Source organism: Halichoerus grypus, chromosome 1, assembly GCF_964656455.1.
Source record: "Halichoerus grypus chromosome 1, mHalGry1.hap1.1, whole genome shotgun sequence".
Classification (NCBI taxonomy): Eukaryota; Metazoa; Chordata; class Mammalia; order Carnivora; family Phocidae; genus Halichoerus; species Halichoerus grypus.
The window spans coordinates 45769554-45841564 of record NC_135712.1 but is presented as its reverse complement, the minus strand read 5'-3'; the positions used below and the strand labels follow the sequence as shown (position 1 = coordinate 45841564).

Genomic DNA, 72011 nt, shown 5'->3' with positions numbered 1-72011 from the left:
TAATGTTTCTGGATTATTTAATAAATTTCCTGACTCAAACTACCAGAAGCCATTTCTCAAAGGAGGCTTTGTTCCTTTTAGTGGCAAGTGATATTTAGAGACCAAAATGAGGGTTCAAGGGTGATCATTGCTACTTGTTTCCAGGTCTTTTCATTGGACAGCTAGGACTTTTTTAAAAAAAGTAAATACATCATGAGCTCATTCTGATATTCATAATTAAGTATCTATAGGATTTTTACTTAACCTCATCGATCCTACATTTATTTTTCCTTTATTCCATACAGGAAATCCCAGTTCTCAAAAACACCAACATAATTACTTATTTGTTTTACCACATGATAGACACAGACAGCAGTGTCAAGAACAACATCATCAAGGGCACCTGGGTGGCTCAGTCAGTTAAGTGTCCAACTCTTGGTTTCAGCTCAGGTAGTGATCCCAGGGTCCTGGGATTGAGCCCCACATCAGGCTTTACACCCAGGGCAGATCCTGCTTGAGGTTCTCTCTCTCTCTCTCTCTCTCTCTCCCTTTGCCCCTCCTGCCCTGTGCTCTCTCTTTCTCTCTCAAATAAATAAATAAATCTTAAAAAAAAAAAAAAAAAGAGCAACACCATCAGTGACTGTACTACAAGGTCGTTGTTCTAAATTGCAAATCTGATCATTTTACATCTTTGTCTAAACTCCTCATTGCTTCCCCATCCCCTGAATGACAAAACCCAAGCACGTTAACATGCCGTAACGGGCACTTTGTGATCCACCGTATACCATTGGCTTGTCTGGAAACGCTCTGTTCCTCCTTCCCATTCTATTGAACTCTGAGTCCAGATCAGAAGCCATATCTCCTCTTTCCTAGCACAAATGGTTGCTCTTTCTCTGTGTTCTTCTCTGCCTCATACAGGCTTTTATTCATGCCTTTACCCAACTGAATTCTAATTATTTACATTATATGTGTGTTCTCTGCTAGATTGTGCATGTCTCAGTGGCGAGTCCTACTTAATTTTGTATTCCCAGGATCTAAGTTAAGTCCATGATAAATAGAAGATGCTCAATAAATACTTGTTTAATTGATCTGATTTAATATGACCGAAGAGGTACAAAATCTAGCAGTCTTATTTTCTGATATTTAAGAACCTATTCACAGTGTTTTTAAGAAATTTATTTTAAGTAATATCACCTTGCTGGGAATTAAAAAGAAGCACAGGAAAATTGTTTGCAAAGGCATAATTGCTCTTGTATCTTTCAGGCTTAAGGTAAATACAATGATAATAGTAACAGTAGTATCTGCGAGCATCAGTGAACATCCATTCACTGACCCTGTGGTCATATCTCTAACAGGCAGGATACTGGAGGGTCTTCAGTGTCTGTGTTTTGCACTTCTAACAGATTGCATTTGTGATATTTCTCCTAATCAGGCTCAGTTCTGCCCCTACAGAGAACCAAGGCAGAGAGTAAAGTCATTCTCTGATATTCTTTTCTAACAGTTTTAAGCATTAGCTTTTCAGAGTCATCAGGGAAATGCAAGTTAAAACTACAATAGGATGGAGGGGATGGAGAGGTATAAACTTCCAGTTGTGGAATAGATAAGTCACAGAGATGGGGGTACAGCATGGGGAATATAGCCAATAATATTGTGATAATGTTGTATGGTGACAGATGGTAATTACACTTACCATGGTGAACACTGAGTAATGTATAGAATTGTTGAATCAATGTGTCATACACCTGAAACTAATATAACATCATGTGTCAATTATACTTCAATAGTAATAAACTACAATAAGATGGTTGTACTTACCCACTAGAATAGCTAAAATTAAAAGTTTTTTTATTGGTTTTCAACTGTTCCATGCTAAAGTATTCATATGTTAATAAATTATGTTTCATTTCCCCTTCTTTTTTTCTAATAGCATCTAATAGATGCCATGCCAATGCTCTCCCCCACCCTCTTTATTCTTTCATATTTTTCATTATTGTTTGAGCTGGAAATTTCTGGATCATCTATTTTCAAGAGTTTCCTGTAGGTGAGAAGGGGCTAGAATAGCAATCTAGGCTAAGTGATGTTGAATTTTTTCTAATGCACTATCTCTCTTTTCTGTAGTCACAAAATCAACTGCCTTCCTCCAACCTAGGTGGCCTTTGTGATTCCTTATAGAGCCTTGCCTTTTTCCATTTATGTACCTTATAGTTCCAGAAGGGCTTTCGCCAGCCCACTCCTATTCCTGAACCTACTTTAGCAGACAAAGGATATGGCTTTGCACTCAAGAGGTATTGCTCAGTTGAGAAGCAAACATATCAATGTGTGTGTGTGCATTATGATATGTTATGTATCAGTACTGGATTCTCTGTCTCCACCGTCTCCTTTGATGTATCCTGAATGATAACTGGTTTTATCATCTGAAGTCAGCAGGCTTAGTTCAGGAAACCACACAGTGCCATGAGTGTTTCTGAGAACAGGGTGTGCAGAAGAATTCTAGGAGTGCCAGATGTTAGAAACCAACAGTAAATATTCACTCCCCAAAGGATGGGGCTGCTCATTAGTGATGGCTGCTGTGATCAAAGAGGGCAGGTGTGATGGGACAGTTGAAGACAGAAGGTTTAGAACATGTTTGGGTGAGGACTCACACAGAGGTGGCAGATTCTATAAAATAGCACTTCTACAAGAAAGGGGAGTTAGAAAGTGGCAATCAGAAGCAGGATTCTCCAGTGAAGGTGGCTTCTTCACCAGACGTGGTGAAGACACCGTAGAAGCTTGGAGCTGATGATAGGGACCTTTTTGAATCAAGTTAAGATCTCAAATTTAAGTGAGGCTTCGTCCCCAAAGTGGCTTTGATCGTAGTAATAGAGGTGGGAGCCCTTTAACTGAGAAACTGGCTACTCCTTCCTTCACTTCAAAAGATCTTCTAAGTGAGAAAATCCAACTCATCCAAATATGATTAGCAAAGTAATTATGTAACTAGAACTAGATCCAAAGAAAGCTACTCTAGGAAAACAAAAGAGCAAAAAAGAACTGAAAATTATACAAAACTTCCCTGCAGACTACAAATACTCATTAGAAAAATATTGCTCCAAAGCAGAGGAATATTCCAACACAACCTCCCAACATGAATAAAGGTGGATAAATCATAATCCCAGAAAAGAAAACAATAAAAAAACAAATACAAGAACTCAGGGAAGACAGAGCCAACAAAGGGAAGGTTATAGCCAGTCAGTGAAGTATGTGAAATGATTAACTAGCAAAATTTAGGAAAGAAATAGAAGACACAGGGGTGCCTGGGTGGCTCAGTCAGTTGGGCATCTGCCTTCAGCTCAGGTCATGATCCTGGGGTCCTGGGATCAAGCCCCTGGGATCGAGCCCCACTGAGCAGGGAGTCTGTTTCTCCCTCTCCTCCCTGCTCATGTTCTCTCTCACTATCTCTGTCTCTATCTCTCAAATAAATAAATAAAGTCTTTAAAAAAAGAAGAAATAGAAGACACAGACAAACTCATTTTGTAAATAAAGACTAAATTATAAGGAGCATAAGAGGAAATAGATACTCTAGGAAGTGTAACACAAAATAGAAAATATACACACACAGTAAAAGTGAAGAAAGTGAAAGAGAAATAAGCAAAAAGGTTTTTTAAAAGAGAAAGTGAAAGTTACAAAAGATAGGCAAAATTTTTCAAAATAAAATTAATTTGAGTTGTTCCATTGTAGGAGAACCAAAAGAATAGAGTAAAACATACATTATAAAATGTTCTGAAATGACTTGAATTTGTGTACTAAAAGGCACATTCAAGATATGAGAGAACTTTCCCAGAATGACCAACACCAAGACTTCCTACTAACACCAATCATACAAACATTAGACTTACCTTACTAATACTAGTAGCAAACTGGGCATCTGGGCAAAAATATTGTGTCATTTCTAAGTGAAAGAAAGCCAAGTTGGTACAGCTGCAGTCAGTGCTAACAAATGGAACAATACCTATCAGATACTTAAGGAAAGAAAATTTGAGCCAAAACTTTTAAATCCATTCAAGCTGTCTTTCAAGTGTCAAAGCTACAGGCAAAAATTTCTGCAACTTCAAGGACTCAGGGAATACTGTCCACATTAGGTCTTACTGAAGCATCTCCCAAAGAACAAAATTCATTCAACCAAAAGATGATCAGGCAAAACATCAAAAAGACTGGGGGTGAACATTAGAGCTAGGACTAAAACAAGGGTTAACTTAAGGGGTACAAAATAAAATGTACATATGAATATTGTATTTATATACATTTTCAATGTGGAGGCTATTATTTTTAAAATTATAGTTCTAAATATATTTTTATTCTAGTGCCTGCCTTTATAATTAGACTTTTCTTAAAAGACTTATTTCTTTTATTTATTTTAGAGAGAGAGAGAGCACGCACAAGGGGGAGAGGCAGAGAGAGTGCCAAGCAAACTCCATGCTGAGCACAGAGCTGGACACAGGGCCGACCCCACGACCCCGAGACCACGACCTGAGCCAAAATCAAGTCAGGTGCCAACTGACTATGCTATGCAGCGCTCCATTTACAATTAGACTTTTGTATAATACCCTTAGAACCTTCTTTATTCAGACAATATCTACTGATTCCTATTATGAGCATCAAGTGAGTTAGCTTGTAACTTCTTCCTACTCTCTTTTCTCTATAGCTTTCTCTACACAATTTTAGTCAATAATATCATTTGCTATGGGCTAAATTGTGTTCTCCCAAAATTCATGGGGTAGATATATGCTTAGTTTTACAAGAAAATGCCCTACCTTTTCCCAAAGTGGTTACACCACTTTACATTCTCACCAACAGTGTGTGAGACCTTCAGTTGTTTTATCACCTTGCCAGCATATGATATTGGTGGCTATTTTAGTTTTAGCCACTCTGATGAGTATGTAGTGAGTGTATCTCCTTGTGGTCTTGGTTTGTATTTCTCAATGATGTTAAACAAGTTTTATGTATGTTCCCATGTTTCTCCTCATGATGAAGCTTTTTCTTTAGTACTAAATTGTCCAAGCCCTCAAAATCCTGTTGGGATTATGACTCAAATTGGTTTAATCCCTGTACATTGATTTGGGAGGTGTCACAAACTTAGTCTTTCTCTCCTCTTTCCATTATCCAAATTCATTATTTTATCTCTTTCAGGAAGCATTTTTATTTCATATAGTTTTCAAATTGCTTTTGTTAGGATTATGCCTAGATATTTTATGTATTTGTGGATATTACAAATAAGAAATATATTTTTTAATGTTTTCTCTGTTTACTGATTATATATTGGAAAGGTTGTTTTGTAGATATTTATCCTGTATCCAGCAACATTATTAAACTTTCTTATAAGTTATAATACTTTTTCAGTTCTAGTTATAATCATTTGCATTAAGTAAGTCTTTTTAAACAGATATAGTTTCTTTTCCTTTAGTTTTTCTTTTGCGTTGTCTGGAATAGTGGTTCTCAAGTGGAGTGATTTTGCCCCTCAAAAGACATTTGGCCATGTCTGGAAACAGTTTTGATTGTCACAACTATCTGGTAAATAAAGGCCAGGGATGCTGCAAGACATCTCACAATGTATAGGACACCTCCCCACAACAAAGAGTCATTTGGCTCAAAATGTCCATAGTGCTGAGATTGAGAAACCCTGCTTGAGAACATCCAGTAATATATAAAGTAGTGTTGAGGTTAAAGCAATCTTGTCTTATTCCTGATTTTAATGTGAATATCTATTATTAATAGGCATAAAATTTGATATAAGTTAGTAATAATTATAAAAGTAGGAATTTATTCAAGAATGCTTTGTGAACTAGTAATTCTCTAGTAGTGACAAGCTAATCGTGGCAGTGGTTCTCTCTCTCTTTTTTTTAAAGATTTGATTCATTTATTTGACAGAGAGAGACACAGCGAGAGAGGGAACACAGGCAGGGGGAGTGGGAGAGGGAGAAGCAGTCTTCCTGTGGAGCAGGGAGCCCAACATGGGGCTCGATCCCAGGACTCTGGGATCATGACCTTAGCCTAAGGCAGACGCTTAAGGACTGAGCCATCCAGGCACCCCAGTGGTTCTCAAAAAGAGGAAGTTGTAGAAAAGGTGTGAAAAGGTAGGTAAAGAAGCCTATTATGTGGTTGATTATTGCCAGGGGACATGCCCTTCCTCACTGGAATTACTAAAGCATAAAGTACTATGCAAGATTAACTAATATCAGCTAGATTACACTGGACCTGTATCCCTTTCTTTTTTGCCATTAAAACAGTATCACTCACAGTGAAGGGCTTCTTTAGGTTAGAAGCTTCTGTGAACTCAATATTTTTATGTCTGAGTAGGTCCAACTCAGCCTGAATTCTTATTGTCCACATCAGCATTTTGAGGATTTTTTTCAATTTTCTCTTTTCATCTAATATTGATGAGAAAGCTGTTATTAATATGTCAGTTATCATTCTTTGTAAGTGATATCCTTTATGGGGAGCTTTTTTATCCCTGATGCTCTAAAATTTCACTACCATGGATCTTTTTTCCTCAATTTCTCTTTCCTCCTGGAGCTCTAATTAGATCTTTTGTTGAAACTGCATGTCTTAACATCTTAAGTACTATTTCTTTATTCCTTTGGCTGAGAATTTCTTAGCTTACTTTTAAATCACTTGTTTGATTAGCTATGTTTGAATATTCACTCTATTTGTTAACTTGATTTCTTTTTACCCCATGGTATCTAATTGGTTCTTAGGACTACTTTTTCTTGCTTCAAAAAAGATACTCCTTTTTGTCTAAGATTAAATGTTTCAAGATTCTGTCGCAATCTCACTGTTTATTGTAATTGCTTCTATCATGTATTGGCTTTCCTCAAGTTTAAGAATTGGCACTATTTTACAAACTAATGGAATACATAGTAGGTATTTTTCTAGATATTTTACAATTTACTTAATCTTGTCGACTATGAACTAAATACTATTAACCCCACTTCATAGACAACTAAACTGAGTCAATGAGTGAGGTAAAAAATTTATTCAAGGCCATGAAAATAGTAAGTTTTGGAGCAAGTACACAATCCTATAGAGCCACCTTTCTTCCCAGGTCATACTATTGACATGAGGCCCTTGGGTCTGACCCAAGATTGCATGCTCATATTTACTCCTAAACCAGTTACCCTAGTATTTCCTAGTTGGCCTACAGTGGGGTGAGTAAGGGCATCCACCTACTTGTCTTCAGTGTCTTAATTGCCTATGTACCCTCCAATTCCCTAAGTCTACCTCCAGCTATGAAAGGACACTTGGGCTGCAGCTGCCTGTCCACTGTCCATTATCCACTTTTAGGTAGCAGCCACCATTTCTAGACCAAGAGCTCTTGTTTTCAAGTTTAGCTTTGTATTTAATTAGAAAACCCTACTATTTTGTAAACTTAAAATATGTATACAAGCTAAGGGGGAGGGGAGCTTTAATAAGACCTAAGGAAATTACTTAATTTCTACTGTATCCACTCGGACTGGTTGAATTTATCAAATCCTGACTGTGCATCTGGGTGTCTTGGGACAATGAGGGAAGGTTTTTTTGTTGTTTGTTTTCCTTCTTCAAGTCTAATGTGCCCCTCCCCCCCATCCCTGAGAAGCTTTCACCAAACTCTCAGTGATGGAAATAACCCTCTTGTACTCCAATAGCAATCTCTTTAACACAAAACTGTAATGCAAAACCAAATTTATTTCCATGCATAACAGTGAAGATTGGGATACTAGATTAAAAGAAAAGCCATCTTCTGTCAAATAGAGATCAAGATTCTTAAGTAGCTGCCTTTGGGAACTACAACAATGGAGGACTTGCTGTCTTGCCTTCAGATGTTAAGCCTCTGCCTGATGCTTCCGCAGGCTCTTCAGATGTGCCTTCCTCTGCAGTCAGCCTTTCTAATTCCTTCTGATAGCTATGCTGGTATTCCAGATACTTTATGTTCCTCTTCTGTTTAACCAAGAACTTTTTCAGGAATTCTAAGAGCTACAATACAATACAAAAAAAAGACAGGGAAGGACTCAGTAAAGACCTTGTCTGCAATGGGATATGACCTTAGATCTTGCTACCAACTTCTAGTGAGTGCATGGACCAGCAGCCCTGGGAGCTTGTCAAAAATGCAGAATCTCAAGTCTCACCCAGACCTAAGAAATCAGATTTTAAGACAGCACTAGGCTATTCATATGCATATTGAAATTCAAAGAGCACTGATCTAAGACATTCAGGACCTCCAGGTGAATACAAATATCCACTTTTAATGACTATGAGTGTTGGGGCATCTCATCAAAAGTACAGATTAAGTAATGAGCTCCTAGTGCAATGGTTTTTCACCCTGTTTATTTGAATCACGTGGAGGTTTTGAGTAGGCACCCAGATCCCATTTTAGATTTAAGTGGTCTGGTGTAAGACTTAGTCACATGTAGCTCTTCAGAACTCCTCAGTGAGTCCAAGGGTTGATAACTTTTATTAGGACATTTTTTTTTCCACTGACTCAGAGAAGGCAGGGGATTGGTAAGAAAGTTACCACTATAAGGTAGAGTGTTCATCATTAACCAAGAAGACTTCAGAAAAGTTTATAGGATAAGAAGTCACCATTAATATTCAGTTTTGCAAGGGCACTCAAGGATAGTGGTTCTCAAAATGTGGCCCCTGGCCAGTAGCATCATCACCTGGGAACTTGTTAGAAATGCACATTTTTGGATACCACATAAAACCAATTGAATTAGGAACTCTGGGGATAGGGCCCAGCAGTTTGTTTCAGTAAGTCCTCCAGGTGATTCTGTTATCCATTAAAATTTAGGCACTTTTGGTCTAGGAGATTTATAAGCCAGCAACAGAAGTTATTTTGTTTAATTATCCAGAGTGCATTATTCCTGGAAAGTCTTCTCCATCTTGTGTTGAGTTGCATTCCTCCAACACACCTACTCTTCCCACATCAACCAACTCCCAGAAATAAGTTCATATACTTCCTTGGGGAGAAACAAGCACAGATTGGGTGATCCACTGTTTTGGACCCGTGTCTTAGACGTAGGTCATAATTAGAAGTGAAAGATAACCCTGCTTTCAGAACCAATTAACTACTTACATTAGTTTCACTATTCTTAGAAGCCAAGCTCTTCAGCTCTTGCAGGTGCTTGTGTAACTCTTTTTCCATCTCCAGAGCAATCACTATAGCTTGCAGGTCAGTTCCCCAGTACTCTATGTCAGGCCTCTGCTGAAGAGAACAAGGGAATCACTTTCCTACCTCAGAAGCTTTGTTATACCCTACACCCTGGGTTGGATTATGACTGGGTTTACATAGGCTAGTAGTTTCCAAACACTGTGGCACAATGGAATCAGCAGGGCATCTTAAATACTCATGTCTGTCTTTCAACTGCAGAAATTCTGGCCTAATTGATATGGAGTACAAACTTGATATCAAGATTTCCCAAAAGCTCACCAGGTACTTTTAATGTGTTACAAAGCTTGGTTACCACCAGCACAGTTACATGCACTATTACATTAGCTTTGGAATTCTGTGATGGTGGTTCAGTTCTGTTACTAGCAGGCATTTAGTTCTCTTTATAAAGCTGGAGTTAAAAGAACCCATCAGGTAACTAGGGATGTTTCTACATGTAATACCCCCCAATTAAGGTTTAGACTGTTTCTTTGGAGTGTATGTCCTAGTGAAAAAGAATTTGTTTTACTGCATTGGAGACTCAGACATATTAAATACCTGAAATGTATCTGAATTAGACTAAAGATCTAATATAAGATGCTAACACATTTAGGAAGAGGCCATTAGGAGAGAGCGTCTCCAACTACACAGAGCATTAGAATCACCTGACAAGCTTATTAAGCTACCACTCCTTGGGGCCCACCCCCTTGAGAATCTGAATCAGTTTGTCCCACTGGGTCCATGAATTTGCATTTCTATTAAGTTCCCAGGTGATGCTGGTGCTGCTGGTCCATTAAAAAAAAACAAACAAGGGGCGCCTGCCTGGCTCAGTCTGAAGACCATGCCACTGTTGATCTTGGGGTCGTGAGTTTGAACCCCACATTGGGTGTAGAGATTACTGAAATAAATAAAAACTTAAAAAAGAAAGAAAACCCAAACAAACAAAATCAAACAAGCATTTAGTGGTTATGATTTACTCACAATAATATGAAGAAGTTACAAAGAAGATATATGCTTGCCCTCAAAGTCAGTGGCTATAATTCCATGTAAGAAAACAAGTAACCAGGGGCGCTTGGGTGGCTCAGTCAGTTAAGCATCCAACTCCTGGTTTCAGCTCAGGTCATGATCTCAGGGTCCTGGGATTGAGCCTCACGTCAGGCTTCATGCTCAGCAGAGTCTGCTTCAGATTCTCTCTCCCTCCTCCTCTGCTTCTCTGCTTCTCCCCCTACTCATTATCTCTCTCTCTCTCTCCCCCACCTCTTTTCTCAAATAAATAATCTTAAAAAAGAAAAGAAAAGAAAACAAGTAACCTTACAAGTTAGGTAGCAACTAATCATTGAGTTCTCTAGACCAAGCAAAAGCCCCGTGGAGATCATCATAGTTACACAGTCACCTTAGTCACCGGAAGGCAGATTTTACTCTGACGCTCTTTTAGGTATTTTATGAACTGCTTTGCATGTGCTCTCTTCACTTCTGCTTGGTCTTGGAAAAAGGGGACATAAACAGATGCATCAGACTCTTCATCATAGTAACACGTCTGGAACAGGGGGTGAGAATGGCAACAGAATGGAGGTGAGAGAAGCTGAATTTCAAGACTGGAAATTTTATACAAGCTCACTTCTTTATTTCTGTGGTTTTCCAAAAGAGGCCTTCTTTGTTCTTTCCCTAGTTTGTCCTTTGACTTCCAGGAGGCTCGGGCTGTCTCATTATGCTGGTGCCTAATTTTCGGCCATTATGGCCTTTTTAGTGGTCAGATTTGTGAACCTGACATGCTCATACTTATTTCCAGTAATCATGTGGACTCCTGGCAGAAGTCCAGTATAAATTGACATTTTAAATATCAATCTATTTCATCAATTTTAATACATCTACATTAACTCTAAAATACTATGGGTGAAAAATTGTTTATTCAGTCTCCCCACATAGTTGATGCCCATATAGCATTGGGAAACCACTGGAAAGAACTGTGATTCTCCTTATCATCTCCCATAGTTTGCCATCGCAGCTCTGAATCACTGGGTCACAACACAGCAAAACCCTAGCCACTATGTTACTGTCTCATCTAGTATCAAACCACAAAAACAGCCGTAACCACCATTACTAAGAATCGAGAAGATATGTCATCACCCAAATCAGAGTTGAAACCTCTCTCACAATGCCTCAAGAACTCATACTAACCATCGTAAAATAAGCATCACTGACGTTCAGCTCATAAGATGCTACATAATTAACAGCAACCCTACACGCCTCGCAGAGAGGTTTCTGAGCCTGGGATGCCATCTCAGCTTTAGGGAAAACCGGGCATAAAAAGCGCTCTCCATTAAGGTAGGAGACTTCTTAAATACTAACAGGCAACATAGCCAGCCCACTTCTATCCAGCTGACAATTAGATGAAATTCCATTCAGCTGAGATTAATAGCTACTAATCTACCAATGAGGATGTTGTTTCTGTGTGAAAGAACCAATCTGACCAAAGGAAAATTGGGGGGAAGGTGCATAATCCTCCTAATTATCCCAGCAGTGTCAGCATTCTCCCTCATGTTCACTCTGACAGTGACTTGAGAAAGCTGACACACTTCCTGAATAGGGACACATTAATGGAGTAGCTGCACTACATCTAATTTTTTTCTTTCTTCAAAAACTATTTATGGCACATCATGCTAGGTACTTTGGGGAATCCGAGAAGACTGACTACAATACATTCTTTGCCTACAAATGATACATCCCCCACCCCATAAGGCCTCAACACACATAATTTGTCTCAAGGCGGGATATGATGAGAGTTATAAAGTGTCAAAAGCATATTTAGCTGAGAGGATTGGGGCAGATTTTATTCATAAGTTGGCATTTGAACTTGGCCTTGGAGGGTGGGTAAGAATGTAGAGAAATGGAAATGGAAGCAGGGCATTTCACCTGGAGAACAGGCATGCAGAGGCTGTGGGGACAAGATATAACAGTGGCTTCTCCAAACTGCAGTAAGACTGCTTCATTTGGGAACCTTTCGGCTCTTTCCTCAAACTGTCCCCAAAAGTCCCTACTTGTCCCATCATACAGCTTATTTGCCTCCTTTGAGGGTAGAAACTTTTACTTACTTTGGTATTCCCACAGCCCATCATGGAATATTTTGTAAATGATAGGTACTAAATCAACATTGACTAAATAAAAATATATTTTACATGTGCAGCAGTGTAAAATTTCCTATAGTCTGGTGGATTCTTAGTACGAGGTTCAGCCATGTTTAGTTGAATTGAAAAAGAAGGGACAGGTCACCAAAAGTCTCTCTCTCCCCCTCTGATTTCCCCCCTTCATTTTTCCCTTCCTACTATCTTTTTTTTTGTTTTAACATATAATGTATTATTTGTTTCAGAGGTACAGGTCTGTGATTCATCAGTCTTACACAATTCACAGTGCTCACCATAGCACATACCCTCCCCAATGTCCGGCACTCAGCCACCCCATCCCCCCCCCCCAAAAAAGGTCTATCTCTCTGAGGCAGTGAGGAGGGAGGGCATCTCCTAAGGGAGAGCTCTTCTAAGAGAAATACACAAGCATTCCAAGTTTGGCCCAGTCACAAAGATAAGGTCATTAAAGGGAAGGCATCATTATCGAAAGTCCTATTATTTGTCACTTTTGTTCTCTGACCCAACATTGCCCTTTACCCCAGTTGAATTCATGCTTTAATCCCAGGGAGGTGCTTTAAGTAGGTGCCTCTCAAACTGTTATTTGAATACGAATCACCTGGGGTTCTTGTTAAAATGCAGATTCTGATTTAGGGGCCTGAGATTCTGCATTTCTGATAAGTCCACCAAATGCTGCCAGTCCATGAAACACATTTTGAGGAGCAAGGGTGCCAAGACATGGCCCACAAATGGCACTGCTGGGGAGCCCTCTACTGGGAGAGAGAAGGGGGCCTTCCAAGCTGCTTCTCCACACACCGCTTTGGCCTGTCAGCGCTTGCAGATCCTTCATGGCAGCCGCCTGGGAAGGCAGCAGGCCATCGGCAAGATGTGGCCTACCCAGGTTACAGCTGTGGAAGAGGAAAGAAATGAGAGCTGACTGGTTGTGCTCGGAGTCTATGTAAAACATTACCTGAACTCCCAAAAGAATTTGGGGAAACTTTTCTGACCTGTGCGACCAGGTGGGGAAAAGCGGCCATAGAATCTGAACTAGTAACTGTTAATATGACCCCATCTACAAAACAGTAAATTTGTAAGATAAAGATTTTTACTTCCTGGGAGATAAGATAAGAGTTTGGATACTTCTAGATGATCTGTAAGATCTTTTCATGTAAACATTCCATGACCTACCATTCCATCTAGGCCAGAACAAGGAACTGGATACATAGGAAGAAAACGTTCCTGTTCTTGTGGGTCAAATAAGATTAAGAAACATTACCATCTGATCACTTAAAAACAACCTCACCAATGTATAGGAAAAAAGAGAGAAAAGAAACACATCATCACCATTAGTAACAATTGTGTGAGTATGGGAGCTTTATAGGTGATTTTTTTCTTTTTTCTAAATTTCATATTTTTTCAAACTTTTATAATCTCTCTTTATATTTTTCATTTTGAAAAAGAACCTAATAAAACCTTTCTAGGGAATTAACACAATGCTATTCTCTAATGGAAACTTCACATACATAGTTATGAATATATTGTTTGTTTTCTAATTATAAATGAAGTGTATGATCATTACAAAGTATTCCAAAATTTCAGTAATATATAATGTAGAAAGTGAAAGCCCAGGGGTAATGCCGTAGTTCTGATATGTACTTTTAAACCTAACTTGATACATAACACCACTATTAAATTTTGGTAATCAAATGAATTGACTTTTGAATTATGGAATATGATCAGACTAGTCCATGTACCCTCTCCCCTGGAATGTGCTGAAAATACAGAGACAATTTTTTTTTAATATAAATTATACAACTCCTCTTAAACTTTTTTTAACCTGATCCAAACTTTTTGTCCGTACGGTGTTATTTCATCTTACCATCTCCCTAATGATTAAGGAAGAAGCAAGGATCTCTCTTTTGGACTTAATTCCAATCAAGAAATTTTTATCTTTAAAAATAAAATGTCTTTAGTGGAGCATTTATTATTCTCTTTATTGTGTTCTTTGTGCACGATTCCCCTGTTAGTTTATAAGCCTCATGAGGACAGAGCCTACATCTCAGTCACCTTCGTATCTCCCAGAGCACTGAATACAGTGCCTTGCCCATAGAAAGCACTCAGTGAAGTATATTGACTGAACAATTTGAAAGCAAAAAGGAACCTAAAAGTTTAAAGTTGTTGCTCGTCAGAAAGGAACAATCGGGAGAGCCAAATGAGTACTTTGCACTTTGGAAAAGCAGATTTCAAAAGTTCCCAAAAATCACGTGGGAGGGAGAAAACAGGGATTTCTATGTCATAAGTCTTTGAAAGAAAGGACAATATTTAACAGTCCCAGGCACTGAGTGGGTCTTTAAAAAATGTTTATGGGTGAAAGAGTACACAAATGAGGTAATTTATCAAAATAGCTCAGTAGTAGGCCTTGAAAGCTAAGATTCACAAATGAGTCTGGTGAGAAGGAGAGAGATGGCATCTACAGAAATCCATGTGCCTGCACACATAGCCTGCAGCCGCCACTTCCAGACTTAGCACCGTGGTTGTGTCCTCCAAAACATGTTTTCTGACTTTTACAATTTGGGTTGTAGCATCCCCATCTTTGTGTGCCTTGGTGATAGGAATTCTTTTCACACCTTTGTAACTGCTTACTTACCTATATGTCCTCTCTACTAGCGTATGAGCTCCTTGAAGGCAAACACGTGTGTCATGACTTGGTTTTGCCCTCATCTAGCAAAAACCAGCATACAGCAGGTTGTCAAAAGATGTCTATTCACTATGAAAGAGTAAGTAAATGGTCAAATGTTTGAAAGGCAAACACAAAAAGATGGAAGACAAATACTTGAGGGGAATGAAAATGTAAAAGAAATATGAAGAAATATAAACTTTCATGGGTTTTGGGGATTAGGAATATATATATTTTTTTTATTTAAATTCAATTAATTAACATATAATGTATATTAGTTTCAGAGGTAGAGGTCAGTGATTCATCAGTCTTATATAATACCCAGTGCTCATTACATCATCCAGTTACCCCATCCTTTCACCCCCTCCCATCCAGCAACCCTCAGTTTGTTTCCTGTGATTAAGAGTCTCTTATGTTTTGTCTCCCTCTCTGATTCTCTGATTTCCTCTTGTTTTATTTTTTCCTCTCTTCCCCTGTGATCCTCTGTTTTGTTTCTTAAATTCCACATATGCGTAAGATCATATGATAATTGTCTTTCTCTGATTGACTTATTTACCTTAGCAGAATACCCTCTAGTTCCATCCACGTCATTGCAAATGGCAAGATTTCATTTTTTTTTTCATGGCTGAGTAGTATTCCATTGTACACGACATCTTCTTTATCCATTCATCTGTCAATGGACATCTGGGCTGTTTCTATAGTTTAGCTACTGTGGACATTGCTGCTATAAACATTGGGGTGCAAGTTGCCCTTCATATCACGATGTGTGTATCCTTGGGGTAAACACCCAGTAGTGCAATTGCTGGATCATAAGGTAGTTCTATTTTCAACTTTTTGAGGAACCTCCATACTGTTTTCCAGAGTGGCTGCACCAGCTTGCATTTCCATCAACAGTGTAAGAGTCCCTCTTCCTCCACATCCTCTTTAACATCTGTCATTTCCTGACTTGTTAATTTTAGCCATTCTGACTGGTGTGCGGTGGTATCTCATTGTGGTTTTGATTTGGATTTCCCTGATGCTCAGGGATGTGGAGCATTTTTTCATGTGTCTGTTGGCTAGTTGGATGTCTTCTTTGGAGAAATGGCTATTCATGTCTTCTGCCCATTTCTTGATTGGATTACTTGTTCTTTGGGTGTTGAGTTTGGTAAGTTCTTTATAGATTTTGAATACGAGCCCTTCATCTGGTATGTCATTTGCAAATGTCTTCTTCCATTCTGTCGGTTGTCTTCTGGTTTTCTCGACTGTTTCCTTTGCTGTGCAAAAGCTTTTTATCTTTTTTTTTTAAGATTTTATTTATTTTTTTTGACAGAGAGAGACACAGTGAGAGAGGGAACACAAGCAGGGGGAGTGGCAGAGGGAGAACACGCTGAGCAGGGAGCCCGATGTGGGGCTCGATCCCAGGACCCTGGGACCATGACCTGAACCGAAGGCAGACGCTTAACCAACTGAGCCACCCCGGCTCCCCTTTAAGCTTTTAAAATCTTGATGAATTCCCAATAGTTCATTTTTGCCTTTGTTTCCCTTGCTTTGGAAATGTTTCTAGCAAGAAGCTGCTGTGGCTGAGGGGTTGCTGCCTGTGTTCTCCTCTAGGATTTTGATGGATTCTTGTCTCACATTTAGGGCTTTCATCCATTTTGAGTCTATTTTTCATATGGTGTAGGGAAATGGTCCAGTTTCATTCTTTTGCATGTGGCTGTCCAATTTTCCCAACACCATTTGTTGAAGAGACTGTCTTTTTTCCATTGGATAGTCTTTCCTGCTTTGTCCAAGATTAGTTGACCATGGAGTTCAGGGTTCATTTCTGGGTTCTTTCTTCTGTTCCCTTGATCTATGTATCTGTTTTTGTGCCAGTACCATACTGTCTTGATGATGACAGCTTTGTAATAGAGCTTGAAGTCCAGAATTGTGATGCCACCAGCTTTGGTTTTCTTTTTCAACATTCCTTTGGCTATTTGAGGTCTTTTCTGGCTCCATACAAATTTTAGGATTATTTGTTCCAGCTCTGTGAAAAAAGTCAATGGTATTTTGATAGGGATTGCATTGAATGTATAGATTGCTCTAGGTAGCATAGACATTTTAACAATATTTGTTCTTCCAACCCATCAGCAGGGAATGTTTTTCAATTTCTTTGTGTCTTCAATTTCTTTCATAAGTGTTCTGTAGTTTCTAGAATACAGATCCTTTACCTCTTTGGTTAGATTTATTCCTAGGTATCTTATGATTTTTCGTGCAATTGTACATGGGATCGACTCCTCAATTTCTCTTTCTTCTGTCTCATTGTTATAGAAATGAAACTGATTTCTCTGCATTGATTTTATATCCTGCCACTTTGCTGAATTCCTGTATGAGTTCTAGCAATTTTGGGGTGGAGTCTTTTGGGTTATCCACACAGAGTATCATGTCATCTATGAAGAGTGAGAGTTTGATTTCTTCTTTGCCAATTTGAATGCCTTCTATTTCTTTTTGTTGTTTGATAGCTGAGACTAGGACTTCTAGTACTATGTTGAATAGCAGTGGTGATAGTGGACATCCCTGCCATGTTCCTGACCTTAAGGGGAAAGCTCTCAGTTTTTCCACATTGATAGTGATATTCTCTGTGGGCTTTTCATATATGGCTTTGTGATATTGAGGTATGTTCCCCTATCCCTACACTGTGAAGAGTTTTAATCAAGAAAGGATGCTGTACTTTGTCAAATGCTTTTTCTGCATCTATTGAGAGGATCTGATGGTTCTTGTCCTTTCTTTTATTATGTAGTGTATCACACTGATTTATCTGCAAATGTTAAACCACCCTTGAAACCCAGGAGTAAATCCCACTGGGTCGTGGTGAATAATCCTTTAATGTATTGTTGGATCCTATTGGCTAGTATCTTGGTGAGAATTTTGGCATCCATGTTCATCAGGGATTTTGGTCTGTAATTCTCCTTTTTGGTGGGGTCTTTGTCTGGTTTTGGGATCAAAGTAATGCTGGCCTCATAGAAAGAGTTTGGAAGTTTTCCTTTCATTTTTATTTTTTGAAACCGCTTCAGAAAAATAGGTATTAATTCTTCTTGAAATGTTTGGTAGAATTCCCCTGGGAAGCCATCCAGCCCTGAACTCTTGTTTGTTGGGTGATTTTTGATTACCACTTCAATTTCCTTGCTGGTTATGGGTCTGTTCAGGTTTTCTATTTCTTCCTGTTTCAGTTTTGGTAGTTTATACATCTTTGGGAATGCATCCATTTCTTCCAGATTGCCTAATTTGTCAGCATACAGTTGCTTATAATATGTTCTTATAATTGTTTGTATTTCTGTGGTGTTGGTTGTGATCTCTCCTCTTTCATTCATGATTTTATTTATTTGGATCCTTTCTCTTTTCTTTGATAAGTCTGGCCAGGGGTTTGTCGATCTTATTAATTCTTTCAGAGAACCAGCTCCTAGTTTCATTCACCTGTTCTACTGTTCTTTTGGTTTCTATTTTATTGATTTCTGCTCTAATCTTTATTAATTTTCTTCTCCTGCTTAGTTTAGACTTTATTTGCTGTTTTTTCTCCAGCTCCTATAGGTATAAGGTTAGGTTATATATTTGAGACCTTTCTTGTTTCTTGGCAAAGGCTTGTATTGCTATATACTTCCCTCTTAGGACTGCCTTTGCAGCATCCCAAAGGTTTTGGACAGTTGTATGTTCATTTTAATCTGCTTCCCTGAATTTTTTTAATTCTTCTTTAATTTCCTGGTTGACCCATTCATTCTTTAGTAGGATACTCTTTAGCCTCCATGTATGTGCGTTCTTACCAAATATCCTCCTGTGATTGACTTGCAGTTTCAAAGCATTGTGGTCTGAAAATATGCAGGGAATGACCCCAATCTTTTGGTACTGGTTGAGACCTGATTTGTGATCCAGGATGTGATCTATTCTGGAGAATGTTCCATGCACACTCAAGAAGAATGTGTAGTCCATTGCTTTAGGATGGAAGGCTCTGAATATATCTGTGAAATCCATCTGGTCCAGTGTGCCATTCAAAGCCCTTGTTTCCTTGTTGGTCTTCTGCTTAGATGATTTGTCCATTGCAGTGAGGGGGGTGTTAAAGTCTTCTACTATTATTGAATTATTATTGATGAGTTTCTTTAAATTTGTTAATTGGCTTATATAATTTGCTGCTCCCATGTTAGGGACATAAATATTTACAATTGTTAGATCTTATTGTTGGATAGGCCCTTTAATTATGATATAGTGTCCTTCCTCATCTCTTATTACAGTGTTTGGTTTAAAACTTAATTTGTCTGATATAAGGTTTGCCACCCCAGCTTTCTTTTGATGTCCATTAGCATGATAAGTGGTATTCCACCCCCTCACTTTCAGTCTGGAGGTGTCTTTGGGTCTAAAATGAGTCTCTTGCAGACAGTGTATCAATGGGTCTTGCTTTTTTATCCAATCTGATACCCTGTGTTTTTTGATTGTGGCATTTAACCAATTTACATTCAGAGTAACTATTAAAAGAGATTAATTTAGTGCCATTGCATTACCTGTACAGTCTCTGTTTCTGTATATTGTCTCTGTTCCTTTCTGGTCTAAGTTACTTTTGGGCTCTCTCTTTGCTTAAAGGATCCCTTTAATATTTTGTGTAGGGCTGCTTTAGTAATCACAAATTCTTTTAGTTTTTGTTTGTCCTGGAAGCTTTTTATCTCTCCTGTTTTGAATGACAGCCTTGCTGGATAAAGTATTCTTGGCTGCATATTTTTCTCGTTTAGCACCCTGACTATATCATGCCAGTCCTTTCTCTCTTGCCAAGTCTCTGTGGTTATGTCTGCTGCCAGTCTAATCTTTCTACCCTTGTAGATTACGGACCTCCTGTCCCAAGCTGCTTTTAGGATTTTCTCTTTGTCTCTGAGATTTGCAAGTGTCACTATTATATGTCTTGGTGTTGACCATTTTTCTTGATTTTAAGGGGTTTCTCTGTGCCTTCTGGACTGGAATGCTTGTTTCCTTCCCCAGATTGGGGAAGTTCTCTGCTATAATTTGCTCCAATATACCTTCTGCCCCTCTCTTTCTCTCTCTCTTTCCTCTTCTGGGATCCCAATTATTCTAATATTGTTTCACTTTATGGTATCATTTATCTCTCGAATTCTCCCCTCATGATACAGTAGTTGTTTATCTCTTTCTCAGCTTCTTTATTCTCCATCATTTCATCTTCTATATCACTAATTCTCTTTTCTGCCTCATTTATCCCAGCAGTCAGAGTCTCCATTTTTTATTGCATCTCATTAGTAGCCTTTTTTATTTCAACTTGATTAGATTTTATTTCCTTTATTTGTCCAGAAAGAGATTCTCTAGTGTTGTCTATGCTTTTTTCAAGCCCAGCTAATATCTTTATAATTGTTATTCTGAGCTCTAGTTCTGACATCTTACTTATACCCATACTGATCAGGTCCCTGGCAGTCAGTACTGCCTCTTGTTCTCTTTTTTGAGGTGAGTGTTTCCACCTTGTCATTCTGTCCAGAGAATAGATGAACAAGAGAACAAAATACTAAAATGGCAACAATGACCCCAGGGAAATATACTCTAAGCAAATCAGAAGAGACCTGAAACTAAAAGAAAAAATAATAAAAATTAAAGAAAAAAGAATATAATCCAACAGGTGAATGGAATAGAGCAATACACTGGATCCTGTGTGTATTTTGTTCTGTTTGTTAGAAAACTAGATCCCAAAACTGTAAAGAAAGAAAAATTTATATAGGTACAAAAATAAAATTAAATACAATGAAAAGATAGAATGTAACTGTAAAAATGAAGACTAAAAGAGAAAAAAAAGAGAAAACAACAACAAAAAAAGAAGGAATATAAACAGACAGGTGAACAGAACAGAGCAAAACACTATATCCTGAGTGTATTTTTGTTGGTTTGTCAGAAGAAACTGCATCCCAAAATTGTGAAGAAAGAAAAATGTATATACATATATTCAAAAATAAAATTAAATACAATGAAAGATAGAATATAACTGTAAAAATGAAAATTAAAAATGATTTGAAAAACGAGTTGATAAAATAAGAAATTGGTTGAAAAAGGAAAGGGAAAAAATTAAAATTGAAAGACTAAAGAATTGTGCAGAAAAAAACATGTATTCTATATACTATTTTCCCTTAGAGCTGGAGTTTTGCAGTTCTCTATGATTGGTAAACTTGGTCTTAGCTGGATGTTCTTGCTGATCCTCTGGGGCAGGGGCCTGTTGTGTTGAATGAATAGAGTTTTACACTTTAATCAAATTTACACATCATAAGTCTGGAAGGCATGATTAACATGCATACTGACAGATTAATGGCCAACAGAACCGAACAGCTAAAATTAAATTGGCTAAAGTTAATATGATAAAATGTAATTAAAGATGAATAAAAAAATCCTGTGTTTCAGTTCAGTAATTCAATAATCCATAAACAGGAAGAGGGAGAGCTTATTGAACAGCAGTTCATGTGAAAAAAGACTTAGATTTTTAATTGGTTGAATGCTCACCATGACCACAGAGTTGGCAGAAAAACAAATGCAATTCACTTTTCCCCCTCAGGCAGATAAAGCCTAATGTTATTGAATAATGATGGCTATACAAGTCCCGAGGCCACTATGTACAGACAAAAGAGGGGGAGCTTTAGTTCTTGGTGTCAGTCTTATTCTCTTTCTTGGCCTGCAGCTGTCCCTCCCAGCACTTGTGTTCTTCCTTGATCTTAGACCTGTGGGTCTCAGCCAGGTCAGCCAGCACCTTCTTGCTGCCCCTGTCAGCCTTCAGCTTATGGATGTGTTCCATAAGAATCAGGTTGTTTTTAAACGCATTCCCCTTTATCTTCATGTATAGGCTGTGATACATGCAGTGGTCAGTCTTCTTAAATTCACCCTATCTTCTGAGGATCCAGCTCTGAATTCTTATCCAGCTTACCTTCTCAGGCATTTGACAGTACCCTTTGCATATTTGTGCCCATTATACCTGCCTTTACAGCAGGGCAGGGTGTTTCTTCAACACTGAGTGTGGGAATGGACAGTAACAGGCTTCTGAATGATCAGCCCATCTTTGATTAGCTTCCAGATACACTGATAGGAGTTGGTATTGGCGATTTCATTTGTCTCACTGGTTCCAACCAGACCTTCTTTTTGCCACAGTGAAGGATACTGGAAGTGAGCCCTTCAACAAGCAGTTCTAGGAACCAGACCACGGAAGATAAGCAGTCCTGCTGTTACTGTGTACTGACTCATGTTCTCAGGGTCCACCCATCCAACACATACTTACTTAGCACCTACCAGAAGTAGCTAGCTGGTCAGTGCTACATGGTAATAAAGATAATCAAGGACTTGAGGAGCTTTTTGTCTAATGTTTTATTTATTTCAATATTTGTATTATATTATAATAAGATTTATAAGTGCTTAAATGTTGATGAAATTGATGGATAAAAATTCTTCACAACAATCAAGAAGGTGTTTTATTCCTTCTTATGAAAGTGAAAAACAAAGTCTAAGAGAGATCAAGTAACCCGCCTACAGTCACACAGCTAATTAGGGGTAGAGTCTGGGTTTGAACTCATCTCTGGCTCCCAAAATCCAGGCTTTTTCTTTTTTTTTTTTTTAAATATTTTATTTATTTATTTGACACAGAGAGAGACAGGAGAAAGGGAACATAAACCAGGGAAGTGGGAGAGGGAGAAGCAGGCTTCCCACTGAGGAGGGAGCCCAATGCGGGGCTCGATCCCAGGACCCTGTGATCATGACCTGAGCTGAAGGTAGACGCTTAACAACTGAGCCATTCAGGCACCCCCCAAAATCCAGGCTTTTTCTAACGTGCTGTTCATCCCATTGTATTAAAATAAATGCTTTCTTTTTCTGATTTATTAATGTAAGAATAAGAAAAGACTTATAAACCCAGAGCCCAGAAATAAATATATGGTCAATTAATTTACAACAAAGGAGCCAAGAATATACAATGGGAAAAGACAGTTCAATAAATAGTGTGGGGAAAAGCAGACAGCCATGTGAAAAAGAATAAGGCTGGACCACCATCTGACACCATATACAAAAATTAACTCAAAATGGATTAGAGACTTGAACATCAGACCTGAAACCTAGAAGAAAATAGGCAGTAAGCTCCTTGACACTAGTCTTGGTGATGATTTTTTTTTTTAAAGAGAGGGAGAAGCAGGGGAGGGGCAGAAGGAGAGGAAGAGAGAGAATCTTAAGCACCCTCCATGCCCAGCACCCAATAAGGGGCTCAATCTTACGACCCTGAGATCATGACCTGAGCTGAAATCAAGAGTTGGACACTTAACCAACTGAGTCACTCAGAGGCCCCAGTGATGATTTTTTTAAATCTGACACCAAAATTAACAGCAACAAAAGCAAAAAAAGACAAATAGAACTACATTAACTAAAGAGCTTCTGCATAGCAAGGGAAACCAGCAGCAAAATAAAAAGGCAGCCTACCAAATGGGAGAAAATATTTGCAAATCATATATCTGATAAGGGGTTAATATCCAAAATATATAAAGAACACATACAACTCAATGGCAAAAGAAAAATTGATTAAACAATTGGCAGATGATCTGAATAGTTTTCTAAAGAAGACATACAGATTGTAACAGGTACATGAAAAGATGTTCAACATCATTAATCATCAGGGAAATGCAACTCAAAATGACAATGAGATACTACCTCACACCTGTTAGAATGGCAATTATCAAAGACACAGGAAATTAACAAATGTTGGCAAGGATGTGGAGAAAATGGAACCCTTGTGCACTGTTGATGTGAATGTACATTGGTGCAATCACTATGAAGAAGAGCATAGAGGTTCCTCAAAAACTTAAAAATAGAGCTCTCAGCAATTCCACTTCTGGGCATTTACTTGAAGAAAATGAAAACACTAGTTTGAAAAGATACATGCACCCTTTATGTTCATTACAGCACTATTTATAAGTCAATATATGGAAACAAAATAAGAGTCCATCAGTGGATGAATGAATAAAGAAATTGTGGTGTATACATACATTGAAATATTGTTCAGTCATAAAAAAAGGAAATTTTGTTATTTGTGATGATATGAATGACACTCAAGGGCATTTTGCTAAGTGAAAAAATGTCAGCAAAAGACAAATATTGTGTGATCTCTTTTATATCTGGAATCTCAAAAATCAAGCTCATAGATAAAGAGAACAGATTGGTGGTTGCCAGAGGTAGGAGATGGTGGGGTGGGAGAAATGGATGAAGGGGTCAAAGGTAATAAACAAATAAATAATAACCAAAACATTTACATAGAAAGGCAAAGAACCTAGCATAGTCAAAACAATGCTGCAGAGGAAAGCAACCTGATTTCAAGACCTACTTTAAAGCTCAAGTAATCAAAAAGAGTGTGGTGTTGGCATAAAGGTGTACATATAGATCAATAAAGAAGAATAGAGAGTGTAGGAATAAATCTATATATATATGGTCAGTTGATTTGCAGCAAGGTACCCAAGGCATTTCATTACCAATAAAAACTTCTTAAAAGTACACCTCAAGAAGTTAGAAAAGTTTTCATACATGAAGTTCTGAGAATCAAAATGAAAGATAAGAAACATATAAATGTATAGGACTTCCAAATCATGATGGAATTATCTAAAGAATCTAGCAAGTTCTCAGTAGCATTGTTTTCAAAAGTATTTAGGTATAGGGGCACCTGGGTGGCACAGTCAGTTAAACATCTGACTCTTGGTTTTGGCTCAGGTTATGATCTCAGGGTTGTGCGATAGAGCTCTGTGTTGTCCCCGCCTTGGCTTTCTATCTCCCTCTCTCTCTCTCTGCATTCCCCACCCCCATATGCTCTCTCTTTCAAATAAATAAATAAATTTAAAAGAAGTATTTAGATATAATAAGAACATAATTCCATAGGCTTTTCAAAAGATTTATTTAATTGAGAAAGAGAGAGCATGCAAGTGAGAGGAAGGACAGAGGGGGAGAGAGTCTTAAGCACATTCTGAGCTGGGCAGGGAGCCCCAGGCGAGGTTGATCTCATGACCCTGAGATCATGACCTGAGCCTAAACCAAGAGTCAGATGCTTAACTGACTGTGCCATCCGGGTACCCTTAATTCCATACAATTTAATTAAATCAAAGATCAAGTTCTCTGCTGTGTGAATAATTTAAGTGAGGATAGACGAATCTGTATTTAAGAGAATTATTTTCTTTAATAATTTATTAAAAATATATGATACTTCCGTTGCATATTTTTCATCATCTTTATTGTCCTTATATTACCTCTGATTAATGCCAAAGGACTGACAGTGGCATAGAAATTTAGGGGTACCTGGGTGGCTCAGTCAGTTAAACATCTGCCTTTGGGTTGGGTCTTGATTCTGGGGTCCTGGGATCAAACCCTGAGTCAGGATCCCTGCTGAACGGGGAGTTTGCTTCTCCCTCTCCCTTGCCTTCTGCCCCTCCCCCCACTCATGCTCTGTCTATCTCACTCTCAAATAAATAAAATCTTTAAAAAAAATTTTAAAAAGAAATTGTCCACAAAAGTCTGGACACCCAGGATGACTGGGTCATATGCCCATAATAGGGTTGAAGAAGATGAGGTGATGAAATCCACCCAGCACATGACCATGAAGAAATGCACCTGCAGCAGGATGGTCTGGGTGGCCCTTTTCTCTGAGACGGTTCGTAAGAAGAGGCTGGTATTGTGAAGGTGCTAGGGCTGCCTGTGATACCTGGACAAGAGAATCACCACCATGTATGCACTTGCAAGAAGCATGATTCCTGCAGAGGAGGCATCTCTAAAGTGTGATAGTATGAAAAACAGACTCCAGATGATGTAGTTTATGGAGGAAAGTGAGAAGTATTTATTGATATTTAGCAGATTGGTCTTGGTCACATTAGAAGCCATGGTGTAGCGCATGAGGCTACTACTGAAAGACAAACTGGGGACCCATAAGGAGAAGGAATAGAAGATGTAACTGGTGGATTTCTGTTTCAACTTGCCCAGCCAGGAGATGCTGGGGCTAATGACCATGGCCTGGAGTATGCACAAAAGCAGGTGTTGCAGATGGAGAGGCCCCTTAACATGTTGTTCATGTTGAAAAACACCTTACATTTGAAGTCATTTTGACAATTCAGTGACTCAAAAGTTCTTGGTGAAGACACTAAGAACAGTATTGTGAAGAGCATCACTCTATGGATGAGGGCCAACTAGCAGGTGGTCAGGTCAGTGACCTTATGCCTGAGATCCAGAAGGAGTGGAAGAGAAGTAGAAAAGTGTTGGCTGAGTCCAATACCAGCTTGGAAAAAAAGGCATTTTTTGTTTATGGTAACATAAGTGGGAAGTGACCATCTTAATGGAAAAGAGGAAACATTCTGTATCTCACAAAAAAAAATCAAGATTAACACTGCCATTATCATTTTAATTTTGCCTAATTATTCTCAATTAGCTCTACCTCATATAAATGCTTACTACAGACTTGGCATGAGTTTAGTCACCATGTGATTCATATATTTCAAACACCAACACATCCATAATCATGCCTCTGTAGGGTGCACGTTATCTATGCTCCTAGAGCACCTGGGGCTCACTCTTTAGGAAGCATGTCTTTACTTTCTGAATTGTTTCATTTCATATTCATAATCCAGTATAGCATTGCACATATAAAAATAAATCATGGGTATTTGTACAAATAAACTCAATAAATTTTACACTAATGGAAAAAGAATCAACACATTCCCCCCAACAATTTTGGGGGAAAATAATGTTCTGTTGAATCTATCCCACATCACATCACTTTGACACATTTTATTTTTGTCCATCCTCCACATTTAAGTACCCTTGTAATTACATAAGGCCCATCCCGCTAATGCAAGATAATCTCCCGATCATAAAGTTAGCTGATTATTAACCTTGATTCCCTACTCTCCTTAGCTCCCTTTTATCATATTACCATCAAGGGTCTTTGGTTTGGGATGTGGACATCTTTTTACTAACTGTATCTCCTAAAAATGATCTGGCTCTCTCCTGGTTTAGTTTCCATACCAGAGACCCCTTATGTAAACTCTCTTCATTTCAGGGGGAGATCGCGAATGCCCTTCAAGTTTCAAGAGGACAAACAAACAAACACATTTAGTTATACTTATGGACTCTTATATTGAGAAAATGAAAATATAGTAAACAAAATATAATATTTGACAAATAATCCTGTGTACCATATATTTGCAATTTGTTCTTTAGTCCTCCAGATATGCTATTTTTTTTTCTAAATCGTTCCCTCCAGGCTGGAACTTTATTACATATAATTCTAGTAAAGGTATGTGAAATTATAGTTTTCAAAATAAATAAGTTTTTTTGACTGAATAAGTAACTGTATGCAAACTTATTATAAGGAAAATATAAATCATCTATTTTCAATAGGCTCAAGGAATAGCAATATGCAGGCATTGTGATTTGATATGATAATGGAGATATATATATATAAATATACTTCATAGAAAATAAAATGCCTAAGTAATAGAAATACATTAATATTTCAGACTGCTTATTTTCTCTGAAGACATAATCACAAGTGCCAAAAACTTGTAAATACAGTCATGGTAATAGCCACTTCTATAGCTTTGACTGACAAATGTTGATTTGTGGTCCTTAATTTAAATGCATGTTTCAGTGAGAAAATATGAATAATACTTTGGAATAATTCCCCTTGCCCACCAAAAATCAACCTGGCCATCTTCTAATGAAAGGGAAATTGTGATCTCTCAGAAGAGACTTCACGGTCTTATTATATGAAATTATACTGTAATCACTTTTCTTAAAGAGAGAGTGCACCATTGCATGAACTTACACACACACACACACACACACACTATCGCCAACACCACCAACACCCCACCATCACCACCAGCAAGAAAAGCTTCTCAAGTAGGGTATCTGGAGTCTGGACAATACATTTCTTGATCAGCATCTCTGAACTGTTAGAGCTCCCAGACTGATGCGGGAAAAAATGCTTGGCATTTAGTGTGAAAACCCCGGCTGTCTGTTTCTTAGAGGAACATGTGTTTGCTTTTCGGAACATGATTTCGGCTTTCTGTGGCCCTGGCTGTCACACCACTGCTGACCCAACAGCCAGCGCCAACACGTCTTTCAGCTGAGAGAGTGTCATGAGGGATTAGGCTGGGATGTTGGGACGAGGGTTATGGAAGGTGAGTTTTTATAATTTGTGAGGTTCATTGGTGAGGCAATGACAGGAATACAATCTTAAACCCAGTGGGGAAGAGAAGCATTTTAAAACAATCTTCAGGGCTGTGGTTTCTCCCATCTGTCTTTTCTCTAAGGCATCTAGATTAATGGATGAAATTTTTAAATTAATTTTCATTTTCCTGTACTTTTATTGTCTTTATTCTCATAGCCTACGTGGAGTAGAAGATTTGAAATTGACGAGAAGCATTATGAGTTGTCTTGTGCCACGGTTAAGAATGCAGTCTTTGCCAGAGACAGCATGGGTTTGAATCCTGTCTTTGCCACCTGATTCAGTTAAGAGGCACTTTTCTAGGTACTGGGAACATAGCAGTAAACAAAAAAGACAAAATCTCCGCCTCCAGGAACAATATTTAGTAGCTTTAGGACATTACTCTGTAACTCAGCTTCCTCCTCGATGGGAACTATAAAGGAACCTACTTCTTGGGCATGTTATAAACCTTAACTGAACTAATATACACAAAATGCTTAGTCCAGAGTTTAGCACGTAGAAAGCATTTCATAAATGTTAACTATTACATTTAAGACCTTTTTTTCGGGGCGGGCGGAATGCTGTTGACTTGTATTTTTGTAAAGTGTAACACACGCTCTTGTACCTGGGTCCTCTTCTCAGGCTCTGCTTTTGGGAAACCCAAACTGACACAGCCCTTCATTGGTGGTGTGTGTTCCACATATCTTCTCCCACTCAGTCACTTGCATTTCACTTTTTTAATAAGACCTTTTAATGAAAAGAAGTTCTTAATTTTAATGTAGACCAATTTCTCAATCTTATGTTAAATGTTTTTTGTGTCCTAGTTATGAAATTCTTCACCACCCTAATATCATGAAGATGTTCTTCTATATTTTCCTCCAAACTTTTATTTTTGGAGTTGTAGTCCATCTGGAATTGGTTTTGTGTATGGTAAGAGGTAAAGGAAGTTTCTTCTTTTTTACATAGGGATGCCTAGTTGACTGTGGTAGGCAGAATGATGGCCTTGCAAAGATGTCCATGTCCTAATCACGGAGATTTCCAAGGCAAAGGGGACTTTGCAGATGTGACTTTGAGATGGGGAGACTATCCCGGGTTTTCTGATTGGGTCCCATTTAATCAAATGGGTCCCTCAAACAGGAGGACCTTTGAGGCTGTGGCCAGAGAGAGATGTGACTAGGGAAGAATTATCAGAGAAATGCAACATCACTGGCTTTGAAAATGAAGCAAGGGGGCCATGAGTCAATGTGGAACAATGAGTTGGGAACACCAGAAGCTTCTAGAACCTGAGCATGGCAAGGGAATGAATTTTCTTAGAGTCTCCAGAGAATAACACAGCCCTACCAATACTTTGATTTATCTCATTGCGGCTTGTGTTGGATTTCTGACATAAAGAACCGTAAGATAATAAAGTTGTGTTGTTTTAAGGTAAGTCCGTGGTTATCTGTTATGACAGCTATATAGGACTAATGTATGGACCCAGCACTATTTATGGAAAAGACCATCTTTTACCCACTGTTCTGCAGCTCTACTTTTGTCATAATTGTGTGTCCATCCAAGCATTATCTATTTCTGCATTTTTTATTTTGTGCCAGTGGGCTTTTTGTCCATTTTTGTGCAAGTACTGCACTCCTTTAACCTATATAGCTTTTTAATATTTTAAAAATAATTTAATAATTCCTCTAAATAATTCTCAGTAGGGCAAAGTTTCCCATGGTGTTCTTTAACAGTGACTTGGCTCTCCTTACTTCTTTATATCTCAAGATAAATTATATAATCACCTTGTCAATTTCGACAGCAATAATAACAAAAATTTACTGGGATTTTGATTGGTATGGCACTTGTTCCATAGATCAATTCAGGAACTTGATGTCTTCATAATACAGATTTTGAAAAACCCATTAATGGCATTTATTTGATCTTCCTTAATTTTTCTTAATAATGCTTGTAGTTTTCTATGCAGAGGACTTGTACAACTTTTGTTAGATTTATTCTTAAGCATTTAATCTTATTTTATTGTAAACAATATACTTTAAATTTTTTCTGTTTTTTTTTTTGCTAATGTATACAATTTATTTTTGTATACTATATATACAGTTTTTGTATATTGACTATTCCAGTATCTTTGCTAATACACTTATTAATATTAAAATTTATCTGTAGATTCTTTTGGAATTTACACATACAACCGTATGATCTGTAAATAATGACAGTTTTCTTTTCCTGTCCTTACAACTTTTATTTTGTGTTTTGCTTTATTCCAAAGCTAGAACCTCTAATACAGTGGTGAATAAAAGTGAGGAGAGCAGGTATTTATTTTGTTCTTTATATTAAAGAAAAGTTTCAATATTTCTCCAAGAAGTATGATGTTTGTTGTATGTTTTTTTAGAACAGCTTTTGATTAGATTTGGAAATTTATCTATTACCAGTTTGTTAGGAGTTATTGTTTAATTATATTTTTTATTTTGAGATAATTTGTAGATTTTTTCCCCAAATTCCTTGGAGATTCATCCAAGTTGTTTCATATATAAATACTGTAGTTCATTCTTTTTTGTTGCTGAGTAGTATTCCATAGTACAGATACATCACATTTTGTTTAACATTCACACATTGAAGGACCTCTGGATTGTTTCAGTTTTTGATTATCATGAATAAAGCTGCCATGAACATGTATGTATAGATTTTTGTGTGAATGTAAGTTTTCATTTCTCTGGGATAAATGTCCATGAGTGCAATTGCTGGATCATCTGGGGCCTTTATGCCTAGTTTTATAGGAAAGTGCCAAACTGTTTCTCAGTGTAGCAGTACCAAAGAGGTTGGTTTTTTTTTTTTTAATCAGGAATAAATGTTAAAGTTTATCAAATGCTTTTATCATCACCTGTTTAGATGATCTTATGATTTTTTCCCTTTTATTCTGTTATTATGGTGAATTATGTTGCTTAATCTTTGAATTTAAAGGAACTTTACATTCTCAGCTAAATAGAACTTGTTCAGGATGGATTATCCTTTCTTTCTTTTTTTTTTTTAAGATTTTATTTATCTATTTGAGAGAGAGAGAGCACAAGTGGCAGGGGGGAGGGGCAGAGAGAGGGGAAAAGCAGACTCCCCGCTGAGCAGGGAGCCTGAGGGAGGGCTCCATCCCAGGACCCCGGGATCACGACCTGAGCCGAAGGCAGACGCTTAACCGACTGAGCCACACAGGCGCCCCACGGATAGATTATCCTTTCTATGTATTTTTGGACTTTGTTAATGTTTTGCCCAGAATTTTTGACTCTGTGTTGATGAGTGTCGTTGTCTTGAAATCTTCCTTTCTCGTGACATCCTTGCAGGGGTTTGGTATCAACGTTATGCTGCCTCACAGACTGAGTTAGGAAATATTTCCACTTTCTGAAATATTATATAAATGAATTTGTGTGATATCAGTGTTACTTCTTCCTAACTATTTGGTAATATTCACTGCTGAAGTCTATTGGGCCCGGAATATTTTGTGGAAAGGTTTTAAAAGCGCATACTGCTATCTCTTCGTGGCATATTGACGGTTTCATCATTATGAAGTATCCCTTTTTAACTCTAGTAACGCTTTTTGCCTTAAAATCGTTTTGTCTAATATCAATTTAGCTACAAAAGTGTTTGTATGTTATTATTTTGTCCATCTTTTAACTTTTTTTTTTTAAGATTTTATTTATTTATTTGAGAGAAATAAAGCACAGAGGGAGAGGGAGAGGGAGAAGCAGACTCCCCAGTGAGCAGAGACCCCAACTCAGAGCTCAATCCCAGGACCCTGAGATCATGACCTGAGCTGAAGGAAGACACTTAACCGACTGCACCACCCAGGTGCCCCCATCTTCTAACTTTTCTATAATTAAGATCTACCTACTATTGGAAGCCTACAGTTGTTGTGTTTTATTTTTAAAATCCAGTCTGAGGGGCAGCTGGTTGGCTTAGTTGGTAGAGCATGTGACTCTTGACCTCAGGGTCATGAGTTCAGGTTCCACGTTCATTGTGGAGCTTACTTAAAATTTAAAAAAAAAACCTGGTCTGAAAATTATTTTTTTCTTTGGGGAATTTATATTTAATGTGAGTACCAATATATTTGAGTTTAAATATACTATATTAGTGTCCAGTTTTTATATGTCATACCCATTTCTTTTCTCTCTTTCCTGCCTTCTTTTGGATTGATTTCATTATTATTATTGTTCCATTTAATGTTCTTTTAGTTAAGCTATACCCAGATTTCTAACCTATAGAAACTGGGATATAATAAATGGTGTTGTTTTAAGCCATTAAATTTGTGGTAAGTTGTTATGTGGTAATTGAAACTAACGCATGCTCCTTCATACTTGAAGGGTATTTTGTTGGATGAAGAATTTTAGATTGGCAATATTTATTTTTCAGAACTCTGTAAATCATTCCAGTGTGTTTTGGATGCCATTATTTATTTACTAAGTCAGCTTCCAGTTGAATTATTACTCTTTTGAAGATAATCTCAATAATTCTTGTTCTTTTTTAAGATTTTCTCTTTCATTTTCATCAGTTTACCTTGATATACCTAGATTTTTTTTTTGTTAATTCTTTTGAATTCTAAAGTGGATTTACACTTATCTGAGGAAGATAAGTGTAGAACTTACTAGAACTACTAGCAATGCAAGTTCACTTTGATATAGTATCAAGGATTAAGATATTTTATGACTAAGCTAAATCTTAATCTCTATACTCTTACAGCTTAGTCCTTGGGATATTTACTAGGCCCCCCCCCCAACCCCCACCCCCATTTCTTGATTAGGCTTATTATCCAGTTTTTGTCCTCCATCCAGATGAGGGTATTAAAAAACTCTGCTCAACTTTTTATTCATCTCTTCCATAGTTGGTATATACCCTTAGGACAAAAGTGACCAAATTGGTAGGCTCATCTGTATTATTCCACCCTTATTCTTTTCCTTTCTTTCCTCACTCTTGACCCTAATGATCTTCACTGACTTGTTAGCTCTCCAATACTTACAAGTAGATTTTTTTGGAAAAAAGTTTGTCGAGATTTTCTGGGGGCTACTGGTCAAAATTATTCTGTCTGCCATTACCAGAAGTTGAAAATTCATTGTGGATTTTAAGATACATATCCCACTGCAGCTGTCTTTCAACTTACTGTGGTCCCTATTGTAGGCTACTAGTTTTTAAATCAGTTCCTAGCAAGTGTGTTAGATCCTTAGATGTTTTAATGAACATTTAATCAATGTTAATCTAATTTTAAAGAAGAATTCATTGGTCACATACAGTATGTGTCACCTAGGTGAGGTCTTATTGGAAATAAGAGAAGTCTAAAACTAATTTCATGCTATTAGGTGTGTAAGAAACAGGAAAAAAAGAGTTCAATACAATGAGGTATTACATCACCCCATTAGGATATGTATAATAAAAAAGTGTCCACAAAGATGTGAGGAAATCGAAATGCTTATACACTGTTGGTGGGCTTTGCAAAACAGGCTGGCAGTTCCTCAAAAGTTTAAATATAGGGTTACCACATAGGCCAGCAATTCTACTCCTAGACATATATCTAAGAGAAATGAAAATTTATGTCCATAAAAAAACTTATACATGAATGTTCAAAGTAGCATTATTTATAATGGCCCAACAGTGGAAACAACACAAGTAGTCATCAATGATGAATGAATAGATAAAACGTGGTATAGCTACATGAGGGAATATTATTCAGCAATAAAAAACAATGAAGTACTAGACATACTACAACATGGATGATCTGGAAAATATTATGCTGAGTGAAAAAAGCCAGTCACAAAGGACCACATATTTTATGATTCCATTTATATGAAATGGTCAGAATAGGAAAATCTTTTTTTTTTTTTTTTAAAGATTTTTTATTTATTTGACAGGGAGAGACACAGCGAGAGAGGGAACACAAGCAGGGGGAGTGGGAGAGGGAGAAGCAGGCTTCCCGCAGAGCAGGGAGCCCGATGTGGGGCTCGATCCCAGGACCCTGAGATCATGAACTGAGCCGAAGGCAGACGCTTAACAACTGAGCCACCCAGGCGCCCCCAGAATAGGAAAATCTTTAGAAATAGAAATTAGATTAGTTGTTGTCTAGGTCTGAGGGGGTTGAGGAGAATGAAGAGTTACTGTAATGGGTACAGAGTTTCTTTTTAGGATAATGAAAACATTCTAAAATTGATTATTACAATGATTGCACAACTCTGTGACTATACTAAAAACTTACCTTTAAATGAGTGAATTGTGTAGTATGTGAATTAGATCTCAATACGTTGGTTATATATAAAAAACACAAGTTATAATCTGTGCTATTGACTCCCACTGCAAAAGGAGTTCAAAACGTGTGAGAGTTGTGGTGTTGGTGTTAAAAGAAAAAAAAAGCGGGGCGCCCGGGTGGCTCAGTCAGTTGAGCATCTGACTCTTGGTTTCAGCTCAGGTCATGACCTCAGGGTCCTGGGATGGAGCTCGATGCTCAGAGGGGAGTCTGCTTGAGGATTCTCTCTCTCCCTCTCTTTCTGCCCCTCCCTGCTTTTTCTCTCTAAAATAAATAAATCTTTAAACAAGAAAGAAAGAAAAAACTAAAATCCACACTGCATTCAATAATCTCTCTTCTGTTGGTGAAAATGAGTTGTTTTTCATATTTTTATCTATCCGTTTTATACTTTTGGAGGGAAGGTGATTTGGATGATTTCATATTTTAACATTGAATCATTTGTTTATAAGATTTTAAGTATCATTTGAAAATGCCCATGAATAGACTCCCAAGAGAAAATTAAATTTCAAAGAGAGATATTTGCTGTAAATTTTTTTATGAAATGTTAGCCAAATGACTCCTTGATGCTCTTCTGACCAGAAGTCTGCTGATGAACACTGATAGAGTTACTGATTGCTTCTGTGGTAGAATTTAAAAATATGTAATGAGACTAGACACTGAGTAAAAGAGTATTTGAATAAACGCTCATTTCCTGGGTATTCTGATTTTCTCATACTGTAAAACATTTGGTTATGACTTTAGGGTTAGATTTTGCTTTTAGTAAGCTTTAGGGGAAATCAATTCATTTCAAAAAATTGTATGTAGTTAATGGCTAATTCACTTCTTTTGTCTTCTCATATATGATGTGAAAATTAAGGGACTAAAAAAGAATGTCCACTAGTAAAAGCTGAAAGTGCATTCAGTATACCTATACCTAGATCATCAAGGCTTACATATAAAAACATTTTATTTATGTTTATTTATTTATGTGTTTATTTGCAAACTACTGCTCTGGGAGCCTTTGTAAGAACAATAGTAAGAATGAAGGGAGTTCATTTGCTCTTGGACCAAAATTAGCAAGTTTATGTCATCGTTTGCCGAGTGACAATGGGAAGAGTAAGAATTGATGAGCTTTTAGAGAGTGTTTTAGGAAACTCCATGTTAATTCATGTGAATAATATTGTCATAAATATGATGATCATATACTCTGAACCTCAAATTTGAACACATTATCTGATAATTTAGAGTGTATTTATGAGATCCTTCTGGAAAATCCAGGCTTGTAGTCACAGTAAACATGAATATTATGACACCCTAAAGCAGGATCATGCTGCATACCAGGTATGCTCTTACTTCGCCCACCTGTACCCATGGCTGACAATGGGAAGAATAAGAATTGATGAGCTTTTAAGGCAATTGTGACGTTCCTCCCTGCTGAGTGTGATATGGCCACAGCACCAGTTAGTTGGAGTTGGCCTTAATCAACAAGAAACCTCTTTACCCTCTGGTTTAGAGGTAGTTTTTGTGACCTCTTGATCAATTGGCACCATGTAGAAATGATTAAGCCAATTGGCCAGTGGGGCAAAAAGTTTATTTGAAATATGATAAGTATGTGTAAAGATTGCTCAAACCTACCCTTTGCTACTCATTTTTTTTTAATTCACACGGAAGCAAGCTAATCACATGGAAGACACTTAAACTGAATCTTCAGTGAACTTAAAGGTCACGTGGTTCTCATCTCTTCTTCCATTTGGCCATGGTTCTCATCCTCAAAGAGCTTGTTGTCTAGTAAGAGGGAGAAAATTATAAACAAGTAACTATGGTGCAAGGTATAATGTGAAAAAATTCTGTGAGAATGATTAGGGTGTTCACAAAAAGGAGCATTTCTCCTCAAGATGAACAGGTACATCCATCTTGCAGTTTGTTTTCTATTTTTCTCATTTTTTTGTTTCTCTGTTCCCCCTTTGTTCCCTTCTCTTGAATTAATAAAAAATGTTTAGTATTCTATCTTAATTTCTCTACTCTATTGTTGCCTGTACCTCTTTGTTTTTTTAACTGGTATTCTAGTGATTACATTATTCATCCTTAAATCATCTCAATCTACTTGGAGTTAATATTGTGATACTTCATGTAAAATTAAGAACATTACAACAGCAGAATCCCATATACTTATTCCCTCATCCTTTGTGCTATCATTGTCATATGTTTTATACATACATATGTTAAAAACCCATAGTTCAATGTTATTTTTGCTTTAAGCAGTTAGTTTCTTTTTTATATTATGAAATAAAAATAGTCTTTGATAGTCTAATAGTGATTAATTCTTCCAGCTTTTACTTACCTGAAAATGTTTTTATTTTACTCTCATTTTTGAGGAAGATTTTCATTGGATATAGACTTCTGGGTTGATAGATTTTTTTCTTTTGGAACTTTAGTATGTAATTTTATTGTCTTATGGTCTCCATTAGAAGTCAGTCATTTTTCATATATTTTTCTTTTTGTATGAAATATGCCTTTTGTCTTTGGAGATTTTCTCTTTATTTGGTGCTCATTAGTTTGACTATAATATTCCAAGGTGTGGTTTGCTTTGTATTTATCCTACTTAATATTTGTTAACCTCTTATATTTGTGAACTGACATTTTTGACCAAATTTGGGAAATTTGGGCCATTATTTCCTCAAATATTTTTTCTGCCCATTTCCTCCCTTCTCCCTCCCTGCTTCTCTCCCTCTAACTACAAAGATATATAACTTCTTGATATTGTCTCACAAACTGAGTCTCACTGAAGTTCTGTTCAACCTTATTTCAGTCATTTTTTTCCTCCATTGTTCAGTTTCTATTGAATTTAAATTATCAATAGCTAATTTCTATTGATTTGTCTTCAAGTTAATAATTTTTTTTTAAATCTTCAATCAGTTGTTAAGCCCATTCATTGCATTTTTTCATTTCAGATATTGCACCTTCCAGTTCTAGCATTTCCACTTGAATAACATGGGTTAATTTCAGCTGGTCTGGATTGACCAAATGCTGATCTGCAGAGACACTTACCCTTGGTCAATGCTATTGAATTTACTATCTACAGATAAAAGATGTTCTTTAACCATCTAGAGGTGAAACAGTCATGAGAAACAAACATCTCTGCTGTGAATGTCCAAGGGAAAGAATTCTAAAAATTTTGTAACTAGAGGCAAACTACTGTACTGGATATTGGGGTCTGATTCATTCTCCATTTTGATTCTTAACAAATCAGTTAACTTCCACATTAATGAAAGTTTATCATAGTTATTCCAGAATAAAAAGAAAGGCAGAGGAGATGGGAAGAAATAAAAAATGAGAGAGCCCAGAATTAGAGTGGATTCTAAAAGAAAAGATGGAAAGATACTAAAGAAAAAATTTAACCTCTTTCAAATTTTTATTAATTTGGTCTATCAGAGATCCATGCCAAAGAAGAAACTAAACATTTTCAAATAATTGCTATCAGGCACTGTGCTAAATAGCTAACATATCTTATTTCCTTTTATTCGTATAAAAACACTGAGAAATCTTTCTTATTATCTGTACTTTACAGGTGAAGAACAGAGGTTCAGTGAGGTAAATTAAGAATAGAAGTTGCTAAGCCCAATAATGAACTGAATCAGGTGGGTACACATTCCCTGGACCAGGTAAATTTTGAGTTTGATTTTGAACATAGAAAAGAAGGTAAGAAAGATTGTGTGGAGTGCTCCAATTGGGTGGGAGCTACCAAATGTGGGGCATCCCAGTTGGGTGGGGGCTGGGGGCCGGCAGCCGGGGCGGTGGAAGAATTCATCAGGGCCAAACAAAAATGATAGAAGTTTATTGAATATACCACTGCAAGGAAGTGGCAGGCAGGACAGCAAAGGGGAGACTGTTTGCCACAAGGCGGTGGGGAGATGTCACAGTTATAGGGCAGAGTGAAGGAGTATGGGGATGTATGGAATTTCCCCTTTTTTTGTAATCTTAAGAACCGTGCCTGGTTGTAATTGGTCGGTGAGGGTCTATGACTATTTTGAGGTGGGTCGCTTAGTGAGCCCTGTTTGTATTCCACTCAGTAGTCACTGTGGGCCCATTTGCCTTGCTCTGGTTTCCATTGCTCAAGCCTGTTGCCTAAAAGTAGCCTCTACAGGTTGGAACTGGGTAATGTTTCGCCCATGAATTATCAGGAAATTGCCATATTGTTTTCTGTCTAAACTACTGACCTTCACAGTGTCCGGCGGGAAATGCACCTCTGTATTTAACTGGTAATGACCTTTAATGGATGTTTGATAATGCCAAGGATGGTGATGATAACCAATGTTTGGGAGGGCTGAAGGTCTCCACTTCAATGCAGGACTATCATTCAAAGCTTGCTTTGATTCTCTCTAGACAGAGAAGCAGCTTTGCTACATTAAACAAATTCCAGGCAGGAGACATCAAAGTTCCAAAGTTTGTATCCCTCCTTCTTGGAAATCCTTCTCTGGATCTAAGTTAATCCTTCCTCTCACCCCTCACACATTCCAGTTTGTCCTTCTTCTTGACTCACTGATCTAACTCCAAAGAAACCATTAACCCAACTTCATTCTCTACCATGAATTTGTATAGTACCCTCAGTTTTCTTTCGGTGCATCCCCCCATTGCCTTTGCACTCCACTCAGATAATTAGTACCTCTCTGGGACTCATTTTTGTCCTCTGTAAAATGGAAGAATTGGTTTAATCATTACCTCTGCTTCTCTAGGTCCTAGGGGTTCAAAGACTTAAGTCCCACGCTAGGATGTGGGAGGCATTACCAAGCAGAAACCTCTTTCGATAGAAGCAGCTCTGCTTTCTGTCCACATATTCATTGAACTTTTTCATAGGATTCCATTTCAAGGGATCTGATACTAAAACAAATTTGAAAAACATTGGATTAGGTTCTACCTCAAGCAGTCTAGGGTAATACCCTATGATTCTTCAATCTGAACAACTCTAACAGAGGGAAGAGCTGTTTTATCTATTTACATTTTGCATGTTTTCAGAGACTTAGAATCAGATATGTTTCTGAGAGACTTAGAGACTAGAAAAAAAGCTTGGCTGAGTGCACAAGCAGGAACTGATATTGCAGAGCCATCCCCAGGGATAAATTCCTTTCTCATGAAATCATCCAGCCACTCCTCAGGTATTAAAGAAAAGACTCCGGTAGCTATTTTACCTGGCACTGTTGACCCTGCTAATTCGACGGTAGCTGAACAGTGTTGGTGAATTCCAGGCAGAGTCAAAGGGGGAGACTGTGACCTCAGCTCTCCCATCCTCCCTCCCCTCTCCTGCTCCCCTGGCAGCCCCTCCCATTCTGGCTGGGTGGTGATAGAGCAGAAGTTTATTTCTCTACTGTCAGTCACTTCAGAGTTGCCTGGTTCCTGGAAATCTACCCTACCACCTACAGGATCACCAAGTTAGATGCAGAACTATCTCCCTTCTCAGCTTCTGGTGCCATGGAGAGCAGTCCCGTTTTTCCTTGGTGACTGCTTAGCTCACATGAGTCCTATTTGCAGGATCTGCTGGCTTAAAACCTAGGGAGCATGCCCACTGGGTACTGTATACGCTGTATGGTGTATGTAAATCATAGGGTGGAGTGGAGAGAGACTGTTTTATTACAAACTTGACTCTATTTAGAGCTCCTAAGAAGAAAGGATTTATAAGGTTCAAATTGTTATTATTAGAGTCACTAATGTGAATAATCCTAATGCTTTCTGGAGACTCTTCCTTAGGATGAAAAGGAGCCGCGTTACAACCTTACAACTAACTGCCCGTGCTCCTCTACCCATCTGCTTCCAGCCTCACCCCTCACATTCCATCCCCCACTCTGCTTGCAGAGCAGATCTATCTCAAATGTAAATCTAATCCTGCCACCTTCAGCCTCAGTGCCTTCAAAGGATTTCCACTGACTTCTGAATAAAGTACAAGTTCTTTAGAGAACATGCAAAGACCAGCCTTATTTTGCTCCATTCATCTTGCACCTTTGGTTCTTGCCATTCCATTACCGCTCAGCAGAGGGTCAGGACCTGAAGTCTTTGCCTGGCTGCAGAGTATCAGGAGAATATGTATTTTTCTTCTAAGAGTGGTCATGTGTTCCTCAAATCTTCCCACAACAAAATCAATGAATGTCTTTATTAAAAATAATGCTTGTAGGGGCGCCTGGGTGGCTCAGTCATTAAGTGTCTGCCTTCAGCTTAGGTCATGATCCCAGGGTCCTGGGATTGAGCCCCGCATCGGGCTCCCTGCTCAGTGCGAAGCTTGCTTCTCCCTCTCCCACTCCCCCTGCTTGTGTTCCCTCTCTCACTGTCTCTTTCTCTGTCAAATAAATAAAATCTTAAAAAAAAAAAATAATGCTTGTAAAAGTTAAAAATAGAGCTACCTTAAGACCCAGCAATTGCACTACTAGGTATTTACCCCAAAGATACAGACGTAGTGAAAAAAGGGGCACATGCACCCCAATGTTCATAGCAGCGATGTCTATAATAGCCAAACTGTGGAAGGAGCCAAAATGCCCTTCAACAGATGAGAAAGGGTGGATACCCACCATTTGCATCGGCATGGATGGAACTGGAGGGGATTATGTTAAGTGTAATAAGTCAAGCAGAGAAAGACAATTATCATATGGTTTCACTCACATGTGGAACATAAGGAATAGCAAGGAGGACCATAAGGGAAGGGAGAGAAAACTGAAGGGGAAGAAATCAGAGAGGGAGACGAACCATGAGACACTATGGACTCTGGGAAACAAACTGAGGGTTTCAGAGGGGAGAGGGGTAGGGGGATGGGGTAACCAGGTGATGGGTATCAAGGAGGGCACGTGTTGTGATGAGCACTGGGTGTTATACAAAACTATTGAATTGCTGAACACTACATCAAGAACTAATGATGTACTATATGTTGGCTAACTGAACATAATTAAAAAAAAGTAAAAAAAACCATTAATGCTTGTAATAATAGAGTGAATATTTATTGCCAGGCACTAGGTTGTATGTTCTAATTTAACTCATTTAATCATTCATTATAACAACCCTAAAAGGTAAGTGCTATTCCTTCCTTCCTTTCTCTTTCTTTCTCTTCCTTTTTTTTTTTTATTATTTTTTTATTTTAGGTAAGTGCTATTTCTAACTTCATCTGATGGATGAGAAACAGCACAGAGGTTAAATAATTGTTCACTTTCACAAGCTGCAAAGCTAGGGTTCAAATCCTGACAGTCAGGCTCCACAAGCCATCCTCTTTACCATGCTCCCATATAGTCTCTCATTAAAAAAGATTCATGGGCCCCTCCACAGCCCAAAGGTATACATTTTAAACAAGATCCCAAGGTGATTCTTCTATGCACTGGTTTGAAAACCATTACTGTAGATTTGTTCAAACAGAAAATAGTAGATGAGTGCCCTCTGGTGTATGTACCTGAGCATTACACATTTGTTGGTGTTGAATCAGATCTTTTATCATTTTGTACAAAATAGCCAAATTTCAAGATGTACAAATTTTAAGGGCTGTATTAGGATAAATTATTTCCATGTCAATGTCTTAACTTATGAATACTACCTTAAATTGATTTTTGTCACAAAAAGATTCTATAAGTATTGTCAGATAACTGTCTCTCTCATCAGACCTCAACAGCTCCTGGGAATTCAATTTAAATATTGGAAGGCTCCAATCCAACAAGTCTGTTAGGAATGAAGGCTCATATCCTTAGTGCACAGTAGGTGGAAATTGGGAAACGCCACATTCACTCTGTTCAAGGGGCAGATTTTACTCATCCTATTTGTGGCTTCACTGCATCATTAATTGTCCTCAGTAGGTCCCACTCAGTTTATTATGTCAGAAGAGGATTAAACTCAGGCCCTTCTACTCTTCTCTTGTCCTCTTTAAAATAAGTTGGAAGGGAGGAGAATCCATTCACTATTTAGTATGATGTGTAAAAATCCCCTGTTTACTATGTTAGGCTATTGCTTAGTCCCCAACAGGAAGCCATCCATGTATTTTTTAGGTTAGAGATAAGTTTCTGCAACAAAAAGACCCAAAATGTAATGGCTGACACAAGATTGACTTTTATTCTCTCTGAGAGAACTACCCAGAGATAGTAGTCCAGATAGCGAAGCTCTGACGTGCACGCTCAACACACCATTCCACTTCTGGGTTCACAATGTCGGCTCCACATCCTGCCCTTGCATCTGTATCCCAGCCAGGGGAGAAGAAGCCAGGGAAGAGCACATCGACTCCTTTAAAGGACAAGACCCGAAGTGGCAGACAACAGCTTTACCCACAACCCCCTGACCAGAATTTGGTCATAAGCTCTAAGAGAGGATGAGAATATGGCCCTTAGTGAGGCAGCTACCTGGCCCACGAAACCTGTAGTACCATCATTAAAGGAAGAAAGGGAACATGGAGTCTTAGCAGTTGTCTCTAGCACAAACCACTGCCTCTCTTTGGACGTTTCTTATGTCATTCTCTAAGCAGCCAGTTACTTACAGAAAATAGTCAAGAAAATAAGTCTCAGGTATTCCAAGAATTCCAGTTACTAAAATGATAGAATTTTTACAGAGATGCTGTGAGCTGAGAACCTTGTTTGCTTTGCCTTATGGTTCTTCATGTTAGAAACTTCTAAATTATAGATCTAGACAACTGGTTTCAAAGTAAATACAGGCAGTCCTTGCACTGCATGGTTTCAGGATGCACAAATTACAGTTAGTTACCATGGCTTCGTTAAATATCACCAGTTCCCCCAACAACACAGTTCAATTTTCAGTTACCACATTATATAACTGTGGGTAATTGCACAAAGTACAAACCTCGGGCTAGCTCTTCAGCCCACAAGTAACAACATAAATAACAGGTGCACATAAGTTTCACTGACCAATCACACTATTTCTCTCTAAGTCCGTTGGTGATTCGTCACTGCCTGCATGTTATTCAGTTTATGCACAGAAACGAAGTGTGGAGCTATGTTGCTTCCTTGTCTCAGTGATCAGCCCACATGACATTTTACAAAAATGGATAAGGGAAAGAGGTAATTGGCCAACAAAGATGAAAGTGTAGTAAAGAAACAAAACATGGTAACACTGGAAATGAAATTCTAATTGAATATACTTGAAATTATAGACGAAAGAGCTGACCGTGGAAATTTTGTTACTGCCTCATTTTGAGACAGATATTCAGCCACAGGAACTGTAATAGTCAGAGTTCTCCAGAGAAACAGAGCCAATAGTGTGTGTGTGTGTGTGTGTGTGTGTGTGTAAAGAGAGATTTGTTTTAAGGAATTGGCTCACATGATTATGGAGGCTGACAGTTCCAAAATCTGCAGAGTGAGCCCACAGTCTGGAGACCCAGGGGAAAGCTGATGCTGTAGTTCAAGGTTTGACCAAATATGTGGGCACCACGACCCAACCAAGTTGAGACAGAAAATTAAGCATCACAGGAACTTGGTGAAGGCAAACTTATTAATATAAACGAATAAAGTGGTTATGACAAGCCAGAAGTGACGCTGATAAAACAACAACAACGTCACATTAAAGGAGCTCTTGGCAGGGCTGGGAGCCTGGCTGACTCAGTCAGAGGACTCTTGATCTCGAAGTCAGGAGTTCAAGCCCTACATTGGGTGTAGAAATCACTTAAATAAATAAAACTTAAAGCAACTCTTGGGATATTCTACTACATTGAAAGCACAAAGAATAAAATGTTGGAAGCTAATTTAAACTTGATGTTCATGTCATGTCAGAAGTCACAGAATAAGAAGGGAAGGCCAGCACTTTTCAAACTATTCTTGATAAGTACAGAGAAATAAGACACTTTAATTCTGAATGCTTCTAAGCCTTTAAATTGTAGTGCATTAAATATTGGTTTTGCTATTTTTTCATTTGTAACCTACAGTAACTGAGTTTTTAATGTCTTGACAAAAAGTTTTAAAGACCACAGAACAATCATCATTTTTTTTCATATTGATTATTAAGATTGACTTGTTTGACTTCTGCTTGCACAGTGATTTTGTTTTAGGTGGAAGGAGGGGCAGAAGGAGAGAGAGAGAATCTTAAGCAGGCTCCACACCCAGTGCGGAGCCCGAGGTGGGGCTCCATCTCACAACCCTGAGATCATGACCTGAGCCAAAATCAAGAGTGGGACATTAGACTGACTGAGCCACCCAGGTGCCCCTTGCACTGTGATTTTTATGGTCCCGAAGTACCATGCAAAGTGGGGACTGCCTGTATAGTATTTCATTGGAAGAGATTATCTGGTGGTTCAAATGGAATCTCTGTTTCTGGAAGAATAGGAGAAGGGTGGTAACTTCTTTGTGTACCCTGACGTTCCTAGTAAGGTATAGATGTTTAAAAAATACTGGTTTCATTGTTTTAGTGGAAAGCAATTCTGGGTTAGATGAAGAACAGTGGAGTAATGTTAAGAGGGCATAAGAAACAAGACCCACACTTGGTCTATGCCTAAACCTAAGCTTTAGTTTCCTGATCCATCACATAAGGGCAGTAACAGTGTTTCCATCTACCTTATGGGGTGCTTTTGAACATAGCACATGAAAGTGATAAATAAATGTCTATAGAGAAAAATGAATGATCCAGGACTTAGTTCGACCAAGAGTAGTTACCCTACAAAGTTCTCATAACCCTTCAATTATAGTTGAGGCTAGAACATTAAGGCTGCCTGGGTGTTGGTTAGGGTGAGAGTGGGAGGGCAGATATTTGGAGCAAGAAGTTCAGGTCCCTTGAAGGTACATGTTTTAGGACCCAGTGTGTTTAATCCTTTGGCCCAGTCCTCCTTCCCATTCCCCTGTGCTATCTGAATGGAGGCCGAATGGTTCAATTTAAGAAAAGGAGCAGAGAAAACAAACCTTGGTCCTGGCCATGGGGTCTGCTAGTGGTTCATATTCTTGCATTTTTAGTTTCTCTCTGTTGCCTCATTCCTTTCGGCAAAAACAAACATAAAACATGCTCTAATTTTCCACCTCAAACAAAAGATCAATCTTATAACTGCCTACCCTGACTTACTATTGTTCTATGTATTCTTTCAATTTAGGAGCCACCTCATCTGGTTTCTGAAGCTCTGTCTCAAAGGAAGTCAGTGACTTTATAATTTCCAGTATCTGGTACTCAGCACTTGTGTTCTCTGAGCAGAGAGGGCAGCTTTCTGCCCACTGACCACACTCTCTTCCTTGATGACTTCTTCCCTTCGTGCTTCTGAGACATGGCACCAAAGGCCCTACGACTTCTTCTTTCCCTCATCCCTAAATGTGTCTGTTTCCCGTGTTCTGACTTGGGGCACTTTATCCTTTTGTTCTAAAAGTTCTCCCGTGAACTTTTCATCATTCCAGAGCTGTGGGTATCTCACACATCTTTACCCTTCTAGCCCTCCCTCCTCCGGACCCACATTTCCATTTGTAACCCACCAGCATCTCACCATGTCTTGCAGTAAAAAGACTATTTCAAATGTGCCTTTTTCTCCCTCTGCTTTCTTTCTTTTTTTTTAGATATGTATGTATGTATGTATGTATTTATTTATTTATTTATCTATCTATCTATCTTTAGATTTTATTTGTTTATCAGAGAGATAGAGAGAGCACAAGCAGGGGGCAGTGGCAAGCAGAGGGAGAAGCAGGCAGAGGGAGAAGGAGACAGAGGGAGAAGCAGGCTCCCCACTGAGCAAGGAGGCTGATGCGGGACTCTATCCCAGGACCCTGGGATCATGACCTAAGCTGTAGGCAGACGTTTAACTCACTGAGCCACCCAGGCATCCATCTCCCTCTGCTTTCATTCAACCTCATCACTTCTAGAAAGAGGTCCTGGTCCTAGCTGAACAGTTAGACATAAAAGAAAATGTTGCTGTAGATAGATGCAGAGAACTAAGGGAACTGATTCTTGACTCCTAAATTTAAAAAGATGTTGATATGGGCTTAAGTTAAAAAGTCTTAGATGTGTATTTTCCAAGAGAGCATTCTAGTTCACCAGATAAGATGAACTCACCATGACATGAGTGAAAGCATCTTTGCATATCTTGAGCAAATACCACCATTTGCAAGTGCCATGAAATCACCATGGATGCAGATACACATGAGCAATGTTAAATGTTTTTCTTATTGCTGTCTGATGTCTTATTGCCCCATCCCCATTGTTCCTTGATTGCTGAAACAGAAGGGATATCTGCATAGACCCCAACAGTTTGTCTCAACATCTTCCCAAACAACTCTTCCTTTCAGTTGGCCCATGGCATTCTTTTTTTTTTTTTAAGATTTATTTATTTATTTGACAGAGAGAGACACAGTGATGGAGGGAACACAAGCAGGGGGAGTGGGAGAGGGAGAAGCAGGCTTCCCGTGGAGCAGGGAGCCCGATGTGGAGCTCGATCCCAGGACCCTGGGATCATGACCTGAGCTGAAGGCAGACGCTTAATGATTGAGCCACCCAGGTGCCTGGGCCCATGGCATTCTCAAGCCTCTGAGAATTTTTGTTGAGAGCACTGTATAGTGTTGGGGTGAGGTAATCAGGAAGCTTCTGTACCTAGGCAAATGGAACAGCTGGAGACTTTGGTCGAACTGGTGGAAATAACTTTTTTTTTTAAGGATTTATTATTTGAGAGAAGGAGGGGAGAGGGAGAGGGAGAGAGAGATTCCCCAAGCAGACTGCCGGCTGAGCATGGAGCCTGATGTGGGGCTGAATCCCAGGACCCTGAGATCATGACCTGAGCCAAAATCAAGAGTTGGCAGCCTAACCAACTAAGCCACCCAGCTCCGGTAGAAATAACTTTTAATAATTGTCAAGATTAAACCTATTACCTCCTATATACCTAAACTTGCTACTTCTTTCTCAATTCCATATTTTTGTTCATCTTAGATTCACAAACTCAGTGCCCCAGAATTATCTTCAAAAATTTCTTTCTATAGTGAGCATCAGTGGTATTGTCTGCTTATCATATTTCCTTTTTTTCTAGAAGTGATATCCCACACTTACCATTCCCCCCAGTTATAGTGGGAGGTCATCATGTTCTAACATGATTCCATCCTTTACCCCTGGCCATTGTTGGTTGGTTCTAGGGTGGACATCCAAATCAAGATGGAATAATTAGGAATAATTAGGATGTTAGAAAGACTTAAGCTGACAAACAGCACCTTAATTTATTTTTTTTCTCATATAACAAGAACTCCAGCCCAGGGCTATGACATCTGCTCAAGGATGTATCAGGAGCCAGGCTACTTCTTTCTTACTCCTCTGCAAACTTTTTCATGTGACCTTTATAATCTTCATCACAAATGGTTGCTGCAACTCCAGATATATGCATATTACTGTAGAGAAAAAATATGGAGGGGCTAAAGGCAAAAGGCTAAAGACTAAGGGGCAGGCACCATGACTCCTCCCTTTCATAAAACTTTTCTGGAATATTTGGGTGGTATCTATACCTCTCTGAAAAACTAATTTTAAAATTATTTCAGTTAAAGAAAAAGCAAGACAGCAACACCAAATTGCATTGGATATTTAACCTACATTTAACTTTAAGAACCAATTGTTTTAATGAAGTATGTAAATACTTGCCTCTAAAGACATAAACATTTAAAAAAATAAATTGTAAAAAAAAATAGCGTAAAAATATCAAAAAGTCCATTTCTTTGTTAATTTCACTACCACCACCCCACCAACATCCCCATTAGAATTTTTAATAAATTGGCAGAAGTGCACCAAGGTAAACACATCTGTTTGGCAATACTTTGTTAATAACTAGCCTGAGTCTAATTATTTATCTGGGAGTAGCAGAACTGAGTCACTTTGATCATGCATTTCTTAAGTTCAGATCTCAAAATTCGGGAATTGGTGAAAATAGTACAATTTAGTAAAGCTAGTGGGACTCATGAGTCTGTGTGTGTGTGTGTGTGTTGTTAAAAGGGTATAAGGCTGTCAAGGGGGTGAAGTCAGAGTCCCTTCTGACTCTCTCTAGAAAAGGGCAGGCCTAAAGTCAGTTACGTTCAAGGCTTTAGGGAATAGAGGAGAGGAAAAATTCATAAGGATTCTGAGAAGCGTGTGGAGTTTCAAAAATTCATGAGTTTGTGTAAAGCTATTCAGAATCTTTTTGCTTGGTAGCGTCACAGAGAGCATAAAGCGGTACAGGCAACTGGGCTCAAAAAAGGATGAGAACACTTACCTTACCCCTTATGTTTTGTAAGTTATTGTAAACTTATTATTTGTTCCCACTAGTTTTCTGATGCTTGAAATTGTTTGAATAGGGGATTTTTTTTTTAATTCCACCCTGAAAAATACGGCTTAAATATCCCTTGGAGACAATTTGTATCCCAGGAAGATGATTTAAACTCATACTAACCAGGCTGTGTGAAAATGATTAAAGGAAACCCAATTCAAAACAGGGTTGGGAGCAATGAAAGGATGGTGCTCACTCAGTATTGGTCACAGCTGACTTTACATAACCCTGTGGGAGGAAGGAAGGTTTTCTCCTCACCCAGCAACAACCCAGCCAATTAGAAGCCACCACAATGTGGAACTCTCCTTCTCCTCCTATGAACTTTCCTCCAAAACAACCTCTTCCAGCTCCCTCCTTTCCTCTATAAAAGCAAGTCCCTCTCCTCTGTTCTTTGTTCCTCTCTATTGTTCTTGCCTCTTTGTGCTGTAGTCTGCATGTCCTGAGTTGCAATTCCTCTGCTATTCCCAGATAAACTCATCTTTGTTGATTAAATAACTGGTTATTTTATTTTTAAGGTTGATAGCCGTAAAGGTCTTTCTTAAGCATAGTATAATTAGGTAGGGTAGGGAGGGCTCTGGGTATCAGCAGAAAGGAGAGCAGCCCTTTGCACAGAGAGGCCAAGGACAGGGAGGGATGGAAACATGCAAACTAGTACACAATTGGCTCAAGACCAGCCTATCTGACTGGGCATATGTTCAAAATGGCCTGTGCCTGCTTATCTTGTCCTAGCTTTATGATTCTCAGAATCAGAGCAATAATGAAAGGGGGTTCTTATAGAAAGATGGGCTAGAGAGGTTTTTTTCCATCAATAAGGTTCAATTACACAGGTCCAGCCAAACCCTATCACAGGCATCTAGGAGAAGCAAACAGCCCTTCCTGAAGTAATGGTTCTTATCTTTCCTTTTCTCCTGCAACTCAGCCTGGCAGCATGTTACACTATGGCCAAAAGCCACTGGCTTTCTCCCCCCACCCCCCCCCACCCCCCGCCCCAGGTAGTTTATTCACTTCTCAATCCAAGCCTTTACCTTTCATTGAATCTGCTAGCGAGTCAAGCGTGCTACCCAGCTAACCTTGAGTCCCAGTATGAGAGTTGCCAGATACAGTTGCGAATGGATAAGATACTCTGGCTTGAACAGCTGGTCTGACCCACAGCCGTGGAAGTTCCATCACTGCATCTAGCCACCAAGAAAAAACTTGTAGAGACCACCACCAGTGGCTTAAATTATTATCTACCATTAGAAATTAAAGTCATTCCATGACAGTCATTCTAACACTTTTATGTCTAGACAACATAGAACTGTGGTATGCTTACAGGAACAAAAACAACAAAAATCTGTCAAATCTATGTTAGCTTCTTTCCTCTTTTTTTAAAAGAGTGTGTGTTTGTGTGTGTGTGTGCGTGCGTGCGCGCGCGCGTGCACCTGTGTGTTTTGGGGGTAACAGGGAGGAAGCAGTGTGAATGTTTGCTGGACCTAGTTTACAGGAGTTGTTGAAAGTACTACAGGTGAGAAATACTTGGCAGCACCCCACAACTGTAGGATTTTAAGTATTTTTTATTTTATGTTTTTAAAAGATTTTATTTATTTATTTGTCAGAGACCAAGCACAAGCAGGGGGAGCGGCAGGCAGAGGGAAAAGCAGGCTCCCTGCTGAGCAAGGAGCCGACGGGACTGGATCCCAGGACCCTGTCATGACCTGAGCCAGAGGCAGAGGCTTAACTGACTGAGCCACCCAGGTGTCCCAGATTTTAACTATTTTTAAATCTCTTATTCCTTGGTCACCCAAACACACCAGGTCATTAGTTTTATGCTGGTTTAGTAAAACAATCACATTGCTTTTCCTATTTCTAAAATAATCAAGTGGGCAGTGCAGGAGCAAGACCTGGGAAGATTTTAATGATGAACTGTGATATGAATTGATCCCAGAAAGTCTTTTACTAGGATTTTCTTACGCGCCCTTTACTAGCTTGCCCTTGCGGATTCCCCTTAGAAAGGGCTGGTAAGTAAGGAGTCTACCAGGCTCCGCCCCCAGCCAATCCCGCAAGCTCTAGAAGGTCTCATGAACTGGAACCTGGCTCAAAGGGTCTGTCTATAGATTCAGAACCAGGATTTGCAACCCTGTTTGAAAATGTAAATTGGGGCAGGGGTCTCGGGCCATATTTCTGCCCTGTTAGTCCTCAGCGTTCAGCCCCACTTTGCCTTCTCCCTGTGGTTGATTGGACAGCAGACCAGAAGTTGTACGTGACCAGAAAGCCTCTTATCTCTGCCTTCGCTTCAGCCGCCCCTCGCCTCCTCTGCACCCAGTTCCCTTGTTTTGGGACCCGCCCTTCTGGGGACTGCGGAGTCTTTATCTCCCCGGCGCGCCCCTGCAGGCGGCGATAGGAGCCGGACTACAGCTCCCAGCATCCCCCGCCTCCCGCCGGCAGCCCGGGAACTGACCCGGTAGTAGCTCTTCTCCGCCAAAGGTTCCCTCTCCCAGAGCGGCTCGCCAGCTTGGGACTCCCAAGGAACTCAGGGGCAGGTCTCCGGGACGTGGGCATTGCCAGGGGTGACAGCGCGGGAGCATGGCCTTGCACCTGGGCAGGCTGAGCGCGGGCTCCTGCCGGCGAGCGGCGCGGGGCGGCCGCGGAGGGCTGTGCGCTTGGCCCGGGCGCTGCACGGCCGCACGCATCTGCCGGCCCCCGGGCGCGGCTGGCACCGAGCAGTGCCGGGGGCTGGGGCACATCCCTACGGCGGGAGGAGGCCCCCGGCTGGGGACCGGGCTGACCGCGGCGCTGGCCGGGCTGGCCGGGCTGGCGGGGCTGGCCGCCGCCGCCTTCGGGCACGTAGAGCGGGCGGAGATGGTGCCCAGGAGCTCGGGGGCACGGAGCCCTTCGTCCGGGAGGCCGGAGGAGGACGATGAGCTGACCCGCCGCTGCAGCTGCTTCATGGCCCCTCCTGTGACCGACCTGCGCGAGCTGCGGCGGAGGCCGAGCGACATGAAGACCAAGATGGAGCTGCTGATCCTGGAGACCCAGGCCCAGGTGTGCCAGGCGTTGGCACAGGTAGACGGGGGCGCCCGCTTCTGCGTGGACCGGTGGGAGAGGAAGGAAGGTGAGGGGGCCCCTAGCGGGAGGTGGAGATGGCAATTAGAAGTCGGACTTAGGTTGCTGGCAGAAAATGAGAATAGTGGATGAGAGTAGGAAAGAGGTACCTAAAAGAGCGGCTGCTAGGTTAGAAGGGACACCTTTAGAAAGATGGATACTAAAAGGGTCATCAGACGTATGGATGCATCTTTGGTCACTCTAACAGTGTACATTCCAAATTGTATGCCATTTTATGGTGGCCTTTTCTAGAAGCCCTGCGGTTATTTTTAGCCAACAAGCTTGGATATCTAAAGTTGTAACTGAGCATCGATCTTACCCACATTTCATCTGTTTCTCTGGGTGCATTTACCCTTTCTCCTCCTTTAGAGATGGAAAGATGAACTTGCCTCCTCTTTGCTAAGTATCTGGCCAGACTCCCCCAGCCGAGGGTGTAATTGTGTCAGTATGTCTTTTCCTAAGTTGCACAAGAAATATTTGGCTTGTCAGTAATTCTTCCAAATGCACGCATCAGAATTCCTGCTAGGAAAATCTTTCTTTCCAATGGCAAAAAGACTTTAGTATTAAAACCCAGTTCTTCAGATTGGTGGTTGTCAGAAGGAGGGGGTGAGGGGAGTGGGCAAAATGAGTGAAGGGGATCAAGAGGTACAAACTCCCAGTTATAAAATAAATATGTCATAGGATGTCATGTACAGCATGGTAACTATAGTCAAAAATATTGTATTGCATGTTTTAAGGTTGCTAAGAGAATAGATCTTGGAAATTCTCATTGTAAGAAAAATTTTGTAACTGTGATGATGGTAACTAGACTTATTTTGCAATGTATACAAATATTGAATCATTGCATTGTACACCTGAAACTAATATAATGTTATATGTCAATAATACTTCAACAATGAAAAACCCAGTTTTTATAGAATCATGTATTCCTGACCATGTTATTGCCTATGGAGTGAAACTCCCCATCTTGGTCATAAACTTGAAGAATTCCTGACTTTTAGCTAGGAATACTACAGCAGCCTCTCATCAGCAGATTTTGAGCTGTGATACTGCCACATCTATATTAAATGAAGTTAAATCTGGTCTTCAGAGTGTTTTCCATCTTGTCATGTTTTCAAGTGAAGACCATTGAACCAAACCACAACCTCAAGTACTAGAATAGCTAGTGTGGCCTTCAGAACTTACTTAATTTTTTGTGTGCCTCTGTTTCCTCATCTATGAAATGAGATTAGAAATAATATATGAGGGTGAAGAATGAAGTGCTTAAAATATTGTCTGATGCATAGAAAGACAGATTGTTTGGGCCACTTGCCAGCCATGTGATCATGGATAAGGTGTTTTGTCTTTCTGGGCCTCATTTTCTCATTAGAAATGTGCGGGGGGTTGGGGGGGGGGTTGCACTGGATCATCTTACGTCCCAACCAGCTCTAAAAATTCTTAGAAATAAAACAAGACAAATAGGTACTTCGGTGAAACAGTTGCCTTGGTGGTAACTCTAGTGTCTTAAAAACAAACTATTAATAATAAAGCTCAGATACCTAAATGTTAATGTGTGTCTTAGTCAGTTTAAGCCTCCAAATCCCTGAAGAGTTCGACTGTCTACTGTTTTTTTAATTGCCTGTAAACAAAATTAAATGGTAAACAACACACTGAGAAAAAGCAATTGAAATAATATGGAGCTCTTAAACTCGGTAATAATAGAACATTCCACAAATATACCCATACCTGTTTTTAACCTCAGCCTTCTCTCACATATCATAACCAGTGGATGTCATTCTGAACAGTAGTTGAAGAGAAAATATTCCTGTGATTTATTTCAGATGTGGAAGAAATCCTCAGTTTAGTGATGTGGGGGAGATAGAGTATTTGCCCACTATCAGTAGCAATGTCGTCCAGCTAAGCTGATTATCTAATTTTATTGTACTTAAAAATTTCAAATATACTGATATTATAGAAGATTTGGAAAATAAAGGAGGAAAATAACTCCTAATCCCACCACCTTCATGCAAGGGCTGTTTTGGATTTTGCATCTGCCCTTATACTCTCTCCTCATTTTCTGTTTCTATAAACAGGAGGTGGAGGCATCAGCTGCGTACTTCAAGATGGGCATGTTTTTGAAAAGGCTGGGGTGAGCATTTCTGTTGTTCATGGGAATCTTTCTGAGGAAGCAGCCAAACAAATGAGAAGCCGAGGAAAAATTCTGAAGACTAAAGATGGTAAATCAGACAGTATCCACAGCCTGTAATAGTCCCCGCAAACCTTTCTTCCCCCACAAGTTTTATGTGTAAAATAAATAGTGCTTCTGTAAAAATCCATTTGGTTGCGTATGCCAGGGAAGCATGTTCACATTTCCTTTTTAAAAATTGTTTTTTAAGAGACAAAAAGCAGCTTTTGACAATTGATCCTGAAACTATGTTGGAGTTAATCAAGCTGGCTGATTGAGTGCCGCTCACTATATGTTTTACTTTCCAGGTAAATTGCCATTTTCTGCTATGGGTGTGAGCTCTGTTATCCACCCCAAGAATCCTCATGCTCCTACTATCCATTTCAACTATAGATACTTTGAAGTAGAAGAGGCCGATGGTAAGCATCCCTGGAACTGTGCAAAATATTATTGTGCAAAATGTGTATCTTAAAACAAGCTAGAGGGTATAATCTAAACGTGAGAAAGAATATATAAATCTTAACTAGGTTTTTCAGGAGGCAGATGAAGCCCGATCCCTTGGCAGGTGCAATGGATTATGCGCTAGAGGTGAAAAGAAGAAAATAGTATTGGCTGGACTCTGACTTCCCCATATTTCCTCCAACACAGGAATGATTTAATGAATCTCAAACTCAAAGTGCACGCAGGGTTCTTTGCACAGGAAAGGAAATCCAAAGGAAAACAAGATTACATTGAAATGGAGAATTTGCTTATGGAAAATCTCTTCCACATGCGTTGCTTCACTAGTCACCAGCACATTGTCAGGGGGTTTAAGATGGGGTTGCTGGTGCCTCGTGTGGGCAGGTGGTTCCAGCCCCTGTCTGCAGTCAGCTGGGCCAAGTGTTCGCATCGCGCGGAGCATCTGTGCAGTGCCTCTCTGGGGCTGTGGGTGTCTCTGCGGGCGATGGTATTTAAAGTCCATGTATTTAACTTGCATTTTGAAGACATTTAGTTTGGTCCAGCCTTTTAATGTTAGAAGTTGGTAACTGGTACTAACAACTTATAGACCCAACTAAGCACATGAAATAGTCTCAAATGGTAAGTTGTGTCGCTCTGCAAACGTTTTAACCCCTTCTGGGGTAAGGGGAGCGGGGCAGTGGTTTTTAATACAGGGAACATCAAAATCTCCTGAGGAGTTTTTATAAACTGTGGATGTTTGGACCAGAGATTTGCTTGTCTTCTGTTTGTTTTTTAAACTGTGACCTAGCAGAGGCATTTTACGCTCCTCACGTGATTTGATATGCAGCCGGAGTCCACTCACGTGATGTTCTGTCGTTCACTGCCATGCATGTCCTTTTCCTCCTGGTTCTACTCTCTCACTTTTTAATTTCCTACTTCTTTTTCTTTCTGCTTATACCTTTTCTTTCATGCCTAGGCTTTACTGGCCATTCAGAACTAAATTTAGTTAAATATTTTTTGATTGTCACACATTTCATGATTAAAAAACTAAGCTGATAAATTCGGTTTGCAAGTACGGTGAGTAGTGTGCTACATCTCAGAGTCCAAAGCCTGCATGAGAATCGCATGTCTTGATTTTGTAGGTAACAAGCAGTGGTGGTTTGGTGGTGGATGTGACCTTACTCCAACATACTTGAACCAAGACGATGCTGTCCATTTTCACAGAACTCTAAAGGAGGCTTGTGACCAGCATGGTCCTGATCTCTACCCTAAATTTAAAAAATGGTAAGTAAAGGTATTGTCATCACACCTAAAATACATTTCATTCGTTCCTTCTGTAGATCCTGAAGGCAACTACTATGTCATTAAGACCTTTTTCATCTTATGAAGATTCCTCTGTTTTCTTTGCCCACTGGAAGTGGGATACCAGTTTGAAGTGGTTTTATTATTTACTTAGAAATATTTGAATATCTGTAATAAAAATTGGGTAGCAGCATCTTTTTTGATCCCAAATGATTTAGGATATAAATTTTAACATGATCTATACCTCAGAATTAGAAGCTTTTTAATCCTCGTGTGGGATATTAACTTCTCATCCTAGATGAGAACTGTTGGTGCCACAGGAATATTAGGACATGGGAAGGGTTGGAGAACTATTAGGGAAAGATGCAAATGTACCAGATGCTTTGGACAAGGAGAAGAGTGGGATTGGAAACTCTGTTAAAGAAACTCTAATGATAAAGGAAAGGGAAATGAGTTGTGAGGAGATCCAGGATATTTGGTAAATGTGAAATGGAGTCTAGGCATAAATTGTTTGGAATAAGAGTAAAGCACCCAATTCTACTTAGAGCTAATTGGCATTCTTGAAAAAGGAAGAACAGAAGAGGTTTTGGTGTTTTTTTTGGGGGGGGGGAGGGTGATTTTGCTTTGCTTTTAGAGCTAGCTGTGGAATCTTGATATTATTTATGTAAGATTTGGAGTTCAGTTTTAAAATCCTCAGAAAAGACATATTCTCCTTTTGATTGATATTACCCCCGAAAACTGCACAGCTGTGGAAGCTTGGATGTGTGAGGGAGGGTTTTTTTTTTTCTCTCACAAATCAGCATCCTTCCAGGAAGAGGAAGGGTATGGGTGACATCATTTTTTGGTTTCCTTTTACTGCTGTTATTGAGATGACTCCATCTGAGTGACATTAGTTACTAAGATATGTAGGATGCAGGCTAGTTAAAAAGAAGTTTTTAGTATAAGTATTTAGTACATTTCTTAATTTCATAACTTCATGGAGCTTTTGAAATAGTGTGATTTGGTTAAAGCTGACTTCACAACGTTGCTCAGGATGTACTTCAACTATGTTACATGCAGGAACACGTAACATGTTACATACATGTAAAGGAAAGCCAACAAGTCACAGTCAAGGTGAATTAGACCAATGCATCAGCTCTAGGGATTTGCAGCTGCTACCCTTTTTTTTTAAGCTATTAAGGTTTTTTTTTTATTAAGGCTATTTTTAATAGAACCTTTCAAACAGCTTTTAGTTTTTGTTTGTTCAGGTTTTTCTATTTACAGACCCTTATTCTTCTAGAGATCATCTAACAAGCTATTTCAACCATGTAAAGTATTCTGCAAATTTAGCATTTAAGAAACTTGCTCTAGTAGGCAGAGAGAGGGGGAAGACTCAAGACCAGGTGGCTCGTACGTCTGTAGGTGTTCTCTGAGCGTCTCCTTCCACCAGCCCCTCCCTCAGCCCTGCATGCTCTGGCTGAAAGAGACCTTAGAGATTATTTACTGTACCTTCCCTCGGTGAAGAAAAAACTGACTCAAGAGCTGAAGGGTTGGCGCCCAGACACAGGCCTTGTTAGTGTTGCTGCTGGTAGAGGATTCTTGTCTTGCCTCTTGCAAAGCCACAGTGCTGCCGAGGGCAGCCGCATCACTTGTTTTAGGAAATACCCTAGTAATACTGGGCTCTTTGTTTCTTCTTCACTAAAGTTTTTAGAGTTCCATATACTTTCGATAGACATGTGTTAAATTCCTTCCTTGCTTCGCATATGAAAGCATAAGCATTTTCTGCATGGGTGCTGACTGCGGGAAGTCTGTCGAAAGCCCTAGTTTCGTTTTCATAGCCGGACAGAAAGTAAGGACACCGTGTTGGCGTGAGTCAAGGAGAGAGCTCCACGCTGAAATGCTCACACTGATTTTCATGTCTTTTTTTTCCCCCCTTTGATCCTTGCCATGGCCCTGCTGTGTTTCCCAGGTGTGATGATTACTTCTTTATCGTCCATCGTGGGGAGAGGAGGGGCATCGGGGGCATCTTTTTTGATGACCTTGACTCCCCATCCAAGGAGGAAGTGTTTCGCTTTGTGCAGAGCTGCGCCCAGGCTGTCGTTCCTTCTTACATTCCTCTTGTGAAAAAGCACCGTGATGACTCATTCACGCCCCAGGAGAAGCTGTGGCAGCAGCTCCGGAGAGGGCGGTGAGTGGCAACAGGAGAATGGGTCGCCCTGTTGTGTAACTGGCGCGGCGAGGTGGGGCATTTGGAGTCATCGTGGGTGCTTGTTGTCTTGTTAGGGTTGTGTTAAGACTCTCCAGAGCTGCTTTTTAAAACTAGATGAATATTAAATGAATATTAAAAATTGTGTGCAATAGTACTGTAAAAAGAACAAAGTTGGGGCTCCTGGGTGGGTAAGCATCTGCCTTCGACTCTGGTCGTGATCTCGGGGTGCTGGGATCGAGCCCTGCATCGGGCTCCCTTCCTCAGTGGGGAGTCTGCTTCTCCTGCTCCCTCTGCTCCTTACCTGCTCTCCGCCCCCCCGCCATGCTCTCTCTCTCTCTGCCTCTCAAATAGATAAAAACTTTAAAAAAAAAAAAGCAAAATTTATTTCATTTGTCTGTACATTAGCGACTCATAGCAGCCATGTAGTGGTACTTGCTGAATTTAATTCGGCTGATTTCTTTTAGTCTTCTAGCAATACCTTCCAGCCTTAGGCCAAGATATGGGCATCATTTAATGTTTTTGCTGCTTTATAAATTTGGAATCCCACACTTTTCCATTCATCTTTAAGATTTCATGGAGGTCGTTATGATGGACATAATCATTTCAGAAATTATTTATAGTTAATGACAATATTAACTAATTATGGAGTCCTTACTATGTGCTGCCCAATATGTTAGACACTTCCTTCTGCTCCAAATAGGAGCTTCCCTTATTGTGTGTATGTATGTATGTACGAATGTATATATGTATGTATGTTCATACTCTCTACACCCAACATGGGGCTCAAATTCACAACCCCTAGATCAAGAGTCTTGTGCTCTACCGACTAAGCCAGAAAAAACAAACAAACAAAACGAGACTCAAATACAGAAACCAAACTAGTGGTTACCAGCAGAGAGGTGTGGGGGATCGGTGAAATAGGGTGAAGGGGATTAAGAGTCCACTTTTGGTGATGAGCAAGGAGTAATGTACAGAATTGTTGAATCATTATATTGTACACCTGAAACTAATATAACAATTATGTCAATAAAATAGCCAATGAAAATTTATTAAAAAAAACCCAACCTTTGGAAAGGGCAATGTTCTAGTTTTGCATAGGATTTTATATGCAAAGCTGACAGGTTTTGTGAATATGAATTAGGTGAAACCTTAAAACTTCTGAGACACAGGAACCATGTTTTGTATTCTTTTTGGTGTTTTCTTGTGTTGGTTTTGGTTTTTGTGACTTTCTCACAGAGAACCTCCTTCTACCACCCTTATTTCTGGGCCTTAAGATGGCAGTGAACTCTGGGACTTGAGATAAACCGCAGCTCTTCCCTACGGTTGTCAGCATTATCTTCACCTTGTTACACACGGCGCTCATCACCCTCTCTGTATCCTTCACAGGTTACAGTTACTCCACTTCCTTCCGCCCCAGATAGGAGCTTCCCTCATTGACTGATTGTATGTATTTATGTATTGTATGTGTGCTGTATGTATGTATGTTAGTACTCTCTACACCCAGCATTGGGCTCAAACTCACAACCACCAGATCGAGAGTCGCATGCTCTACCGACTAAGCCAGTCAGGCACTCCAGAAACTAAAGATTTTTACCTTACTGTCTCTTTGCTGTATTTTAGGAAAGGGAAACAGGATCAAATTTAGGCATCTGTTAAATTGAAGGGAATGGCTAAGGTTCATGGTTTGCAGGCACCTCAGAGAGGATAAATGTATGAGAAGGAACAGAAAGATCAGATCTAAGTGAAACCCGGTAGGAGTCAGAGAGGCATTCTTCACTCAAAAAAGGAAAGCAGTACAGGGATCCTTACAGAAAATTCATTTAGGGAGTTCCATACAAGGGCCTTTGAAAGAGACATCCATACAAATTAGAGAATCACAGCCATCCCTTAAATATGTTTCAGAAAGGGCGCCTGGGTGGCTCAGTCGTTAAGCGTCTGCCTTCGGCTCAGGTCATGATCCCAGGGTCCTGGGATCGAGTCCCACATCGGGCTCCCTGCTCGGCGGGAAGCCTGCTTCTCCCTCTCCCACTCCCCCTGCTTGCGTTCCTGCTCTCGCTATCTCTCTCTCTGTCAAATAAATAAATAAAATCTTTAAAAAAAAAAAAAAAATGTTTCAGAAAGGCAGCATCGGGGGTGAAAAAGGTGACTGAAGGCTGAAATTCTTTTCCATGGTCTTAGGAAGGAAGTAAGAAGTTTTGCTTTATATTATCTTTTGAAACAGGTATAAGAAGGTATTAGTTATTAATGTGCAAAATTCAATCGTGATGAATCAATACTGAGGACTAGAAAGGGATCCATGGATATAATTTATTTAAATTTTCTCAGGGCTTTTGGCAAGTTTGCACAGAGAAGTGTGTTTTCTAAAAATTCAAGTACTGTGGGATTCTAGAGGTTATCTTTCTCCAGATGTGATTAAAGATGAATTAGTGGGTAAACAAGACTATCTGAGGAAAGTTTAGACCAAGAGAATAGTTTCTGCATGAGTTGATAAATGATCTGAAAGGGGGACTATTCATTGAATTTTCAGCTTTATGGGTCATTCTAAATCCGTATCAGTAGTGAAAATTATCTTTGAAGTTTAAATGACCTTCTATAAAAGATCCCATGATGTTAAAGGCAATCAGAGATGTTTAAGCTACACAGAGTTTAGATCTGACCCCGTGGCAGTTAATGGAAAATAAATTTATTGAACCAAGTTTTAGTTGATGCTAAGGATGTTTTTCTTAACAAAATAAAATTGAGCACTGCAACTCAACCACTGCTTATTGATTGCCACTAATCTGCAGGGAGACTGAATTATATGACTGCTTATCAATGCTATTAACTACTTTGAGAAAAGGAAATCTCTAGAATATATTAGTAATTATTAATAGATTGCCGTTAGCTGTACTTGGCCTTTCAGTTATGAAAGTTTTAGATCTTAGTATGTGGAAATTATAGGTGGTAAAATGAAGTCTTCTGAAACCTCTCAGACCACGGGGGAAGGCCAGAACGAACTGTTCTATCCTGATAAAGGGTGCCATTTCTTTCATTTCTTTCTCTTGTTTTTGAGCCTTAAAGTTCTCAGCTTTGTGTCCATTCTGTTTATTGGAAAACATAACCTTCTTGTTTGATAGCTGCTCTCTGTTGGGGCCGAATCTATATGCTATTGTTTGTTGGGTAGAATACCCTTTTATTTATGCCTGTCCAGATGGAGAAGACTCAGCTGGCTGGCTGTAGACTGGCATTCCCTGTGCCCGTTCCAGCTGACTGAGAGGGGAAGGGGTGATGGGCAGGAAGAAACCTCCTACCCCCTTTGGAGTATTCGTTATGGGCTAGTCTTAAGAAAGATTTTATTCAACTGGCCTTTAATGTTATTTGTTGTCTTTATGTCAGGTATGTAGAATTTAACCTGTTGTATGATCGGGGTACAAAGTTTGGCCTCTTCACTCCAGGATCCAGGATTGAAAGCATCTTGATGTCTTTACCTTTAACTGCTCGGTAAGAATTACTCATCATAATTATTCCTCCACTCAGTCCACTAACCCCTACAAAACATGAACGTTAACACTGCAAATGTCTAACCTAAGGACTTCGTTGGTTTTGACTTTCCTGATTTTAATAATAAAATCACAGTCAACTAATAAGGAAAATAATTTTTTCTTTTAAAGAATGAACGGCATGATGAATGACAAGGCTTTGTGGGTGACAGCTGGGAAAGGACAGAGGGAGTGAGAAGATAGGGTGGATGGTGGTGTCCTTGCCTATTTGGTAATTTTCTAGGAAGAGTTATGGGCAAAGCAAATTTATTTGAGCATGTCAGGTTTTTCAGCTTAATTTTGTTAGAAATTGTTGTATTTATTTGTAAGGAGAAGTCTTACTCTCCAATATGAAGTATCAAGCTTGTTTGAAAGTACAAGGGATTGTTGCCAGTGCTTGGCATTCTCTTTTTGCTTTATATGTTGCTGTGGTGAGCCTCCATAAAGGTTATTTTTTTAGTAGGCTCCATGCTCAGTGTGGAGCCTGACACAGGACTTGAACTCACAACCCTGAGATCAAGACCTGAGCTGAGATCAAGAATCAGATGCTTACTGACTGAGCTACCCAGGCACTCGTATGGGAGGAATTTTAAAAACAGATATATTTATGTTGGTGCAATTAGCTTGACTTTTTGGCTATATGAAAGTCAGAATGATGTGTGTCCAGATTGAAATAGAAAAGATCAGGAAAAAAGAAAAATTACATTGCTTGTTGTATAAGAGCTAGAATCTTCTTTTCTCTATGAGTGTAAATGCCCAACTAAGAGTGGACTGCTGTATAGCACTGGAGGAATGCCCTGCCTCGCTCTGCTGTCCAGACCTAGCCTGGTGAGATTAGTACCCTGCATGGTTGTGCCTGCCTTCCGAATGGCATTGGCTCTGTCCTTGTATGATTGCTGCTCATGAGGTCTTTTGTCCTTAGCTGAAAGCTCATGCACATCACTGCTAGGTGTTCCTGCCACCCCAGAGACGAGATGTGAACAAAAACTAGAGATAGGTTTTTAAGGCCTCCAGTAGTCTTCTTGATTACTACTGGCCCCTAATTATAAGGTACATTCTAAGCTGCAGATCTGGGTGGATTATACATCAATCCCTTGTTCATTTGAATAGTTACCGGGACAGGTCACTTTTGGCTTCTTACAGTCTATGCCAAGGGTGTGCAAACTTCAGGCTATAAGCTGAGTTCAGGTCTACTTGTGATGTGTTTTTGTGCAGTCCTTGAGCTAAGAATGAATTTTACATTTTTAAAGGATTATTAAAAACAAACAAAAAAGAATATGCAAAAGACTGTATGTGGCCCCACAAAGCCTAAATTAAAGTTACCTATTATGTGACACTTTACAGGAAAAGTTTGCTACCCCCTGGTCTAAGCCAGTATCTGCCAGACTTCATACTAGAGCTTAACCATCTTGACTATATTTGTATATTATCTGAGGTATTATTTACTTAAATTTTCTACTCTTATTTTTTCTGAGAGAGAATTTATTTAAAAATGCAAACTGATATTATTGCCATAAATAGAAAGTAACACATTAAAATAAATGTATAAGTATTAAGCTAAAAAACAAAGTTTGCCCATGGATCATGGGAGGGTCTACAATTTATGAAACCCTGGTTTATACTAAAAGTGTATTTTGACTCTGGGATATTAATATTAGGCAAAGAATGCTCAGGAATTATTTTATTTTATTTTTAATTTATTTACTTGACAGAGAGAGACACAGCGAGAGAGGGAACACAAGCAGGGGGAGTGGGAGAGGGAGAAGCAGGCTCCCCACTGAGCAGGGAGCCCTACGCGGGGCTCGATCCCAGGACCCTGGGATCATGACCTGAGCCGAAGGCAGATGCCTAACGACTGAGCCACCCAGGCGCCCCTGCTCAGGAATTATTAAAATACTTTATTTCCGGGGCGCCTGGGTGGCTCAGTCGTTAAGCGTCTGCCTTCGGCTCAGGTCATGATCCCAGGGTCCTGGGATCCAGCCCCACATCGGGCTCCCTGCTCCGCGGGAAGCCTGCTTCTCCCTCTCTCACTCCCCCTGCTTGTGTTCCCTCTCTCGCTGTGTCTCTCTCTGTCAAATAAATAAATAAATAAAATCTTTAAAAAAATAAATAAATAAATAAAATAAAATAAAACAAAATATTTCCTTAGCAGCAACTATTTTAAAAAAGGCTAGTGGGTAAAAGGCATATTAGGTACATTGGAGACAAGGAGGTGTAAGACATTTTTTACTCTTAGAATTTTATTTTTCATCGATTTTAAGTAAAGAGGTGTGTGTACTGTTCATTATAATTTTTCTTATTAGTACATGTTTTGCTTTTGTTTTGGACCTTTATAGGTGGGAGTACATGCATTCACCCCCGGAGAACTCCAAAGAAGCGGAAATTCTGGAAGTTCTGCGCCATCCGAGAGACTGGGTGCACTGATGCACACAGAGCGGCCTTCCTGGGGCTTGGGGGACACGGAATGTGTGCCCCGTTCCCCGGGCTGGCAGCCTTGCCACTGTGTGGCAGTTCATAACCACTGTCTTCGAGCTCCAGTCTTCACTCTGCAGCCTGCTTCCTTGGCAGATGCTGACGTGTGTTTTAAGTACTGCAAGTTTCCGTTGGAAGCTGCCAGCGACAGGTGGTGGTCTGGCAGCTTGTCAGCGTCAATTGGTTGATATAAAACTCATTTATACTTTTAGAATCATTTCATATGACTAGTTTACAAAATATGAAATTGAGTTTCCAAGTGTTGCGCTAAGGAAATCTAAATATAGTTTGTGTCAGGAAACTGCTCATGCTATTTTCGTTTCATGTATTTGTTGAAGTTTTAGTTTCTGCCACAAAAATCTGTTGTGGGATAAATTTTATTTTCATTAATTCAGTGAGGTTGAGACTTAATATGTTTAGAAAGCAGCTTGAAAGGAAGGTAAAATTTTTACTTTGTCATGACTGAAGTTTCGTTGATCGTGATCTTTATATATGTCTTTCTCTAGAGATCATAATATTGTAAAATGTTCATTTTTATAATGATATATAGGAACACTTGAAGTTTTCTTAATCTCTCCATGTGTTACAATTCAGTGATTCTCTGTGGTTGTTAACTCTGAAGTGACATCACTGTTATTTAATAAGGGACATCTGTGGTTCTGATTTTTGAAGAACTATAATTTGTTAATGTTGGATTCTCTGCACTTTTGAATGTGAGAGCTTATAACCTTGGAGTCTGATATTTAAAATTTCCTATTCCACATTTTTCTATATGGAAGTTTAGACTAAGAACAATCCTGGGGATGTTGCGAGTTAGGAAATGTTTCTCATTTGACAAATGAGAGATACTGTTCTTTGTTAATTAAAGTCAACATAACTAGCGTGAGAAGCATGTAGGCATTTTATAAATATATTTCTTTGGAAGGTGGACTAATTAAAATTGTCCTCTTTTTAAATTAGAGATTCTGCAGCTCTTTGCCCTTAAGAGAAAATCACAACAGAATTTTTAGTGTAGCTTCTTTGTTCATATAATAGTATGAATGTATTTTTTTTGAGTGTATTTTATTTTACATAATATATTGAAGTTTGTAAGGAATAGTATCTTCCTACATATTATTAAGCATTATCTTGGAATATGTTAAATGTATATGATTGTGTGTGACTCTTTAGGCCTGGAAAATATATGAACTCTTCAGCTATCTTACAACAGATCCACTGATAAATTTTGTTATGAAATATGACTAAGAAATATTTGTATTTTTCATTTTTAAAGGATAATTGATATAAGGAATATAAATATTTTTTAGTACTAAAACCATGGTTCCTCATTCCTAGGTATTTTACCCAGGAAAAATAGAAGTTTTGCACTCAGATTTCCATAGCAGCTTTATTCACAATAGACAAAACTTAGAAACAACAGAAATGCCCATTAACAGATGACTGGATAAACAGATGATGTATCAGGATGTGAAAATACTACTCATTAGTGAAAAGGAACAACTACTTGGGCGAATAGTAAAATGGCATTACGCCAAGTGAAAGAAACCAGACACAAAAGAGAACTCACTGTATGACTACGCTATGTGAAAACCTAGAAAAGCCAAAATTCAAACAAGAGAAAGCGCGTCCGTGGTTGCTAGGGCTAGGACTAGGGAATTGATTGGGAAGGGAGCAAAAGAATATTTTGAGGAAATGTTCTTTATATTGATTGTGGTAGTGGTTACCAGACTCTTTACATGTATCAAAACTCATTGACCTTGGCACTTAAAATCATGGAATTTTATTGTATATGTGATTTATACTTTAATAAAGCTGATTAAATGAAAAAATACAAGCATATAGGAACAAATGTTCAAATAAACCTCAGTTTACTTTTTACAATAAAAATTTCTTGGCATATAGTTCTGCTAGTTTATTTGTGTTTAGGGCTGTCAGGTCTGGGCATTGGACTAAGATGAAATTTCAAGATTTCAGAGTATCAGTTTTTCATACTCTCAATAACCGTGTATTCCTCTTACAGATGAGAACTACGGGGGAAAAAGAATTGAGTAACTATTGGAAAATAGATCATTCTACTCTTACTCAAAATGAACTTCTCTTTTAAATTCATATTGATGTTTATTCTGAGTCTGCTAGAGGCCCAGGGTGTACCTCCAAATGGCCTGAACACCTAACTGCTGGCCTCTTATACATGCATATTAGTGGTCGTAAGGGCTGGAAATTTGAGGGACGGCATGTAAATGCTTTGGAGCAAATTTCTAACCACTACTTTATATCCATCACTATACTCAGCTTACCCACCTAATGTAAATGAGTGTTTAATGAGATAAAAAACTTCTGCATGCTAAAGAGCGCCATATTAGAAGGCCGAATAATCTGTTCCTTTACGGTTTATCCTTCCATGTGTCTTTTGCCGTTACAGTTGATCAAGCCAGAAATCATCTGACACCTCGAAGCCTAGGCTAGGACACCTCAAAGGCTAGGTTCAGCTCAGGACTCAAGACTGTCTGTAGACCACAGTGCCTTCAGGTGGCTCAGAACACGTATTCCAGCAAACAAGGCAGAGGCAGCATGGTTGCCTTCTGATCTAGTCTGAGAGGTTACATAGTATCACTTCCTCCAAACTGCATTGGTCACCAGTGAATCACTAAGACCAGCTCCAGATTCAAGGGGAACGGAATTAGATCCCAAACCACAAAGTAAATCTGACTCTTTCCCTCTTTCATTGCCCTAGTCAAATCCTGTTGAGTATACCTTTGAAATATTTCTTGATTTCCCAATCTTTTGTCCACTGCCACCACTCAACCTTGGTCCCACATTCCCTCTGACTTGAACTTCGGCAATCTCGGGTCTCTGGTCACTCTGACCTCCATTCTCTTCCAGGAAGTTCCCAACTGTCTTAATGTCCTACTAAAGGGAAAAACAACCTTAACTTGACAATGGCAAAGACCTCCAGTATCTTGTAGTTCGTCTTTACCATATGGAAGTTCTTTTGAAAACCTCCCTTTTCCCTACCCCCAACTCCCAAGTATATAATGAGGCAGGGCGCACAACCCCAGGGCAGTCGCTCTTTCTGCCCAGGGATTCTGTCCCTGGGCTTTAATAAAACCACCGTTTTGCAACCCCCCCCCAAAAAAAATAATAATAACTTCCTCAAATCCCATTATCACTGCCCTCCTCAAATATTCTAAGCATCCCCCCTTCTACAGAAAAGATGCTAAACTCAACCCGACATTCAAAGCAATCCACCATTTGACTCTGACCTCTCTTTTCTGCCCTTTCTTCTACATTCCTCCTCTACCCTTTGGCCTCAGACCTCATACCCACCACTCATGCTGCTGAGCATTTCCTAAACCTCTCCCATCTGGCCTGTAGTCAGGCTGCTGCCACCCCTGCTTGGAATTTCTCAGGCTTCCATCCATCCTTCCATGCCCTGTTCAGACTTCCAAGAAACCTGCCTTGGAATCAATCTCTTCTGCCCCTCCGCACATTTCATCTTTAGTATTGCTCTCCTCACAGTCTGTATGCATGTAGTCATTCAACATACACTACGATTACTCCAAAATACCTAGGGTGGGTCTTTCCTTATTTATAGTGCCAGCTACCTTGTGAATGACTTGTTAACCCTTGTCTTCCAACACTGTTTTACAATATATTGTGTAATTAAGCTTAGTATCGTTTGGCTTTCTATATAACTGTCTTATTCCTAGTCTGTGAGGACAGAAGTTCCCATTAAGAGGAGTATGCATGCTTTAAAACCCATTTAGAAATGGTTTTCACGGGGCGCCGTGAAGTCCTTAAGGGGCTGCCTTCAGCTCAGGTCATGATCCCAGCGTCCTGGGATCGAGCCCCGCATCAGGTTCCCTGCTCAGCCGGGAGCCTGCTTCTTCCTCTGCCTCTCCTGCTTGTGAACTCTCTCTTTCTCTGTCAAATAAATAAATAAAATCTTAAAAAAAAAAAAAAAAAAAGAAATGGTTTTCAGGGATGTATTGTAGTATCCCTGACCTAAGTACTGTGCATTTGAAATCACACATTTTAAAAAATCGATCCTTCTTCCTAAAGAAACACACTTGTAAAATTCCCATTTCATAATAAACCTAAATTAGCACCTTTAAGTTAGTGAAGCTTAGACATTTATAGATAGTTGACTAAGTTTAGTATTTTTTGTTACCTGAAACAAGTCATAGGGCGTACAATATAAAACCTCACAGACCTGTTTCTACAGGTTAGTTAATACCAGATACACACTAGCAGACCAGCAGAGCAAGGTAATTAACCTGCATTTCACCTTCCAATCAATGTACTTGGTTTTGATTCTAGAAGTTAAGCTCATGAATCAGTAATCAGCATTTTAAAGAATGCTTCACCTATTAATTCCATTCATACTTCAAAACATGTTTGAATATAAGAGTTGACACAGTTTAATCCATCATGGTTTCAAGGAGTTGACACAAATAGTCATTTAGGAGAGCAGATGGGCTTTGTCGTAGTTTAGAGTTGCAACATCGACTCTGTCACGGACACGTTTGCTTATGAAACGGTTAGGGAAGTATCAAACTAACGTTTATAAATAAAGTTGCACCAGTTGGATGCCTCTATTTAACAGCAAGGGAGTAATGCATCTATAAATTAAAAATGCAGGCTGGTCAAGTTGCTTTCCTTTTCTAACTTGGTGAGGCAGCCTGAGGCTTTCAGAATGTTCCATGTCTGCTGTTTGACATCCTTCTAATAAGTTTAATATACAAAATTTCAAACCAACTTATCAATTGCTTGTAGCTAAAGTTGTAGTTTCTTTAAAAACTGCAGTAGAGGGGCGCCTGGGTGGCTCAGTCAGTTAAGCGTCTGCCTTTGGTTCAGATCATGATCCCAGGGTCCTGGGATCGAGCCCCACATCGGGCTCCCTGCTCGGCGGGGAGTCTGCTTCTGCCTCTCCCACTCCCCCTGCCTGTGTTCCCTCTCTTGCTGTGTCTCTCTCTCTCTCAAATAAATAAAATATTTTTAAAAATTAAAAAAAAATTGCAGTAGATATTCTCTCTCTCTGACAAAGAAATAAAATCTTAAAAAATTTATATGTTCTCAGAAGAACATTTTAAATTCTGTCAATACAAATTAACTTCTGGAAGTAGTTTTTATTCTTTATTATGAACTTGATCTTAATATTCTATTTAACATGAGTATGGTACTTAAAAATAATGTGAATATTTCTAGGAAACAAAGAACAAGGACCTCCTTTTCATCTTTACCTCCCTCTCCACCGTTTTGGTAATGTGAGGGAAATACGGTATCTTGTAACAGCAAGACAGTCTTCTCAGCTGACGCCCTCGTATGTGGAGCAGAGACAAGCCAACCCTGCTGTGTCATAACTCTTGACTCACAGAAGCTGTGAACATAATAAAATGGTTGCTGTTTTATATCATTAAATTTGGGGTGGCTTGTTCAATAGCAGTGGATAAGTGGATAAGGTTAGATGTCATTAACAAAAGAGAGGACAGCCGTTTGGATGAGCTTGACGTGCCTGCAAGCTGGTATTTAGAGATGTGAGTCTAAGGCTCAGGAGAGAAGTTCAATCTAGAAACAAATATTTACCAATTATTTGTGTAAAGGCAATAATTGAACAAGTGGAAGAAGGTGAGTCACCCAAGGAAGTGCATGCAGTGTAGTAAGAAAGGAAAGTCAGAGACTGAACTGGAGGCAGAAAAATGAGTTTGGGAAGAGGAGTCTAGGAAGGAGGATGAGAAGAAGTTCCCTGAGCCAAAAGGAATAGGGAAGAAGGAAATCAGAAAGGGACAAGTTGGGGGCGCCTGGGTGCCCTAGTCCATTTGGCAACCGACTCTCTTTCAGCTCAGGTCGAGATCTCAGGGTCCTGGGATTGAACCCCACATCCAGCTCCATGCTCAGCGGGGAGGCTGCTTGAGATTCCCTCCCTTTCCCTTTTCTTTTGCCCCCTCCCTGCTTGCATTCTCTCTCTCAATAAATAAATAAATCTTTTTTAAAAAAGAGACAAGTTGGATATGATTGTGATAAGTTTTAAAACATTACAATAGCTGTGTTTCTACATATGGGAGAATATTTTTTTTAAAGATTATTTACTTATTTATTAGACAGAGAGTGAGAGAGAGCACAAGCAGGGGGAGAAGCAGAGGGAGAAGGAGAAGCAGGCTCCCCGCTGAGCAGCGAGCCCGATGTGGGGCTTGATCCCAGGACCCTGGGATCATGACCTGAGCCTAAGGCAGACGCTTAACCGACTGAGCCAGCCAGGTGTCCCACATGAGAGGTTATTAAAATAATACATGCTCCATGTGAATATGTTTGATAAATCACGTATTAAGTTTAGATTTTAAAAATGATCTTAGTCCATAAATTGCCAAGATCTTCTGAGGTACTAAAATTTAGGTAATAAAATAATTTCCATTAACATATCTGATAGCAGTTTCTCAAATTGTATTTAAATTTGAAATTCTTTAAAGTACCAGTAGGTGGAGCACATTCGTTGAAGAAAATCTAATTCTGGGTTTTGGGGACTTACTGGGGGGCGGGAGAAGACAGAAGAGAAAGTGAAGAGAAGTGAACAAGGAGGGAGAGACAAGGGAGAGGGAGAGGAGGGACATGAGAGAAGGAGAACATGACAGAAAAGGAGAGAGAGACAGGAGAGAAGATAAGAGAACTGTTGGGGATTGCTCGTTCATTCAACTATGGTACTAGTGGAGAGATTATCTAAACACGTTATTACATATTTAATCAATCAGGGTTAGTTTGACTATCATGTTTATATCTTGGCAAATGGCTCTATTGTTTCATTTTTCTCTTCATTACAGAGATTCTGGAGTCGGCAATGTCTATAATCCCAATTATGTTGAATTCCTAGGGAGTTCCTGAGTTGTGATTTGCCTGACATCATGTGAAATGGGTGCATTTTTCTTAGAGTTCATAATGCTAATTTGACTCTCAAAAGGATACATAATCCTGAAAGGACTGAGGACTGTTCATCTAAATCAGGAGAGTGTCTCTACTCTAGGGGATGTGCATGGTAATTCAGTGAAGAAAGGTAAGAAAATATTTTTATCCTTTCAAAAATTCTACTTTTGTGTGTAATTAATCATTTGCCCATAATAAACTAGTACATTAATGCATGTATTTAATTTACAAATAAGTAAGGATATTTTAGAGGTCAAAATTAGTAGCACATGATCAAAAAATTTCAAAATTTGCTTGTCCATATAAATGGTGTACATTTTTACTTTTAAGGACTAAAAATGAAAGTGGAGAAATCAGAAAGCAGAATATATTGATAAATCAAAGGAAGAAAACATACAAACAATACAGCTTAACTTCTGGCCGGAGTTACAGGGGAGGAAATGTAAATATGCTAATTTCTCATTGACATTAGAGGAAACTAATGGATATTGTCTAAAGAAATGAAAAACTAAGATGATAAATAAAGATGTAATAATAAAGGTATTCACTAGAATAGAAATATAAATACCAGAATTATCCACAAAACTCACAAACATAATATGGAGTGAAGAAAAACCCCTGTAGAATAAGACATACAGTATGATTTCATTTGTATAAAACTCAAAAGATACAAAGCTAGACCATAGACTTTTTTCTTATTATTGAAGTGTAGTTGACATACAGTGTTTATTAGTTTCGAGTGTACAACACAGTGCTTCAACAGTTCTATACATTATTCAATGCTCACCACAAAGTGTAGTCACCGGCTGTCACCATATCACATTATTACGATACTATTGAGTATACTCCAGGCTGTAATTTTCACATAGGCTGTTTTTAGGTGATAAAGCTAATGAAAACCAATGACAACACAAATTCAGGTGAGTAGGGAGAAGGATTGAGTCAGGACTTGCAAAACACTTTCAAGTTCTCAAGTGGCCATTTCAATATTTCAACATATCAATAGAAAATTTCTTAGCATACTACTCATATTTTCTAAATGTAAAGAAATATTAAATATTTAGTTGAAAATCTTTAAAGCTGGGAGCTGAGAAACTTTACTCAGATATCAACATACACCTCTGTGGGTTTTCTTGTTGGCATCTTGATACATGTTTTTTTAAAAAATAAGTATTTTTTTTCCCTAATATTTAAATTACTGTCTATACTTTGTGGAAATTTTGGAAAAAAAACAAAAGTGTCAAGAAGCAAATAACCATCACATTTTATACAGTACTCAGAAATAATCAAAACTACTCAATATTTTCGTGTATTTCTTTCTAGCTATTTCATGCATGCTTGAATATAGGTAAATCA

General features: G+C 39.1%; 1 protein-coding gene and 1 pseudogene across 1 annotated transcript; one reads left to right on the top strand and one right to left on the bottom strand.

Annotated features, from left to right (window-relative positions):
* Positions 1-11293: 11293 nt before the first annotated feature.
* LOC118544894 (large ribosomal subunit protein eL19-like) lies at positions 11294-31652 on the bottom strand (annotated as a pseudogene).
* Positions 31653-51139: 19487 nt separating this feature from the next.
* CPOX (coproporphyrinogen oxidase) lies at positions 51140-65641 on the top strand. The gene is made up of 7 exons (XM_036070314.2): positions 51140-51668; positions 53731-53874; positions 54131-54241; positions 55403-55544; positions 57511-57729; positions 61126-61230; positions 63605-65641. The coding sequence occupies exons 1-7, from the start codon at positions 51140-51142 to the stop codon at positions 63690-63692; spliced, it is 1338 nt and encodes a 445-aa protein (XP_035926207.1). The 3' UTR covers positions 63693-65641.
* Positions 65642-72011: the final 6370 nt, after the last annotated feature.

What these genes read in the sequence shown, in the direction of transcription:
- CPOX (XM_036070314.2), top strand. Translation starts at nt 51,140, where the DNA reads ATGGCCTTGCACCTGGGCAGGCTGAGCGCGGGCTCCTGCCGGCGAGCG. An exon ending in CCGGTGGGAGAGGAAGGAAG is followed by an intron (nt 51,669 to 53,730) that starts GTGAGGGGGCCC and finishes TTCTATAAACAG; the next exon opens with GAGGTGGAGGCATCAGCTGC. An exon ending in TGAAGTAGAAGAGGCCGATG is followed by an intron (nt 54,242 to 55,402) that starts GTAAGCATCCCT and finishes TTGATTTTGTAG; the next exon opens with GTAACAAGCAGTGGTGGTTT.